At 38.4% G+C, this 50,607-nt stretch overlaps 1 protein-coding gene across 1 annotated transcript; it reads right to left on the bottom strand.

Moving 5' to 3' along the window:
* Nucleotides 1-7,814: 7,814 nt before the first annotated feature.
* itga1 (integrin, alpha 1) lies at nucleotides 7,815-43,009 on the bottom strand. The gene is made up of 30 exons (XM_061262653.1): nucleotides 42,721-43,009; nucleotides 33,301-33,421; nucleotides 27,791-27,903; nucleotides 26,967-27,055; nucleotides 26,491-26,605; nucleotides 25,597-25,724; nucleotides 24,837-24,985; nucleotides 24,532-24,682; nucleotides 24,039-24,213; nucleotides 23,011-23,084; nucleotides 21,867-22,011; nucleotides 21,184-21,326; nucleotides 20,932-21,075; nucleotides 20,354-20,620; nucleotides 19,693-19,823; nucleotides 17,945-18,111; nucleotides 17,291-17,427; nucleotides 15,967-16,077; nucleotides 14,346-14,422; nucleotides 13,938-14,064; nucleotides 13,541-13,618; nucleotides 13,336-13,412; nucleotides 13,111-13,200; nucleotides 12,556-12,661; nucleotides 12,133-12,246; nucleotides 11,318-11,422; nucleotides 10,599-10,703; nucleotides 10,287-10,382; nucleotides 10,018-10,131; nucleotides 7,815-9,852 (listed from the first exon to the last, which is right to left on the bottom strand). Exons 1-30 carry the CDS (start codon nucleotides 42,761-42,763, stop codon nucleotides 9,793-9,795), a joined length of 3,552 nt encoding a protein of 1,183 aa, XP_061118637.1. The 5' UTR covers nucleotides 42,764-43,009; the 3' UTR covers nucleotides 7,815-9,792.
* Nucleotides 43,010-50,607: the final 7,598 nt, after the last annotated feature.

Here is a 50,607-nt window from a genome sequence, read left to right as displayed (position 1 = left end):
AGTATGTTTTTAAACAGTGACGTTTGTTAAATAAATCCACAGATTCTGAAGGACATCACTATATATTTTTATTCTTGGGATTTCAACACCGCACGCACGAATTCACTGCTATTTAGCTGCAATAACGAGCTGCAGTTATTAAAACTATCAAAACACCGCGAACATACACTGTTCATTGCCTTCCAATAACAAAATATAAAAGTTAAAAGTTAATCCTGTTGTAACCTCATTTTTAACATTATAGTGAGTCTGAATGAAGGAACAGACGCGTACAAGCTCCAGGTACTTTGATTCTTCTAGGCTACACAAAAGCCTTGTATAGTGGACATTGACATAAGATTGGCTCGTCTTCGTGAATCGACGTTCTTGGTGCTCCAGTGTTATAACATTCACCTAGACTGATAAAACTGAAATTAGATATACATGTTACCTATTTAAAAATAATGGGAATATTGATTATTCAGTTCACAATAAATGTATTACTCAAATTATTATTTTAGATGTCTAATTTAAACGTATGCATACTATTGTCTATTGTTTGTTTCTCAACACAAACAGACATCTATGAGAAATTGTTATTTATTTTTCTTCTACAGCATGTAATTACATGTCATGGCATCTACTTCACTTCACAAAGGATTTAATGGGGAATATGGCAGGTGCGGAGACTGTCATTCCAATGTGAATTAAAGGCTGACATGCACTTACCCGGCCAAAAATTGACTTAATCCTCTTGGTGTTCAGCAAGACAAACCACAGCCCACTACAGCTTGTCCATAACATAAATGGCCATAAGAAATGCAATACAGGGTAATAATGTACCATTAAATAAGCCTAATACAGCCTACCAAAATAATATTGAATTAGCAGTGCATTATTACCATGAAACTCAAACTAAAATGACAAACATCACTTAATAATATAGTATCCCTTTATTGTTGCCAATATTTAACCAAACCTATTTAAGCACTGTAGTTACTGCTTTTGATATAAATCAGCAAATTCCTATCGCCCATGAATTACATTTGTGTAGACATAAAAATACAAGCATTTTGTTGTTCACAGTGATATGATTCCAGCACTGTTATGCGCTTCTGAGTTGTAAGTATAAATAATAGTTTTTGGTGTAGATCATGCTCTAGCACCCTACAGCATATGGTTGTAGTAGAGAGGAAGCACCTTACCACAGATATTATAATATTAATGTACTACACTTATCTACTTGCAACACTCCCTCAATGTTCATGTGGTGACACATCCTGTTGCCAAAAATGTATGTCTTTCGGCCATCCAGATAATGTAGCCGTGCAATACTTCTCCCGCCACCATTGTTCAGTCTCATAGACATGTCAAAGTTGGAGCTCAGGGTTATTATTTTTTTTTTTTTTGCTTGCTGAAATTCTGTAGGAAATAAAATTGTGCAGGATGAAGAAACAGGACAAGGTGAAGCTAGTCTGAGGGAAATCTTTGTTTCCTGCAAGACTAGACAGGAGGAGCAGGGCATGAACAATCCAGCCTGCAGAGTTATTAGCTGCTTAGAGCAATGCTGTACAAACATATCATATACAACATACTCAATTTACATTTCATAGCCGGAAAACTGTTGTGAGCATTGTGACCATTATGAGCAGCATAAGCCTCTCCTCTTTGCGTTATTCTTTGTTCATTAATTAAAATAGAGTCATGCACAGCAGTATTTCTCCTGTAGGCCACGGTGAAAATTATACCCAAGGACCCCCCCCCCCCTTCAATAACATTACTCACAGGCAGACTTGCAGCATGCATGCACCAGCCATTCACAACCATAGATAGTAGACAAAGCACAGGAATAAGCGCTAACCAGTCCTGACAGACAGCAGTATTGTTAACAACAGTAAGAGACATCACAATATTGCATTACTCTTTCTGACTAACAATGGCTTTGTGGTAAAAAGAAAAAAATGCTGCTCACTCATTTAAAAAATATATGCACAAATATTTTTAATCCAGAAAGAAGATACATGTCTTTGCTATGACTTTAGACCACTGATACAGTTCTAGGACATTCCTACAGTTCAGTCAAAAGTAGTCAAAAGTTGAAATTGTTCTAACATGCCCCGGCTGCAAAATGCTTTATTTTAAGTCAAAGGTTGGTGAATCCAGCATTGTTTACAGTTTAAATTTAGCATCTGATAATTGTCCTGTAGAAAGGGTCTATTTTGTGTAGACTAACCACATATGGTGACATTAATATGTAATAAATGCCTAGGAAGAAATGGATAAGGGCGACTGCTAAACAGGACCAAATAAGTGCATGATACACATAGAATATACAATGTTACATTACAAGTTATTGTGGCTGATGCATTTATAATAGGTGGGGGCATGTTGGGCCACAGCGTTCCTATATGCCCTAGCTGTGCTAGTTGCTTAACAGTCTCTGCTTGCTCGTTAAATGTGCCAAAATTATACTGCTTTATAAGGATTCGATTAACTGATGATGTGGGGTTCACACACTACTTTCATTGCTAAAACACAGATTTGTTAATAATTCTTAATGAAGTTTTCAAATTGGCGTGCCACTCACACACAGGAAGCGGGTTGAAAACAAACCCATGGTTCTTGCTCAAATGCAACTATGCAAAATCCTAACATGCCCCGTGTTGGTTTGTGCCTCTATATATTACCTAAATCCACAGGTAAGCTTGTAGCCTACAATATGCAAGTAGGTTACGGAAATATATCGCTGTGCGCCTATTGATACTGTAGCCTACTGCGCTGAATTGATTATAATGCTATCTGGACATATTATTTGATTAACCATGGATTAATTTCCTGTATATAATCCAAAAAATGTATAAAATATTAATATTTGTGTATTTTCACAAAGTTCTTCCCATCCACTTCCTGGAAAACAAAATTTTTATGTCATTGTGTACCAGTGGGCGTGTATGTCATTTAAATTGTCCATTCCCCTCCAATCAGTCATACAGCAGTGCACACCCTCTCTATGTTTTGATATCAGTCAAAAGTGACTTTTCCCCCTTCAAGACCATTTTCATTCGGGTATACATCACATTACAATTCAAATCAGCTGTTTTTTTTTTCTTCTAATTCAAGCCCTCACCTATAAAAGGCAGGCTGTGATAACAGTTCATAGTTCTCTTCCAAATTCTATCATAAATTCATACTTGTCTCTGGTAGTGAAATGTTGACTTATTTTTTACAAATAGTTTGGGTGAAGTGCACCCTCCTCTGACATTTAAAGAAGAGAAAATACTCTTATTAGCAATATGCCTACCTGTCTGGTCTTGAATATCAAGAGCCACATCTCAAATCCATGGCTATTTTTTAAAGCAGCAAAAGATTGATGTCAGCACCTACATAGAATGTCCTGGGGCAGATGAGAAAATGAAGCTCATTTCAATGCATGTTCTCTACCTTACAAAAGGAAGTATCAACTACTTCTGTCATGGAAGACCAAAACATTTAAAGAAAGTAGTAGCTAAATGCAATGCAACTCATTTGCATGTAGATGCTTTGTCATGGAATGTGGAGGCCTACAAATAGTAGGCCTCCACATAGTTTGAGTTTGACTGAAATCTGGCATGCAGACTTATACTGTATGTGCATGGTATATGTTTGGACACTAAACAAAAAAATTAATCTCAAATGAATGTATTGCATTTGGCTATTACAGCTGCTGGTTCCAATTAGAGACCCTTAAAGAGGACACTTACAGTATGACATAAAATGGTATTCAGTAGTTTCCTGTGCTATACATAGAATCAGATCCCTGTATTACATGTGGTTGCTTTAAGATCTGGAATTGACCCGAGCCGACTAATCAAGACCAAAAGGCTCAGAAGAACACACATGAAATAATCAAAGGAGACAAAGGGATTAAGAGAGTCAAGCTGACAAAAACCCAGAGGCCTTTGAATGTTAACAGCCTAATGGAGAATAACTCCTTTCATGGGCTTACAAAAACTTGCCTGGATGGATGGATATTACTCTTCCATACACATTCCAGGTGTATTATGATCAATATGATTTGAAAAACAACAACAAATTAAAAAACTAAAATTTTGTATGATATTACTGGCCTGATTTACTAGCACCGTTTGTATGTGCAAAACCTTTTAGCAAACGCAAAACCAAAAACATGACCAATGATTGGTCATGGTATATCTTACACCAATCATTTGTTGTGTTATTGGTTTGGTGTATGCTAAAAGGTTTTACATGTGCTAAAAGTTTTAGTAAATCATGTCATAAATGTTTGTTAGAGTTTGAAATAGCCAAGTGCACACTGGGAGCATTGCAGGGAAAATACAGCTGTGAGAGGAAGCAAGAAAGCAAGGCTCAGAGACTGCACATCAAAGCAGTGCTCATTCCAGTTGATCTTCATTCAGAAAAAAACCGATCTTTATTTCCTTACATAGCTGCACCAATTCAGCAAACATCACGTGGAGGGATGGGGGAGGCATTGAGGATGAAGTGAGGAAGCTGATTGGTTCACAGATGGCTCAGCGAAGCATGTCTCAGAAAACTCCTTCTCACAGGCAGGCAGGAGGTGTTATGGTCTTTAAAACTGGTGTTGAAATGTATTGTGTTGGACTGGATCACTGTCTTCCTGCTGTAAGTCTATTGACCACAATGCTACTCCACTGTGTCAACCATTAATAATAAAAAATAAAAATAAAAAATGAAGAAAATGAATACTCTGAATACTGCATTTCAGAGGACTTCACTTGAAGAAATATTTCAGAGGCAACAAACTCAAACAACTGTGGAAAGCTTGAGGTACTTATAATTTTGAAATTAATGAAATGCTTATCCAAATCCTCATGACTATACCCCTCCCTCTCAACCCCACCTAGACAAAGAATCATGTGAACATTTTTTACCCAAGTTAGCCCACTGATGCATTCATCTCTCATTACCCATCCAAGGCTGATCGCTAGGTTCGCTTTCTCAACCTTGGGGCTGGGGCCATAATGGCTGAAGGCAGCCTTTCCGTGAACCTGAGTCCAGGCACACGGATCTGCAATTGTTAATATTACAAACAAGTTGTGAATGTTGAAAATAGTATGATAGATATTGATAAGATAAGTGTCTGTGTATGCTATAAACATGAAATGATGTTATAGTAATCAAAGTTGGAAATGTTATACGTTATGTTGTCCTTAATATGGGAAGTTATTTTACTTGAACAGAAATCAGTTTGATACAACACTACAACTCTACTTGCCAACAGCAAGTAAGCAAATATAACACTGTTACAGGTAACAGTGCAAAGACATTTTCTAGTAACAAAAATATTCTGCTTCCACCAAACAGGTATCCAGTATTAATGTTTTTCTAATTGCTTCTTGTTTGCATGCATGTGTTTTGATTTTCTGGCAGTCATAATTACCATTGTCTTCATTTACTTCACTGTTAATACATACAATGCTGAAGTGACATAGATGTAAACACAGAGGAAATAGATTGAAGATAAGTTGGCTGAGTCAGAGGTACGGAATGCATTATACTATGTTTGTGAGAGAGTGTGTTTCTGAGAATCCTCTGTGAGTGCTACAATAGCAGGAATAGGAAGCCAGACAGTGATGTTTGAAAGGAACACATCCACATCATTGAGGCAGAGGGGACGAAGTTCTGTAAGGAAGCTGATTGGTTCAGAGACAGCTTGGCATGTGTCAGAAGCCTCCTTTTAGCAGGCAGAAGGTTCTGCGGATTGGGGACTGACCAAATGTAAAACTTCCTATAGAAACTTGTTTTTAGACTGAATTAATGTCTACTTGTTGTAAACTTACTAACCACAATACTGCTCCATTGTGACAAAAATGGAATGGCCGTTCTATGCATCACTGCAACTACTCATCAGTTTGGAAGATCAAAGTTGAGGAGAAGTTGTTGACCAAATTCAGTCCAGTATCTTCAATGAAGAAAAAGAAGAGCACTGCAATTCAGAAGTATCACTCTCTTGCTGTGCAATTCAGAAGTATCACTCTCTTGCTGTGCAATTCAGAAGTATCACTCTCTTGCTGTGCAATTCAGAAGTATCACTCTCTTGCTGTGCAATTCAGAAGTATCACTCTCTTGCTGTACAATAAAAAAAAATATATATATATATATATTTCAGAGGCAACAGACTCGTACAGAAGCTTGAAGTAATCTATGTTTATCCTCTTACCCCTTCCTCACCACCTACTCCACTCAGCTCCTCACACAAGCAGTGGTCCTGTCCCGCCTGGACTACTGCAATGCTCTGCGGGCTGGCCTTTCAGCATCTGCCATTAGACCCCTACAACTGATCCAGAACGCTGCAGCCCGTCTGATATTCAATGTCCCCAGACATTCACATGTCACCCCCTGCTCAGCGACCTCTACTGGCTGCCTGTTATGGCTCGCATCAAATTTAGACCTCTGGTGCTCGCTGGCTCTGTACACCAGCACATTGGATTTGAAATGTCAAAATTATGAGGTTAAAGTGCATACTATCATATTTCATTTATGGGTACTGATCCATATAGAAAATGTAGCCATTGTTAGTACTTGGATGCAAATCCGTTGCATTGGATGAAGTGCACCCCATAGACATTACCACTCCAGACACTTGGTATCTCCCCATACAAACATAAATTATATGGTATGTTATACATTTAAGTTGCCTATTCATTATTCAGAAGATAGTTTACTTGTATTGTATTTATACAAGTATATTTATGTTCAAATCTCACATTTTTCACAGGCCAGAGACTGAGCTGTAAAGCCATTTCTTTCTTTAATAACCCACTCACATGTACAGGTGTCCTGCACATGTTCTGACTCATTTCCCAACTTGAATTTCTCACTCAGGCTTCTTTAATAATCTCTCCATTTCTAGGCTGAATAATTATGTCAGGCTTCATTCCAAAACACCCAGTAAATGTCGAATTGACTTAAGGCCTGGCGACTGAGTACAGTATTTATAATGTCAATGCTATGCTCCTCAAACCACAGAGTGGACAGAAGCATTGTCATCTTAGAAGACATCCCATTCTGCAGGGTTATCATTTCTCCAGTAAGTACTGACTGACCTTGTCATCAAGGGTAAGAGTGAACCCAAATCATGCTGAGACCACATGCTGACCCACATCATAACAGAACCACATATTTGGTCTCCACAAGTACACAACTTTGAAATATCCACTGTCCTCCTAAGCATATTGGAAAAAGAAAAGATTTTAGCCAACAGATAAAAGTAGAACTTTGCAGATGCAGACTAATGGATTTAAAGAGATATAATCAGTCTTTGTTGACATGGCATGGCTGAGCCTGTTGCTGTGCCAAGGGGAGGAGACTTGCAGAGCAAAACTGTATTTCTGACACAGAGGCTACAGAAGAAATACCTTTCATGGCTGCTTTGTCTGCTGGGTATTGGGTACAGGGAGTAGCAGGCCTTTTATCCTGATTAGGTGGTGCCACCTGTCTAGTTTTTTTTTTTAGAAACATGAGATAGGCTACTGATAAAATCCCTGGACCTGGATGTCTCTCGCTTGATGAGAGGTAGCCACTACTGACTGTGAAGGAAAGTATAGTCCAGGCTACTAAAGCAGTACCCAGTGGAACAGCTTTAATTGCTCCCTGCTCTTAAAGTGCATGACAATTCAATGTTGCAGCTCTCCTCCTCCACTCCTGCCGAACCATAACTCCCAATGTGGCTCACTGATGAAGAGAGAGAGTGTGTGTGTGTGTGTGTGTGTGTGTGTGTGTGCGTGTGTGTGTGTGTGCATGCACATGTGTATTTCATTGAGGTTTAGGTATTGAAAGAGTAAGGGATTCAGTCCTTGAGAAAAAAACTTTTATTTTTTGACAGCATGAAAAATGCTTATTTATGTTCTGATGAATACATACATGATGTAAAACCAGTGCATTACATAAAAATTCAACAGTGCAGATGACTGATAAAATGTTGTCTTTGCTTATATACTTTGGTCTCCTTTATCACTGTGTTTGAGACACCTATTTTACAATTTTTTTACAGACATTTTTACACATGCTCTTCAAACAATGGCAGGTAAAAGCTGATGATATCTCCTTATATACAATACATTCATTGTTAATAAGGACTGTTTGTGCAAACTGTTATGTGGACAAAAAAAGCATGATCGGGGTAATAAAACAAACACAAGGAGGAAATCGGCACAACAGGACTAGGACAGAGAATGTGATTTTGAGCTGTCAGCAAAATCAATTTTAAGAGCAAAGTAGCCATAATCCACGATGACTAGTGATTTAAAATAAACAGATGTATTCTTTGCATATTGATGCTGCCCAAGCATTTTCAAGATCCCATTCACATTTGTACACTATGTATTGTCTTTGATGAATCTGGATTAATAGCTCACAAAACTATGAACAACAGATCTATGATTATGAAAAAAAAGTGGAAAAGCCATTGTCATAACAACCCCTCCTGAATCCATCTGAAAAAAATGTACAATCCAATATCAAAAAGCTACCTATGTCCATCCAACCTCCCACTGACTCCAATTCCAATTCTTGTTCAGATAGTAATGGTATCCTTCTACCTATAGAATTTATTATTTACAGGCTGTGATTTCTGTAAAAAAGAATCAATGTCATCTAAATTTGTAGGTGTCTATGGAAAGTACACACTTTATAAATGGCCCGACTATTATTAACGTTTTCATATAAATGAGAATAGTAGTGATAACAATTGTATAATGTGCCAATTTTTCAAGTATTCTTTTACAATGCACATTTTTATCTGTGTCCTCAATATGTTTCATAACACATTTCATAATAAAACATTACAGCCACAAGGCTCAGATTCAATTCACAGGGCAGTTTGCTGGAAAATGCATAACATTGTATAAGAATAAATGCAATGCCTGTTTAAATAATGTGTTTCCCAAACTTTCTTGCAAGTTGCGACATGATTTGATTGCATTAGGCCCACTGCACATTTCAGGAAAAAGGCCTAGCCATTTCAAATAATAGGTTGACAGAATCTTTGGAAAGATGTGTATGAAATAATGGCTGAATCCAATAATAAATAAAATCAACACACATACATTACATACATATGTACTATATACTGAAGGGAATGGTTGACACTTTCATTTTTATGTTTACCTGAATAATGAGTTTTTCTGCAATCTGCCTGGAATCACAACAATCAAACAATAGATACAAATCACAAAATCACTTAAACTTTAAGACTTTGGTATTACTCCATTAATATTTACATATTTTTCAGAATTACATTTTAATTGCATTGAATGCCGTTGGTTTGTAAAAAAATGACAGTGCTACTTGTATAAATGGTATGTAAAACATTTGCTGCTTTTACACATACACAATTACACAATCAAGCATTTTTCATTAATTTTCCTGATGATAAACAATTCATCTGGGGGACAAAATCAGTGTATTACAAATTCTGCTGAAATCTGAGAATCAATACTGTACAATACAATGTACTGTAACTAACACACTTGATACATCTAGACTGTATAAGTAAGGGTTATACAGCAGCTGATATCAAAATACAATAAAATGCTGTATTTCACATATCAAATTGCAGTGCTCTTTGCTTTGTAAAAGGAAAAAAAATGAACATACTGTTTTGCATCACTGATATAACCCTGGACTAAGTCTTTACTACCTGCTACAGTAAATGTTCATTTAGACTGAGACACGGATAGTATGTGTTGGCATTGGAATGCTGTGGACCTGCTCTGCTAAAATAAAGCCAGACCTGAGGATAATGGAGCACAAGCCCCCTGCAGCACGGACATGTCACTCATCCTTCATGTCCTCCTTCATTTCCTCCACCGTTTTTCTCTTGAAAAAACCAGCCTTTGGGATGGGTAAAACACGATTTGTTAGACTTGGGTACATACAAACATGGTAGAAGAATGAAATATTTGCATTTGAAGATCATTAGCAGGATCAACAATGAATTTGAATGCAGATTTTGGAAATGTGTAGGTAAAATGTAAACAGTAAATATACAATGCATACCTTCCACAGTGCAAAAATAACCAGTGCCAAAATGAGCAGTCCTATAAGAATGCTCACTATGATGATCCACATGGGTATTCCTCCGAGGGACTGTTTTGAAATCTGTATCCTGACCTAAGAAGATCCACACCACACATGAGAAAACTACTGTACAGTACCCTGATAATCATATCAAAAGCATCCAGTGTCAGCATGTAGGGTGACATTGTCCTTCATTGAATCAATGCTGAAGGATATTGATGTACAGCTAGTTATATCACTGAACCCACCTCTCTGGCTTCATTGTCCTTGCTCATCACAAAGAGATGCGGGTCCTTGTTTTCCAATGTGCCGCGGACAGTCATATGCAGTGTAGAGAACTCTGCCTGAAGAGAAAACTATTAATCAAGCAACCCATCCATCACTCTCCTGAACATGCCGAGATTAGCCCACTAATTGACTGATCAATTCAGATCGATCTCCAATCAATTTCATGAATTGAATTTCAGTTCGAATTTCGTTAATTGAAAATGCAGTCCTAAAATCCCCAAGATGAAAACAGATACCAGAGCAGACTGTTGTCATTTGTGAGTGTGACCTACTTTAACAAAGGTAGGCTTCCAAACTCTGAACGTGACATTGATCTGGCTAGAGGATTCAGGCTCTATTGTGCAGCTGAAGGAGACACAATTTAGACCCTTGCAGTCCTATAAAAGAAAAAAAGGTTAGTATGAAATCACTTCAGAAACCACTTCCTTGTAACCCTGTCACCTTAACTCTGAACTTATTAACAATAAATAATTAATAATATTAATATTAACCTGAACTATAAGACAAGACTGTGAGCTGTCCTTAAGTTGACATTAACTTAGGACAACAGCGTTTTTTGACAAACCACTTTTCTGGACAGCATTTGCACACAGAACCCATCTCAAGAAACAAACTAATAGAAGTACTAATGACCCATGTTCAACCTTAATTGAGATATAGGACTATAAATCGAATAGTTCATAATTGTGCCTTGCATCAAACCATTTATTACCATTCACTGATGTACAAATGTCTGAAACACTCAACTCCATCTGAGCTAATAAAACCTTTCTTTAATATTGTACATTGTCATTTTAGATGACTATGCTCAGGTAAAGGCTGCGCTAACAGCACAGTTGATTCCAGCACTTCTTGCAACAATTTTACTGACTCAAAGACTATTAATAAGCATTTTTTAAAATACTACAAGACTTCTAAATCAATGTGAATGTACAGTATTTGAAAAGTGTCAATCAATGCGATGGAATAATGATGAAGCATCAGCACTTACCACTAGGTAGGTACTCAGTGTCTCCCTCCGAGGTTCAGGTGAATGTCGATTGCCCAGGGTGATGTTTAAGGGGTTAATAACTGATGCAGTATGACATTTAACATTCTGTCAGAGGAAATAACATTGTACTTACATTTAGAAGAAAACAAGAAAAAAATAAAAAAATAAACCAAATAATAAATACTAACACAATAGGACAGAAATGTTGAAAGAGTATAATATGACAGGGTTCTTTTCAATTACATGCATGGATAAGTATTTTTTTTAACAGTAACATATCTCTTATTGTAAATTACAAAACAAAGCAAGTCTATAAAAGCTTTTTCTGTTTTAACCCATTCCACTTTGCCCCAAACGGGAGGCTGGAGTTTTATTGTCATGCATCTGATAAGCATCTAAACTGCTGTTCTCGCAAGCGGAGTGTCTTTATAACAATCTGGCACCGCCATTTTGTGGTTTTATTATATCACTGTTTTTTTCATGATATAAATATGAACGCAACAATAATTTGAGAAATCAAAAACTCAACCACAAGGGGGCAATGTTGATCGGGTTAAGGAAGTCTAAAACGGTGTTTTCTGAATTGCATGTCCACAGATAACAGGCCATGGAACTACAAACTTTACCTTTATGTCAACCTGCAATTTGCAGCAATAAAATCTGACCATTATCTTACCAAAGGTTTAACTTGATGCTTTAAAGCTTTCTTCTAATTTGTACAGACTGCTTGTACAATTGTGATGAGTTACAGATGCCAGAAAAATCCAAGCCAACTGCATTTCTAAAGGAATGTTTATTTTTCAAAATGTACCAACCTGGGAAGACATTACATCTGTCAAGTACAACAAGATGTTCTCATTTGTTGACTTATATGGAAAGGTGACCTGCAACCCAAGAGGTGGAGCTGCCTGGTTGGGCTCTTTTACAATCTATGAAACAGAATTGATACACTTTGAGCCATAAGCCTACACACCATCATACAATTTATCTGTAAATGGCAAAGATTATTAGAGAATTTTAGAAAAATACATTTTGTGTATAAATCACACAAAGTAATGCAAATTGTAAACTCAGAATTCCTGATCAGTATATGTGAATAACATGAAGGATAATAATCAGAATACTTGTTTGAGGACATACATTTTCAGAAATTCAGTTTAGACAAAACTTGTCTATTAGACTGGACTGACTTGGGTGCAATTAGAAGACTAATGCAGTTTTTAATGATACCCACATACCGTGTAGCTTATTTTAACTTCATCCCCAATTAAGCTGGTGTTACTGAATACTTTGGGGTACTTCTCTCCTTCTTTGACAATGATGTGGTCCTCCATATATTTGTGACTGAAAGAGAATAAAATACAGGTGAAAAGCAAAAATTCAATGGATTCCTACACTGGGTTGGGGTGTTTCTGTTCTAGAACTAAAAAAAATATGCACCCAGTGATCACTTTAATAGATAGACCTGTACTGAAAAAAAGTGGATATGCTACAGCAGCAGAAGACCAGTGAGTCTAAAAAAAAATCTAATAAATACCTAATAAAGTGCTCACTGAATGTATGTATACTATGAGCATAATAAAAAGAATGGGATATGAAGCTGCCAGTAGATATTAGGACAAAACTATTTAAGGAATACACAAATATGTATGAACTATTAGAGAATCTCATGCATCACAAAGCATCTGTTTACATCTACAGCACCCCTGTGTGGCTAGTGATGGAACTGCTGAGTACATGTGCATATGCTGAGTTTGGGCGCACATTTCACCATAGCAGATTACAACTCTTACGCTGAAAAACTCAGGATGGCCTCATATTTCACAGGGATGATAATGGACTTGACGTTGTCATGGCGGGTTTCTTCTAGTTCATTACTGTCACTGTGACAACAAAACAAGGATGCGATGAACTGTTATGATATATTTTTCACAATTACTTAAGCCAGCTTGACAAAATGCTTCAGAATATCCAACTCATTCATGCATATGAGTTGCATTCCTAAAAGTATATTTTACCTTGTTGCAACTACAGTGATTTCAATATCCTTCAAAACATGGAAACGATTGACTTCGAAGTGAATCCTGAAGGAATCCTGCACAAATCACAAATGAGGAATATGAGCTTAGAATAAAATGCATATGATATTGAGGTTCATATCAATGATAAGTCAGTGCCAATATAATGAAATGCTCTCAACATTTCTGGAAAAAGCATACACACCTTTTTGCCTGTTTTCAGGAATGGATATTCTATAGCACATGTTACATTAACTTTGTGTTCACAATCCTTTTCTCGAGGCTGATTGGTAGAACGGAAGAAAAAAACATTTCTTAAGGTAGAACAAATTAAGCAACAAAGAGATGATTTTATATGACAGAGGCCATTTTCAAATTCCATACTGTTCATCAAGTTGAAAATGTAATACACATAAAAAAATAATATATTAGTTAAATATATTACATTTATTGCCCATGTTAAAATTATGTATCCACTAAATCTGATTTAGTAGGCTTTTATTGTGAACACAATTAGGCAGCTACTCTTAAGGGACAGGCATAGATATTAATAGTTATATAATTCTCATAAAACATACTACAAACACAACTTTAGAACTCACCTCAAAATTGACAAAGTTTATATTTTTGGAGTAAGTCACTGTAACCTTTGTATTATAGGCACTGTCTTTGCTGTTTGTAATGTTAACTTCCACATTGAACTTTTCCTGGCTTGCTTTAATGATGAGGCTAAAAAAGGACATGGAATCAGAGTCATACCCATCAGGCATTATCATATGTTCACAGACGACAGCAAAATATAATGCACTAACTACAACCTATTATAACTTTATTATTAGTCATGGCAGGCAAACATATTGAAAATGTATTTTTGCTAAATGAATTGCATGCTAAACTGAGCACAGTAGCGCTATACAATGTGTATCATCAATTAAAAAATAATAACTAGATGTATAATGGATAACTGCACTCCACCTGATCATAGAACTGAATGACTATAAAAAGAATACCTGCTTATATTTGCTGAAGCTTGAAGATGGAGATCATTGATACACTTTTCATTCTTCCCGCAGTCTACCAGAAGAATCTAACAAAAATAAACACATTTAAATCATTACATTAGATTATTGGCATTTGGCAGACGCTCTTATCTAGAGCGACGTACAGTTGATTAGACTAAGCAGGAGACAATCCTCCCCTGGAGCAATGCAGGGTTAAGGGCCTTGCTCAAGGGCCCAATGGCTGTGAGGATCTTATTGTGGCTACACCGGGATTAGAACCACCGACCTTGCGTATCCCAGTCATTTACCTTAACCACAACGCTGCAGGCCGCCCCTGTTAAGCAGTCTGACCTACTGCAAGCTAAATGTTCATCACTTTTTTCATAATCACCACACTGCAAAGGGGCCCAAGGGCTGTGTGGATCTTATTGTGACTCGAACCACCAACCTTGCATGTCCCAGTCATTTACCTTAACCACTATGCTATCGGCCACCCCTAAAACATCACCATACCGATACAAAATGTTTCATTTGAAACATAAGAATTTCCTTAAGAATATTAATGCATATACAATGTTTAGACAGCAATAACTGGAAAAATATGTAAATAACGCCTCATCACAGGCCACATGCGTGCATGTGCCTCCCTCTAGTGTTTACATGTGACTCCTGCATCGCACTGCACTAAATCCCCTTGGACTCATTTAACCTTTGGCTACCTGGAATACTGACAAGATCAACAATGGCTGCTCCCAGCCCTGAGCTCAGAGGAGCTGCACAGCCTGTGGAGTTCTCACAGAGGACCTGCTTGTCTGTGTGAACACTGGACCTCGTGGGCGTGTCCATCGGGGCACTCCTAGTTCCCTGGGCCAAAATATTTCATCAGCTGCAAATGAGTCCCAGACTATTGATTCCTAATGAGCAGAACATCGTGTGTTCCTGTCCATCTAAAGGATAAGGCCACACTTTGGTTTGCCTGACTCTGGTATGGACCGTGGACTTTATTTTGTTTTTCTGCATGGTCTTGCTCATTTAAAAACATGACAGCATAAATGCTTAAGTACTTATTAACATGAAATATGCCTTATTAGAGTTTATCGTGAGCACATAAGTTATGGAACAAAAGGGCAAGTATGAGCAAATGTTTAGTTCACATTTTTCATTGTGAAATTTGACATTCATGCTGTTTAGCGTTTAGCAAATGACCAACAGAAACAAGCCATGTGTCAGTGCTGCAGACCTCAATTGAAAAACGCTAAATGTCAATCAAATATCTTTCCATACTGCTAGTGGTTAAAAAACCACTATGAAAAACAGTGAATTTGTAACAGCATTAAGACAAAGGCCTTCCTTCAGCAGAACTGTCAGCCTGTTTGGCTGTTTCAAAGAATACAAAACAGAACACATTTCTTGTAATTTGACACATTTTATGATAAAATTTAAGAACAGTTACATTTAGCTCATGAGAAAGATATACTATCACTAAGGTTTCTACCACTATTACTACTACTACAACTAGTACTACTAATAATAATACAAATAATAATACAAATAATAATAATAATAATAATAATAATAATCAACATCATCATCACAGAAATATTGTTGCAAAAGAAGGAACAGATCTTACAGTTTTATTGAGGGAGGTGGGTAAATCCCCATCCAAGACTGGACCCTTGTCTTCATTAGCTAAACCAAACACAAGAGACACCACGATAGGATTTCTGAAGTCCAGTTTGTCCTGAAGGAATGAGCAGAGACAGGATAGAATGTAAGTCTTGCTTTCTGAGCATACTGTATACTGCATACTGTAAATTAACTAACATATATACATTACAACATTCTATGAGGATGTAGAGACTCAGAACAACATGTACAGTGACAGTGCTTGATATTGTACTACATGAAACACAATCATGTACAATGTGCTGCTAGGCTAGCCATGTGTAGCACAGGACAAGTCTGCAGCACATGTTAGCTATCCCACTCCCCAGCTGCCAAACCTTGTAGGTCCTTCCCGGTGGTTGTGAGCCAAGGAATGCACAGAGCGGAATAATTTGCCAAAGTGATTTTGGGTAATTTTGTACTTGCCAATTCACAGTGGGCTTTGATCAGTTTTTGCCCTGTTTCCAATTAAAGTGAGTCTTTTTTTTTGTGTGTGAAGCACTTAAAGATGATTGAGATTTTCAGCTTTCTTCCACACAGTGGGCTCTGTAAGCTATATTGTGAAGTTGGGGGTGGAGCACTGAATCAGTACTATTCCAGTTTTACTGGAGTTTTCTGTTCTTTGGGTCCCTTCAGCTTGATTTTAGGCATATCTTGAGATTTTAGAAACCCTGATGATAAACCACTCTGATTACTACCTCTCTTAGTTGTTAGTCAGCAGTAAAACCAGCCACTCATCTTTAGACGGTGATGGATTAGCAGTCTAATTCACAGGAGGTGTTGCTATACAGGGCAATGATGCAAGGGAGCTCCTTTCTACGCATGTGATGCTTTTTCTTGTTAAGGGAAGGAAAGGGCACGTGTTGACTGCGTCAGCATTATATTTCTGAGTCTCCTTCAAGTCGTTACTCATCGAGAAAGCGGAAGTAGGCTTTCATGCTGTGAACAGCTTCACAAGGCTTCCACACATTGTATCACTCTGAGAAAGTAATTCATTCTCTTTGAAGAGGAAACCGAGCAGGGACAAGCCCAATGACCTAATTCAGAGCATACATATATGCTACAGATACATTCACAAGTACACATCTACATGAACTTGCACATAATGCACACACAGACATACTGTAGATGTTTACATATGCACATAATATACTGTATACACACACACATACTTAAAAACATACATGCATTCACACATAGATTGAACAGGTGATGATATCCTCATCTGCTGTAACTGCTCTGTGTTTTCCCAGGCGCTGTCTAAAGGTAAGGAGGAATGATTTACTTGCCAACATGTAGAAGTCATGCTCTCGGCATAAGTTCTCCTGGATAGTAGCGTTTGCCAGCAACTTCCTGTCTGTGATGTTGACAAAGAGCCCCCTTGATGCTGCCCTTTGGGCATCTATTGTCAGCGAGTATTTAATGTCTGAAAGGGAAACACCTGCCATTAGGGATTAAATATGAGGCACAGACTGTTCTAAAGATGGCCAAATCCGCTGGGTGGAGTGCTAACAATGAACACCTCACCCATTCAACACCAAAACTCAACACATTCACTTATTTTAGGAGGTGAAATAAAAACAGAATGTAAACCTTTATTTTGTTACACTTGTAGACATGGTAGATTTACAGAAAGATTTACCCCTGTCACAGTCAAAGTAATTTCACTTATTCACAATCATGTGGCAAAGCAGGCAATCGTTCATAGCCTCCATACTGTACATACTGAACTGCTAACTTTTCTTAGAGATATTGTGGAGATCGTGCAGAATGGTTTAAAGATGGTGTAACATATTATATAGGGTTCTGAAATGTATTATCTCTCTAGCTGATCTTTATTTTTTTATTTTATAATCAAAAACAAAGGAACTGTAATTTGAGGAAATTGTGACTGCAGTCAGAGGGAATTGGTTAAATCATGCAGCACGGAGAGGTACTCTTACCAGCGTGTGATTTTGGCTCCTGATCAGATTTAACCAAGTAATTAAAGCAAACTTTAGCTTTCACACAAAATGTATTCCTTTCCCCGATTTTACATTGTGCTTGTTGCATGTTTATCTTCGTTGGCTCAAACACCATTTCTGCTCTTAGTTCAGCAACATCCCGAGACCTGAAAATGAATACAAAAAATTACAATTAAGTTGGAAAAAAAGTGCACATACCACAAAGTCCAACATCTAACTGAAAAGATCTTGTTGTGAAAGATAAAATTAAACTGGATCAGAAGAGTCAGAGACTCAGGAGTCAGGAGTCAGATCAGTGGAGTCAATCTGAACCACAAAGATTCAGTGAAAGCACTGTACATAGTAACAGATACTTTGAACACCATAGACCTTTTTCATTTCCTTAGCAACCAGATCTCATTTTTGTATTTCTAGTTACCAATACACTGGAAATAAATTGTATATAATACTGTGGCTTTTCAAAGAAATAAAAAAGCCAAACTTTTCCAATGGAGACAGCAGAGCTGTTAAATTACCCTCCTGACATCTATATATATCACAGTTGTTATTATTAGTGGCACTGAAATATCCTGAAAACATTCAAAATTCAAACAGTTGAAATGTTTAAACCCAGTGCCTGTAATCTCTCTACCAGTGCCTCCTTCTCAACAACATGCTATTAAAACCCCTTCTGAGGCCATTGTTTGTTCACACAAGCTGACAACAGGGTGGATGAACTCCAGCTGTACAGCACCATTTTCCCTGGGATAAGATAGTCAGAAGCTAAAAACCTGCCTGTCACAATGATAAGGGTAGTTCCACGCTAAATGACACTTCATTTTTTATATTTTGCCATGCTGGCAAAAAAATGCCAGCATGGATCAATGTATTCCTGCATCACTATAATGGATGAAATTCTCTGATGTGAAAATAATTTTCTGCATATGTAGACTATAATCTCACTGCCTTTATTTGCTGGGGGAAAATGGGCTTTGTGTGTTGGCAGACATGCAACAGTGCATAGCATAAATGCCCATTCCCAAGCTGTGCCACGGTGATGCGGTCACCTGTTATAATTATCAGATATACAAAAATAAAAGGGTTTTCATAGCAAAAAGGCAAAGTTTATGCGTGAAGCAGGCAGACACGTACAGCATTGCATCAGTCCATCTCTGTGCCTCACTGTGCCAAGCACAGAGGCTTTGGTTCAGTCCGTGAGCAGGATTTTCCTTCTTGACCACCCTCTCTGTTAGTTTTCCAGCTGTAAATCATGGTTCATACTCACGCTCAGCAGTATAAATAGGCTTGAGGCAGATTTGTCTCCATAGCCATAGACGAGGAGAATTTATGGCAGGTATCCACTCCATCACCAAGACACTCCCTCGCCTTGCAACCATCTCTTTTTATTGGTCATAATGTAACCCAGACAACAAGGCAGTTGGAGCCAGCTGCAGGATGTGGCTCCATGCAGAAATGTCCTCATCAACCCCACCCCCTATTCTGGCTGACTCACACACTATTCCAGAAAGAAATAACCCAGCACACTACTGCATGTATCTACACACTGTGCAATGACAATGTGCTTTCTTTCTTTTTCTTTCCCCCAAAGACATTCTGGAAAGCTTCTGAAAAGCAGTGGCCTGACTTTTCACTATCCTCAGGTGGCCACAACTACATAGAGTGATCTTTTTTGAGAGTATACAGTATGCATCCTAGCACAAGGCAAGGACAGGGACGGGTATACTAACCAAAAGAGGGAAGCACCCCCAAGACCTCCAATTGTGACATCAGTAATCCCATCTCCATTTAAATCCATGATTCCATGGATTGACTGTCCAAAGAACTTCATCTTCTCTCCATCACCACCTGATGCAATTCGCTGAAAGAATATCAGAAGTATAGATCTGATGACACACTGAATAATTTCAAAATCTGTATGGTAAAAAGGTGGGGGGGTCTGAATGAAGTCACAGGATTAAACTCTAGAGACTATCAGCATAGTCCAGTTCAACAGCTACATCAAGCACACACCATGCCCAGAAGAAAGTGGCGGCCTGTAGCATAGTGGTTAAGGTAACTGACTGGGACCCGCAAGGACAGCGGTTTGATTCCCGGTGTAGCCAAAATAAGATCCGCACAGCCGTTGGGCCCTTGAGCAAGGCCCTTAACCCTGCATTACTCCAGGGGGGATTGTCTCCTGCTTAGTCTAATCAACGGTATGTTGCTCTGCATAAGAGCGCCTGCCAAATGGCAATAATGTAATGTAAAGTTGGAATATTGTGGAGCAAAGCAGCCCACTCTAAGGACCTTCATGACATGACTGTAAAGAAAACAAAACCCAATGACGTTGTGTACTCTACATAGAAACACAATTCTCACCAGGCACAGTCAGTTCTGGGGAGGGTTTACCTGCACATACTTCTTCTTTAAAGATTTTCCCTCTCCATGGTAGATGTATACTGCCCCCCGATGGTCATTCTCAAAGGGTGCTCCAATCACCACATCACCATAGCCATCTAAATTCAGGTCTGTAACGGCAGCGATGGCGGTTCCAAATCGTGCTCCACAGGGTTCGTTCTTATTGACAGTCTTACAGGAACTGTGGGAGTGGGAGTGGGCAGTGCAGCATGTCTGCGTGTCGGGCTTCAGGGTCATCTCATGCTGGAATGTTCCATTCTGGGAAGACATCACAAGCTTCATCTTTAGTAACATTGACTACTAATACCTTCTGATGCTCCTTGACTGTAAGGGTCCTCTAAGCTTGCTTAACTCATATTACTTACACCAAGATTCATACATATGCTAGGTTGAATATACGTATTACCATAAATAATCTAATGATAATTAATTATCATTTGCAAGTGTAATGTTTTCGTTCTCAGAATATAAGTATGCAAATAATGTCAGCATGGTTGAGTGAGAAATCATAGAAAACTTGTCCTTATTGTGTCACATGATGGCATATATGCACACAATATAACTAATACCTCATGAACTCTGTAGACATAGACTTGACCTTGTTCATCTCTTTCTGGGCCCATGTACATTGGTGCCCCGACCAGGACGATGTCTGTGAATGAGTCATTGTCGATATCGACAGTTTGAAGGACGCTGCCATAGTACGAGCCAATCTAAATGTAAGGAAAACAACATATCAGTTAAATACCACACACTAATTAAGGCACATTTTGAGTTTTATCTCAACTGTTATTAATGGTTGGAGGAGTACTGCACAGCACCTGTTCTCCTTCCAGTGACTGTAGGATGGTAATGTTCAGTCCATCGAGTCGGTACACAGTGACTCGACCAGTGTGGTTGTATCTTGGCGCTCCAGCGATGTATAATACTCCGTTTGGTGTTGATGCTGACTGTACGTCATAACCTGAGATAGGTATGTTTTAACAAGGAATAAACAGCCATAAACAAGAGTCATTGCCTCCGTCCATTGTATTATCAAGCTGGATTATGAACATGTGGTTATAAACATGGCTGCATTCCAGAAAATTATAAAAGTAATCTTCTATGATTCAAAAAGACAGGAAATATGAAATTTGTACTGCATTTAATTTCCATGGATTACTGAGTTGGTTTGACCCTTGAATCTCTGCCAGTTATCCAGTGTACTGCTGGTAGTCTGAGCAGAACACTCACCCAGACATATGAATGGAACTTCCACATCACTCTATTATTAGCTTACATCACCACCACCCCCCACACTTATAAGAAACACACTATCTTACAAACCTTAAAAGGCAATTAAGAGGGACCAATCCATACACCATTTAAGCTACTACTATTTATAGTTTTTCTTCAGACAATTAATTGTGTTTACACTATGTGCTGCTATGCCCCTGTACTGAGCATTTATCTGGAGTAGGCACGGACAAAGCTCCTTACATGAACAGACTTCTTCTGCACTCACCAACGTATCCAGCCAGGCCTTCATACCTCTCGACTAAAGGGTTGTGAAATGTACTTTTATCTGGAACTATATCCTTCTGCCCCACATGCATCACCACAGTTCCATTCCAGTCATACGCTCCAACCGCTCCGAGCATGAGTCCTTCCTGCACGGAAAATGGGAAAGGATATAGTTGAAACATGGTCTAGAGACACGCTGTGGTCACATCTGCAATGATGCCCAATAATCTGGCAGAAGGTCCACTTTCATATTCCAGCAGAGAAGCAGCAGAGATTTAGCCGATTATTTGATAAATCATATTTGATTTGAATAATAATGATAGAGTGATCTGACACTTGCAAAGCATGTTAGCCATTAGCAACGTACTGTAACATTTCTGTATCTGTATCATCATCATCATCATCATCATCATGACTATCTTCAGTAGGTTGTATCTAAAATGTGAAGTCCATCTACTGAATATTTTAAAAACCATTTCATGATTTTAAGAGCTGTACACCTTAATTGGACATGAATTAGACCTTAACTGGGAAGTATTGTAGAAGTAAAGGAAACCAGTAACATCTCCTTACATTTGTAAAAGTTCAATCCAAACCCTGCAGAGGGAGGACTGAATTCCTTCCTAACTCTCTGCAGTATAAGAAAAGTGAGTTAGATTGATGCCAGATGCACCGTTCCACATTGATACAGGAAGGTGCCTTGATAATGGATGATTTAGAGTTTGAGTATTCAAACAGCTTAGATAAAAATAAACTGTGTTTAGACAGAGATACCATGACTCAGAAATTAAGTTTAGATGAGCTAGCACATGTTTATGCAGCCATTTACAGACAGGAAACGCACGCTGAATGTGTTTGTATGGATTTAGTGTCCTTACATGGAAACAAATCGCCCTCATCAGATCCCAGACTGATTTAAGCACACTTCATGCCGCTTTGTAGATTTCACAGCACACGTGAAAGCTCATGAAAAAGCACTATTAAGTGCTGGATGATGAGACAATGTTTGGGCAAAGCTTTTCATTCACTCGTATATCCATGGTCATATGAATCCCCACATTCATCAGGAAACAATTATATGAATATGCATTGATATACACAGCTGAGAAAGATATATATGTTTAAATGTAACAAGGCAAACCTACTTTGGAAGCATGAACACTGAATCCAGATTGAGACATTTCCATTGCAAATGACACAGTGCCATTACCCGAGGTGGCTGAAAGAAAATAATTCAATTAAAAGTGTTTAGTGCAACAAATGAATGTGTCAACAAGCCCACGGTTACTGCATGAATGAAACCCCCAGAATAAATCAATTAAATACTCTCTAACCGCCAAACTTTAAAATATCCATTTCACAAAGAGTTTTTTTAAATGACCAATACATTTCCTTTTTAAATGTTTCAGCTCTTATTTCTGCTTTATAGCATGTACAGTGTAGTGTGTACACATTCACTGTAAATATTTATATTTAGGCCAATAGCCACATCCTGTCTTGCTTGGCCCGGCCTTGTTCTCAGTTGACATATGTGGGACATACTAAATGGTAAATGGCAGGCATTTATATAGCACCTTTATCCAAAGCACTGTACAATTGATGCTTCTCATTCACCCATTCACACACACACTCACACACTGACGGCAATTGGCTGCCATGCAAGGCACCGACCAGCTCGTCAGGAGCATTTGGGGGTTAGGTGTCTTGCTCAGGGACACTTCGACACAGCCTGGGCGGGGGATCGAACCGGCAACCCTCCGACTGCCAGACAAATGCTCTTACTGCCTGAGCCATGTCGCCGTATACTGTATGTATACGTTCTCTGAAGACCCAGAGGATGGCACTCAATGGTCTATTATAACATGAAAATACCAAACAAATCTCAGATAAGCTTTAAAAGATGAAGAGGATCAAGCCACTCAGGTGCACATTTCTGACACACTGATTATGTGCAGGCTACCATGAAAAACAGCAGGGATTTCAACTTGAGTGCATCTATTCAAAATACTGTACATGTCTACAATTAAGTTACACACATACAGGTCCTTCTTGGGTATATTCTAGTGTCATTTTTAATGACCTTTATTTGTTACAATAACATTGATCCCACAGTCAAAACAATGGCATTGAGCCAATCATGTGTAAACTGTTAATACTGAGAGTAATCCCTTACCTTCTAGTGCAAATATCCTGGTCCCCAACGTGTCAACAATGCTGGAGAGTGCCAGCTCACTGGAGACATTGAAGAAATGGTGCTCAGTAGCCTTGCTTGCTATTGATTTGATCTCATCTATAAACATATTCACCTTATCAAGGCTCATGTTTTCTCTGTTGTAATATCCCAGTACCTAAAACAAAAAAGCATATTTAAATTTACTGAGCCGATGGCTCATTGCCAGTTAATATCACATGAAAATGTTCCTGGAATGTATGGCAACAGTTAGGAGTGCATTTTATATAATTTAGGACTTTCTCTAACACACACACACATATTCACACAGCTTGGTCTTCAACATTAATGTGTCGACATAACATTGCAATTACTAAGCAGACACTCACGGTGTGATATCACTGTAAGGCACAAACGGCCCATTTATAATCAAAGTCTAAACTCTTGTTGGACCCATATGTGTATTTGTATAATTTGGCATAAGGAGATTACATACAGCGATTGAAAACCTTTCAATCCCATCGCTCTCACACTTGTCGATAACATCCTTGAGTCGGTAGTTATCATGGGACTCTCCATCAGTGACGATCACCATCACCTTCTTGACCCCGCGCCGTGCTCCCCTCTCCTCAGTGAACGCCTCTTCTCTGTGAAGTAACAACAATGGCCTGTCTTCAACATCTCCCAGGGGCTGAGTAAGTCATTAAATATAGGCAAATAAGACCCTAACTATGCAAGTAAGACAGAACTGCCATTATAGGAGGCGTAATCTAAGTCATGGAAAAATACTAGATGCAAGACCTTGCTGTGTCAATTCCAAGTGCAGTCATTGTCTTTGACCCCCTTCTCTGAGGAATCTTTCTGGCATTTTCCACCAGGTCCTTTGTGTTGCTGAACTGGCTGAGGTTGAACACGTGGCCGACGTCGTCCCCGTAGGACACAATTCCGACCTGCCGGGAAAAGGCATACAGGCTGTGAGAATCCTCTGGGTGCAATGCAAGCACAAAGCTGGAGGTTCAGCCTAGACATGCAAATAAAGGGCTAGTGCACATGCAGTAACTGATCCAGCTCTCATCTGCTGTAAAAGGCCCTGTAAGTACTCATCAGGCCACAGAGAAGCTGATGGATATGCACCTAAGTATGCATGAGCTTGTCCAATGCCACACATTAAATTATATTTTAATATTATGGTCTTTTAATTAGACTATTTTGTATCCATTGGTATCCATTTATATCATTTATATATAAGCAATTCAGCTTCAATATCTTACTGAATAATACAATGACAGTGTCCAACAACAAAAAGAAAAGAAACTGCAACCTTCTGGTTGCAAACCTAATTCTTTAACTACTAGTGTAAGTTTGACAAGTACACATAATATCACTCATATAATGCATCTTCTTTAGAGCTATAATGGCAAATGTTCTACTGGATGAAGTAAAATGGCTATGCAAACCAAAATAAAAACAAATTATTGTGCTAAACAGACATATTTATATTACAACTACACCTGACAATGGCTGTGTTTCATCTTCTAAATAGTATCAAAAGATGTATCACCTGGAACAACTTTGGTCCAATAGTCATTCTCTCAAGCAATTTGACCAAGAAATCAATGACACTGGTCCAAGGAAAGATGCTGTTTGAGCCATCAAGGACAATCACAATGTCAAGCTCTTTGCCACACGCTGGAATAAAAAACACATTCAATTACAAAATTAAAGAAGCCAAATAAAAGAGCCTTTACTTTGTCACATAAGCAGACAAAGTAAATCAGAGGCTCAATTATTTTTGAATCGGACAGAAACTATACTGCATCATTTGTTGTGATTTTTAGAAAGCTATTGAATCAACATTCTTACAAATAAAAAAACTAAATATGCAACCAAGATACTTTTTAAAATGTAAACATTTCAACCCAGCTATTCACTGTATCTTATCATTTATATTTTTACATGACAAATGTAATCCAAATTCAGATTTAGCAAATCATACAACGTAGGCCCTTAACAAATGAATAGCCCCTTAACAAATATTATTATTTTGATTATTATTATGCATAGTCATAACAAGAAACCAATTATAAATATAAACCCTAAACACATTAATTTCCTCTGATTGTGTGGAAGTGCTAAAACACTTGGGGGTTGAACTGGGGGTTAAATAAGGACTTTTTAACAATGGGAAAATGAAAACCAGTAGTCTTAATAGTACAGCACACCAGGCAGTTTTTATGTATTGCCAAGGGACGTGTAAATAGCCGGTGTTTACTTTCGGTCATGGCTTGAGCCCTGTCTGCGGAGGCAGAAATGACAACTCTTTCCTAAATTGGGAATGTCAGCAGTGAGGCGGAATAGTTTACACATTCTGGTATGCCCTTATGTACACTAGCACGGCAGGACACACACAGCTCATCCAAAGTGCCTGCAGAGCTGCACTCCTGCTCTCACATACCTTTCACAGACGGCGCGATGTTGTTAAGGACCTCAAAAGAGGAGCTGACGTTTGAGCATATGCCGGTGGTGTACTGCTCTTTTCCACACATGTAGCCGTAGAGTGGTCCACAGGCCTGCCGTCAAAAACACACACTGCATTTGCTCTGCATTGAAGAGCCAATATACATTGTTATTGAGGGGTGTGTGTCTTGTTTGGGGTATTAAAGTCTGTCCAATATTGAGAAATTCAAGAAATACTGCAGCGAGAAGAATAAGCTGTGTCATGTTTAATGTTTATTATTACAGCCCTGTATCTGGAAACTCCACCTCATGAAATGTCCTTTACATTGTGCCCCTTCCCTTTTTAATGGCTATGTGTGTGCTATTCAGCTTTCTGAACTTGAGCAATCTGAGTATTTTAAACCAAGCATGCACTGAAAAATATATATCATGCTGCATTACTAGCAAATTTAAGATGTTTCTGATTTCTCCTACCAGAAAGCCTCCATTTGGGATTGTAACCAGAGTCGTTCCCAGGGTCATGTTTTCCTTGACTTCATTTATGTTGGCAATTGTTATGTTCTCTGGGAAATATATAGATAAATAAATAAAATGACCAAAGAAGTCATATGAAAATAACAGCTGTACAAATTCTTCCGTCAGCCTTTCCCAAAGGCATACAAAACTCTCCGTCCCTCCATCTCCATGACACATATTACTGACATGCAGCTGAGTGCAGTGAGCGAAAACTGAATTACATTGCCATTCTGCAGCGAAAAATTAACAATACAGTACTGCAGTGGCTCTTTCTTATGTTTTCAGTTAAAAACAGCACTTCACGCAACACAGACATTCTTTGAATAATTCAGTAGTATTGGTATAGTAATGATGTTTCTGCTGGGAAATGCCAATGCTGTTGAGTCAGGTATCCTATAAAATGTTACAAAATGTTTAACTGGATCCAACGAAAATGAGAGAACAGCTAAAATACATGAAACAGAAAATAGGTCCACTGAGATCAATGCAGTGCTAATCCTAACTACATTTACTAGTTTAAACTTAATAAATATCGAAACAACATACTTAAGGAAAAATGTGCCATACAATTTGAGTTAATTATTGTCTAGCTATTGGCAGATGAGACATTAAAATCTTGTTTATTCCCCTTCTTCCTCTTCCGATTTGTCTCACTTCCTGAACAACAATCCCAGAGGCTCTCAGACAGGCAGACAAAGTGGCTTTGTTGGATTATAGCTCTGCAAAGAGCCACAGAACTGCTGATGACTCTGAGCAGGATACATCCCAAGGCGGCTTCTTACCAGGCAGCTCCAGCTTTATGCATTTTGGATTGCTTTCCTTGCCTACAGGGCATTTGTAGACATCCCCTGTCCGTTTTGCAGGCTGGCCAACCAACGGAGACCCGATTAGTACCCTAAAATAAAGCAGAGGGGGGAAGGGTGGGGGTCAGAAAGAACAAATACACTGCAGCAGCTACAGCCGGAGATTTATGGGAACTGAGATATGAGAATTGAAGACCATTTAAACAAGTGGAATCAATTGATTTTGTGTCTTTGGAATGTACTGCCTACGCAAGTTACTGAATATACTAAATGTTAACTGGCAGAAGGCACTCCGCTCAACTACTGTAGCTGCAGTGTTTTACATTTCTTTCTATTCATTGTTCACACATACAGTAACTGTTCATGCCTTTTATTCATGCTAGATATCCTTTTGAAAGTCCTGAATACTTCAAAATGCAGCTTGGTGTAAAGAATAGCAACCGGATTGCATGGAAAGAACACAACCCACTCCTTCACCACAATCTTCCATTACTGCATTAAAAACTAGTGGCACTCCTCTGCCAACATATAAACAGTGTTGCCGATTAGCATTCCTTTCCCGTAATGAACCTTGAAGATTGTTTCACACAATAGGGACGTTTTTTTCTATGTAGCCTGTTTAGAAAGATCAGGGATACAGATTCTTTCTTTTTTTTAATAACAGCTGGTCCCCATGTCTCAAAGTAATATATTAAAATAACGGATCCCATATGGGCATTGGAGTAGAATGTGACATGCTCCTTCCTGGTAAGCATTTCCAGAAGTTTGCAGAGTCTGAAAGAACATTTCAAAGGGTAAGGAGATGCTGTTTAAAATGGACAAATAAATCTGTTCCTTGGCCAATAAGGAAAAAGGTTATGGATGGCCGGTTTTACAGCACATTTATTAGTAAGTGTTAGTGGATTATTTTCAGTTTTGTAACATATTTAAGGAGTAAGTTTCCAAAGAGGTTCCTTTGTGATTCATCACACCTTTTTTTACCTTGATGACTTTATTCAAAGGAGAATCAAAGAATAACTGCAAGTAATCAAATAGTTCTTATCTGAAGGTTTATGTGTTCTAACAAGCATTTTTCAATACTGACTTCACTTTTTCAAATCCCTACACCATAAGCAGCTTGGCTCAAAATGCACCACAATAAAACACTGCAAAGACCAGCACTAGTTTTCTTCCATCGTCCAGCCATTTGTCTTCCAGTTTCACCCACTTTTGAATTACTTCCTGAGTCCATCTTGAACAAAATCATTCCAAAGATGAAATTGAAATTCCCCCAACACCTAGGTAGGTCTCCAACTGAATCAGGTGTGATTGTTTTCTGAATAACCAATTCACAGTCAGAAGCACAATCTGCATCAACTTCAATCAGCACTTTTTTAGGGTTTTGAATGCATTTCAATAGAGTATTTGTGGCTTAGCAAATGATTATCCACTTGAATTCTAGCCTACAGTACTGTGCATTATTATATGTATGTTATTTTTTTGTGTGTGTTAGTATAAAAGAACACATTTGAGATTTCCAAATATTAATTTTCCAAAAGATTTCATTTTTGTATTTAATTAACATATTACTGAAAGCAATTGACTACTTTTTACATAATAACTTGATCAAGGCTGTCTGAGATCAGAAGCAAGGAGCCAACCAAAGTCTGCAGAAGAACTGTGGCAAGTTCTCTAACATGCTTGGAACAGCCTCCCTGCTGATTGTCTAATAAAATTGCAGTGATGCAGTTTTTGGTCACAAAAAATATTGATTTTATTCAGTTTTTAACTATCCTGCCAAATTACTAAAATGTAATGTAAAATGTATAGTACATTTATTTAGGACCTTTTATTTAATTTTTTTTGAAAGAATCTTATCTGTACAGAATGTTATACAGGTGTCTAAGACTTTTACACAGTACTGTATATGTTGCCTACACATTAGTTTTGAAATAGTATGTGCAAATATTTGCAAACTGGGCAGTGGAAATAAACAGTTTTTTGGTGGTTGAAATTAATTCCAGATTTTTAAAAACTATGTTCATTTTACATTACATTAATGGCATTTGGCAGACACTCTTATCCAGAGCGACATACAGTTGATTAGACTAAGCAGGAGACAATCCTCCCCTGGAGCAATGCAGCCTTGCTCAAGGGCCCAACAGCTGTGCGGATCTTATTGTGGCTACACCGGGGATCAAACCACCGACCTTGCGGGTCCCAGTCATGTACCTTAACCACTACAGGCCACCATCATTGAATGCATTTTTTGTCTAAGCAATTATAAAAAAATAAAAAAATAAAAATTCAGTTCGGACCACACAGTTCTTCCCAAATTTTTACTATACTATAGTTTACATTGCAGTTTACTGCAGTAACCTGGCCTCAAGCAAGAATATTTTAATGTTGTATTTTCCACCAGTGTTTATACAGTATCTATTTTTCATGTTTATTTCAGTCTAGTTTCTGTTTTTGTTCTCTTTGTTAGTTTTTATTTTAGAGATCCCTCAACCTTTTTTGACCTTAATTATGGTGGTGCAGAGCACCTTATCTCACAGCAATGAGGTCGTGGGTTAGAAGTGTGACCAGGGCCTTTCTGTGCGACTTTGTCTGTTATCCCTGTGCCTGCATGGGTTTCCTGTGGGTACTCTGGTTTCCTCCCACAATACAAAGGCATTCAGATTAGGCTGCTTGGGGGGGGGGCATTAACAGGGTGTTGCTGCAAAAGAGCATGCATGCTCAGGCAACCTACCCTGTATAAATGTTAATAAATAAATAAATAAATATATAAATATGTTTCAGTAAAGGTGCTCTAAAAATGTGGCATCTTACCCTTAACAGAAAGAATGTAAGCTGCAAATGTACTTGATTTTACAGCTCGTTTCACAAAATTTGTGACTGACAAGCTGAGATCTGCGAGATGTGATAGATTTATCCTGCTCTTTTTGGAGCGTTTCACGCAGAAATCGCAACCGCAAGCCTTAAACGCAAGTCACAAGTGACAGTAAATTGGCAATCATTCTCATCCTCCTGCCTCATTTTGGTTTTGTATGGTACTTTTGTGCACAGCAACACTCCAAAGCTACAGGTGGGCAGAACATGCATGTCCGAGGGGTGGAAAAATACATGTTACAGTCAGATTACATATGAATTACAAGCCAACGTAAAACAAAAATGTAAGTTTAATTATGTATTTTATTTGAACTATCTCCCTGGTACTCCTTTAGCCTACGGATTTTTGCGATTTGCTCAATTCCAATAAAACCAACCCGTCACCTAGAAGACATCCATCAGTAATGGCACCTGTGATGAAGATGCAACAAATTACAGTTACTCCAAATGTAGCGGTCCCTGATTAACCACAGGACATAATAGCCCAGCCTACTCTACAACTGCCATCACAATCAACTTGTTGGGCGATGTTTACAGTGCGGAAGCCTACCCATTTCTATACAAATGTGTGTTCGTTCTCAGTCATTGCCTTGATGATGGGAATTTGTAAACTATCAATTGTACCAAGGACTTTTGGGAGACCAAATAGTACACAGAAGTTTCACTTCACGTCTGTGTTGGGGCCTGGGAACCTAAATGAAATCAGTATTTACAATGCATCGTAGCTTTATCTGGATGGAAGGTGTGCTTATTCTGCTTATTCTGATGAGCCCAAGAAAGCTGAAGGTGACACGGAGCTCTCAGACATGGAGCTTTTTCTGAACTTTACAGTAGCGGCAGATAACTATAATTTTGAGTGTGAAATATCAGACTTTTGAATTCTTTGCCTTTTTACCACAAGTCTGACCTCAGAACTCTCTTACTTTGCTGCTATGATGAATGAACTTCCAGAAGATGAATGACACCAAGCTTCAATCAAAAAAGAAATCTAGGATTTTTTGTATCAAATGTCTCGGGTTATTCAAAGAATCAAGACAGCCCTACAGTCAATATCTCTCCAACCTACCAAGATGATGAAAAATACATAATTCCCAACAGTGTATGTGCATTAAAGTTAACCTTAACCAAAATTTCATGATCAAGGATTAGCATCGCAGCTTTGCTCTCACAAATCAAAAATGTAGATTCACAGTGGCCCAAGTCTACTTATTGGAAACCAGAAACCTTGAAAATAACTTCATCTACGTTGAAGGGCATCAAACCAGTCATCCATTGTGCAAAATCATCAGAAATCTCCATCAAGTTCAGCTCCCAAGCTCTGATGCTCTTGCTAGCATAGCCTATCCTGCCCTATGCTGCTTCTCAGGTGGTTCTCCATTCATTTGAATGTAGAAAACGAGTGCTCTGCTGTTGGGAATGTGACAGGCACAGGCAGCGCAGTAGCCCACACCTCATCTGAAGTTGAGTTTCCACAATAGGCATCTTTGCAATTTGGGATACTACAGGATGTGAACGCAGTTGAGCAGGGAAGGTTACTGATATATCCCTAACTAGCATTAGCCTGATGTCTTTCCATGGTTGTGTCGGCGACAGCTTTTTAAAAAAAGCCATCCATTCATCCATTTTCTTTTCTCTTAGATCCACTTCACTCTCATCTTCACTACCTAGTAGCTGCATGATCTTAAAATTTCACCACCAAAAGTAGCTAACATCTCTACATGATGAAAAATAGACACTTGACAACAACATCAGCAGGCATATGCCCCTTGCCTTCTCCTTGCCTATTAGAAAATAAGACAATACTACAATAATATTACTACCAAAGAAAGTACCACAAATAGTTTACAAAGTGACTTGCCAACCATTACTTGCATACTGCCACTCACTGGTGGATCTAGGTGTGCAGGCTACATCTATTTACCACAATAAGTAAGGCTATTACTTTTAGGCAGCTGGTTTGAAGTTGCAATCGTTTACTAGCAAAATAAAGCTAAGTTCTTGTTGCACTGTTTAAGTGATTAGAATTCTGACCCCAGCTGACTCCTCCAGATACAGAATGCTCTGAGTTCATCCAATTGCTGCAATTTACAAACTGCTTGCAAACCTGAATATTACTGCTTGCTCCACCAAGTAGGAAGTATTGTCAAGGTGACAATAATTGCAGCCATTTCAATTTATGGCAGGCATTGTTCACATTGTTCCCCTCTGTGATTCTTTCCCATTTGCCCCAGAATGTTTACACTTGGCACATAGGCTTATATCTTATATGTATCTTATATTTGACCTTTTTTAGCCAAAACATGATAGGAGCCCTCCAGGTGGGTACCAAACCCAGGGTCAGGAACCATGTTCTGAAACAAGGACAGTCACCTCTGTCACTCGTTGAACCAAAGTGGGAAAATATTAACTGTTGTAATACCAATATTTATCAACACGGTTTGCCTATTTTGTTCAGCATTATGCCCATTTTTGGGAATATCAGTGGAGATACTGGAACAATGTCAGAATGTATTTTAAATTGGCATTCACTGTGTGCACATTAATTGTGTATGTAGGGTAAATCAGAGTGTGTGTAGTTCATAACAATTTCAGATTCAGCAGTATGGGCTTCAACTTACCACTTCCCTTCATTGTTCTCGAACTGCTGTACAGAATATCCGAACATGTCATCCACTGGTCCGCTGAATGTCATGCCATTTTTCTCATCAACATTAAAAGACAACAAACACTGCAGCAGAGCTAGAGAAAATAAGAGAGATAAAGATTAGGTTTACAACAATGTGTATACACTGAGTAGACAAAGAGTATACACTGATTACTATACAGTACTTGCAGTACCACAACCCTCATTGCCATGATGCAATACTGTCAATAAAACTATAATTATTTGCACACTCAGCACTAAATGATGGATACATTATTCTCTTTTAATATTCCAAATGGTAACATGTAATGGAGCTGGGCCAGAACAGGAGAACCACTAAAAAGGTAATTTTATATCTGCAAAAACTAACAATGACAAAAATGTCAGGGCAACTTCATGACTAAATATTGAGAGCATTTTTTATGTCTTCTGAAATTCTATTTAGCAGTGTTACTGATCCAATGACCTCTTGTACAATAAGCTATTCAAAAACAATTTGACCATTTTACATTTCAGCATGGCGGACTATAAATTAAAGGCTAGCTATAAATAGTCTCTAGTGCCTGATTGTTATTGCCACAGTCAGTCTTTTCATTTTAGCATGCGAACAAGTGCTTCTTGTCATTCATCAAATTCCTGAATTTTGAATGTGAAACAAGTGATTGAAAGAGGTTTCAGAATGAAAAATTAACTGTCACAACACAGAAAGGAAACTCTATGCCACCCAGTTGCCTTCTGAACATACAGGATTACAGTGTAGGTCTATGCACATTGATTGGAAGTATCTGACAATGAAAGATTTCATGAATAAATGTGACAGAACTGCCTTCATCTAGGCTTCTGTGCTTGTTAATTTACATTATTAGGAATGTGATAGGAAATTGTTGACTATATAGCTCAGCTCCATAAGGTTTAATGGTTTAGGTTTAATGTCTTAACATTCTGCAAACTCTGTGTCATTTTTGACCCTTAAGACAACACAAGGGTTAAATACATATTTTTTTCCCTTGATTTGGATCTGTACGCCACAATTTTAGGGTTTGTTCTAATGTTGTTTGTTAATCAAACAACATTAAAACCCCTGCACACCTGTTCAACAGATCAGAAACACTCTTCAGGAGGCAGGCATGGACGTGTCAGTGACTACTGCTTGTAGCTACTTCTGCAGCAAAAGTAGGATGACCAGGTTATTGTTTGTTAATAAGAACCGAAAAGAGCTAGTAGAGTTCTGAAAAAAAGGTATTGTGAACAGCTGAGACCAAGATTTACTTGTATCAGAGAGATGGCATGAGCAAAGTGCTCCCCCCCATCATCTGTGAAACATAGTGGTGGGGGTGTTATAGGTTGGATCATCCCAAACATACTGTCAAAGCAACAAAATAGTTTTTTTCAAAAAAGATTACTCATTTACATAACATTAATATGTCCCAAACATTGTGGTGTCCTGAAATGGAGGATGATGTATAGAAAGTGCTGTAATTTCTACATCGTGTATTATAGAGGTTAATGCTACAATTCCTGAGTATAGATGGGCATTCTGTACTTTATTGGTCAGATCACAATTTTGAGACTACCAAGGATGTTCTCCACTGCCATAATCTGCTCCCTATCAGAGCATCTGCCAAGTGATTGGTAGATATTTGCTGATTTAAAATGGATGACAGCTAAAATGCTCTTTTGATCACTAGTGTAGACAATTTTTACTGTAAAGATCTGTATAATCCATGTACTGCATCAGTTGGCAGTGCCCTTTAAAAACAGATGATACCAAAGCCTATGTAGGAATAAGAAGCAGTCCACATGTAACACAGGGGTTATCGCCTGCTGGTCACACTAATGTACTACACTGCAGTAAAGTGGCTGTACATAAAATGCTACAAACAAATGCTAAATCAGTCAGATAATTAACTGGCACCACAATGGGATGCCAGTCAGCTGAAGTGGTGTATTTTTGTGGAGTCAGATCCTCAAACTTAAACAGTGCCCAGAGATTATGGAATATCAGCACTGTTTGGGTTTTAATGGAATTAAGTGTATTATACTGGCGTTCAACCAAATGATAAGGGCAGTGAAGAAAGCTCTCAGTATATCAATGCATGCAGAGTTTAGCTATCCTACATTTTTCCCAGGCTCTCTTAATTATTTATTTCCCAGAGTCTCTTGATACCTTAAGTATGTGGGCTCATTTATCCCAGCTCTTGACAGTATAAAAATGACTTTAAAAAGTGTAAAAACTGTAATTGCAAGACATGCTAGCAATAACGTTTTGTCCCACACTTTTTGCAGGATAAATGTGTGCTTTCATGTTTCGAGTGGCTATAAACTGAGTGAATGAATGGAATCTACACATCTATTTTAAATTGTACCTTTAACCATTAACAGTAAATTATTGAATAAGTCAGTTAACATTAAAATGTGATTTGTCCAGTTCTTATCAGAGTCATACTACATACAGATATTGCAGCTCGGACCATAGCTGTGTAAATTCCCAATACAATGCTGACTTTCTGAGAGAAATGCATTGCACACTGTCACTGATGGGAACCCAGAACAGATAAAATCGCACTCCAGTTAAATTGGGATTTTGCAAGTCTAACTATTCTTGAAAAATAGGATTCCAGGAAAAGAACACATCCACCCCCAGAATGAAGTAACATTGCTGGTAATGCTGGTTGTTAATGCTTATCTCAGCCAGCATGGGGTAATTCTTTCTCTCATTCAGCTTTTCACAACCTTCTTTCCCAAAAGATTTCATCTGGAGAGTGCCTGTCTTTGATTAAATATCTCATGTTGAAATTGAATCCAAAAATAGATATGGGGTTAGCCAGTTCACTTCCTGTATCTTTTCTCAATGTTTATACATAAAGTGGAAGAATCCATAGTTGAAATATGATACTGTGTTCAGAAAGCAACAAACTGTATTCATATCATCTGCCTGTTTCTCTGTGTCAAAAAAAAAATGACCCATATTAATAGCTCTACTGCCAATACTACATGGACCATTTTCTTTTCCCGCACATGCCTTCTAATACAAAAATATGTACTTGTCTGCATCAAGCTTTGTACACATCAGATTACTTCATGTACTGTATCACAATACATTGGGACCAGATTTCCCTTTTAGCATATGTAAAACCTTTTAGCACAAGCCAAACCAATAAAATGACAAATGGGATTTGCTGTACATCAATCATTTGTTGTGGTATTAGTTTTTCATGTGCTAAAATTTTTTACATGCATTAAATATCTTCATAAATCAGGCCCTAGATTTCACAGTGTGTGTAAATGACTAGGGGTACAGCAGAAAGAGACAGAAGTATATTGCTGCACTCTAAAATTAAGGTCAGGAAATGGTAGCAAATGGAGCAGATAGTCAAAAGCATGTAAAAACAGGCCAGATCCCACCCCACCAAAAAAGGCTAAAACATTACATGTACACAGTACATGTTCAGAAGCAAGATTTCCTGTAACTAATCAGTCACATGGTCTTGTTATTCCCGGTGAAAAATAAGGCTATTTCCTACTGGTATGAGCTCAAGTTGCTCCTCATAATAGCAGTAGTTCAGCTCCAGGAGGTAAATGATGAAATAGCCAAACCTGATTCACTGGTCTTTAACATGTAGTGCATTATAATAATACCTAATATTCTATTACAAAGTTTGTCAGTGGTAATAATCCCCTGGGATATTTTTTGTTTTTAAATTATGAGTGTTGTTTAGCAGTATTTTGAATGTTGTGGAGGCATTTAGAGTCTTACTGTCCATACTGTACCTACCATTTATCCTGTACTGCATGTGGCCATCATATCCCCTACAACTGTCGATTTTCAGGGTTCCCAGATCACCTTTTGCTCTCACCAACTTGTCAATGTCACATTATGATGAATAGCCAGCTGCGTTATGCTATTAGGCACCATCAAGTCTGCTGCACAGATGATATTCTGCCATAACTCTTCTGTGCCAGGTGTTTTAGATGGCTGGCTGGTGAAAGCCTTAAGATTTCTCTGGTATTTGGGGTTTCCAGATGAGCATGCAGTCTGATTTGAAACAGGGCTAGAGAAGCTGTACAAAAACAAGCTGCCAGTTGACCATGTGTATTTAGCCTAGCTAAAAAAACATGAATAAACCCTTTATGGGAAAAAGCTCCATTAACAGATCAATTAAATGCTACATTAAATAAATAACAAAACAAATGGATATAATGTGAAAATCCTTCAGGAATTTTACAAACTGGCAATTTCCAAAAACTGTGCTTTGAGGAGGTAAGAATATTTAGGCACTGTTTAGATAGTTCCGAGGCGTCATCCCAGATCTTAAAAATCATGATGTGCTTGCTGTTGTGTGAAAGTGAAGACAATGCAATCACAGTTGGCATGAGCTTTTCTGACACCCTGCTGTTATTGCATGCTGCAGAGTCACATGATGGAAAAAGCATACAATAGAGTGCAGGCTGTAGGTATCTGGGCAGTGACAGTGTTGTTTTGGCTCTGTACCCCAGCACATTACATTTGGTTTAATGAATATGGGGTTAAAGTGTAGATGGGTAGCTTTCATTTAAGAGCATTTACATCCATATTGGATGAGCCATTTAGGAATTACAGCCCTTTTTTAAATAGTCCCCCCCATTTTGGAGAAGCACAAGTATTTAGCAAGTATTTAGACAACTGGCTGCTCAGCTGTTTCTCGGCCAGCTGTGTTGTTGCTTCATTAGTTCAGGCACAATTAAGCTAACACAAGCTCTCGGGTTGATTAGAGGTCTGAAGAAATCTGAAGAAATTAAGAGACTTCACCAAACCATTGGATGTGTCAAAAATCTGCAGTTTGGTAGATATATTCCTCTTTCTCTACTCTACTTAACTCCTCGTCCTCATGTTCTCACACACCCAGGAACTTCACTGATCCTAGCTCACAGCAGCCATTTGGTCAAGGGTCACTAGTATGCATGTTACACCGTGAAGTCACAACTGCAGCTGTCACACAGAAAGGCTGGGTTGTCCTTTAAAACATATTTTATGGGAGTTCTGGGTATTTTGCTATTACGTTTCATCATAAGGGGATTATTTGAAAACATGCTACATTCAGAGACTGTGCTACTCAGAGGAATGTCTATTTTTACATTCTACTGGGAACCCTAACAACATTTGGAGCTGTTTTCTTTGCCAATCTGCAACATGGTACAACGATTATAACTCAACTTTGTAAGCTCTACAAAATGAAAATACATTTTTTTCCCTTTGGTCAACCTAAACGTATTCCCTGTTAACATCAAAAATGTGATCTTTTGCACATTTGCTTCACAATAACAATGAACACAACAGTAATTGGATTTGACCAAAACAAAATCTATACAAAGTGTCTCCCCAAATACATGACTCCTAAATAGGCACTGCATAACAGCATCTGTAAAACCTACAATTTTGCTTCTGTTGTCTACCATGGAGTTCCATTCCTTCTTAATCCCTCTGACTATATTGTTGTGTACCATGCTCTCACCTAGAACATAATATCACAAATTCTCAAGAGCTTAAGCTGTACCTATGACCTTAGACACAGTGGACATTTGGGCTCCAGAGGGCTCACTTGCAACATTTCTTTCAAAGCAGTATGGCAATAAAATGCATGCGAGAGAAATATCAAGAGTGAAACCACAGAAGGGGGACATCCTGTCCCAGTGATCCTTACTCTCAACTGGTCTGTTTAAAAATGAAACGTTTAGATGACACTTCCTTCCTGAAGTTCAAGACAAGTAGGCCTACCGTTTACTGCTCCTTTGGCTGCTGTCTCTTGCACTGTAAATACGTCTGAAGGCATTATGAACAGTATTAATATTTAATTTCCTAAAGAAATGTGAGACAGCATAAATACTACAGTACACATAAATAAAAGGCCATCATCAATTTAAAGTATGTATCTTACGATATCACCAACAAACATATTTTGTTCAGAAATTCACGTGTTCTTGCACAAGGTTAAGACAGGGTCTGGATTGCTCTTTTTAACAACACATTTTCTGGTTGAAGAATCAACATAAAATGTATCCAAATGTCTAAAGGACATTTTATTTGCCTTTTCAGAACAATTTAATCCAAACTACCACAGTTTCAAAGGGAAGGTGTTACACAAACTAGGCACAGAAAGACAGTCCCTGATCTCTGATGAAGCTAAACTTGCTGTATCTGTCACGGAATGCCTGTAGAACTGTTAACACTAGTAGTGAAGCTGTTATCCCTATATGATAAAAAATAAGTGTGCTACAGTATTAGCATTACATACTGTACACAGCAACTGTTGTTGTTGTTAAAAGGCAAATATTCTGCTAACTATCAAATGATAAGCACTTTGTTGGCTCTAAATGGAAGTTAGAGCTTTCTTGAGCAATATGACGTACAGTATATGTTAGTGAATCAAATCTTTCAAGGGCAGGGAGTCGATTTCGCTGGCGCCAAAGATGTTAAATTAGGAGTAATGTCCTTTACCATGACGTTGCATGAAAGACATTGATTGGAGGGGAAAGAGAAAATTTACATTTGATCAACATACAGTACACTCCCACTGGTACACAATGAATCTAAATTGCTTTCCAGGAAGTGGATGGAAATATATACTTTAAGATATGTTTGTATGGTTATGAAGAATTGACTAAATTGAGGGAAAAGTTCATTTTGACTTCAGCTTTAACACATAATAAAATTAAGAGCATTCTTCTTGGGTTATTCAGTGGTAAAGAATGCCTTCTTCTGTTTCTAAGCATAAGGACTGCCTCTCAGTGATTGCTTCATATGAGGATTTGGGGAACCTGTCAGCAGAGGTTCCTGAATTTATGACAGGGCTTCCCAAAGCCAAGAATGCATGTTTGGGGTGAACTTCAGCAAGGTTAAGGATGGCATTCAAATAATCTCAGTTATATGGTATGCTGAAAGCATGTCCATAATGAGTAAACTGAAATGTGAAGTAAAACACTATTAGAAAGTCACCACAATATTGTTTACTGTGAAATCTTGAAGAAATACAATTTTAGCAGTAGCTCTTCCTAAATTGTCTTCTCGGTGGATTCCTAATCAATCAAGAGTTACTGAAACAGTATGCTCAATGAGTACACTGGAACTGTACTGTCCTCTCAGGTCCTCTTTGCACTTGTTCTTGTGTTTGATTTGCACTTTGTTGTACGTCGCTCTGGATAAGAGCGTCTGCTAAATGCCATGTAATGTAATGTGATGTAATACACTGTCATGGCCATGAATTAACCAAAGCATATTTTAAAGAAATTCCATTCCTAATGGATCTTCAAAGATTCTAAGCAAGTTATTTATACTTCATCAACATTATACATACAACACACTGAGATTTCACATTATCTTTGTTTATAGATAAAAATGTATGTCATCATTGCAAATATACTCTCCTGAAAACTTTGCGAACATGCTTTCCTGAAAATATGTACCACAGTACATGAACATGCTATGGACAAACCACTGAGTATCAATAAAAAAAGAAATAAAAAAAGTTTAATATCCAATTCTTGACAATAGTAAAAATGACTTGTGGCACAGTACTTCACCACTTTTTGTGCAACTCTATATTTCTTTTCCCTGCCATGTTTCAAGGTCCATATTAAGTTCACTTGTCCCATACACACTGATGAAAGCCAGATGAGATTTGAGTCTCAAACCGAAAACACCTGTAGTCCCATCTCCGTAAGAAGTTTACAAGGCTTAAATACCACCACTACAATAACCACACGTGAACGCCGAGGTAGAAGAGTAGCCCTTTTGCACAAAGTGGGATTTCTCAGTATCATCCGAACGTCTGATTATAAACCAGCCCTTCCCTCTGATTTATAAACATTTAACTTATGGAGACAGACGACACCAAATTTGGGCAGATCCTGGCAGTAAACTGTGTGTGCACGGAAAGAGAAACTTGATTTCCCTAATGCTTAAGGAGATACTTCATGGCAACATACTTTCTTGACATTTAGGTACAGAGCAATGTTAGTATGAAGAAGTCTGAATTAGGGAAGCCTGGTGGGGAACTTTGCTCAAGGAGATGCAAGTTGCGAACTGCTATCAACAGCTGCATCTCTAACTCAATTCAGCTATGAAGGTCACGAGCCAACATCACATGTAGTGAAGGAATGAGAGGGAGAAGAGAGACTGAGAGAGAGAGAGAGAGAGAGAGAGAGAGAGAGAGAGAGTTCTCTCTGCTCTGAAGACAAGAATGATACTTCAATCTTGTAATCCTGGAGGATTAGTTTCACTTTATCTACACCTATAAGAGATCCGCAGTGCCACTGTGCCAGAATGACCTATTGATCTGATTTGAACTGTTGAGGTTTTCCTTTCACAAAGCAATACTCAGTGCTGTTATCAATGGAGAAGCCCACTTAAAGGCACCATGTGACCTTTGTAGTGGTTTAAAAAGTTACCAGTAAAGATGAAAAAACATTGAAAGAATGAAACTTCTGTCTCTGGAACAATGTGTCTTTTGGTTTCTTAATCGGTTTCTCACAGAAAGAAGTCATGCCCTGGAGATATATCTGACAGTAGAAACTACTTATTTCTCGACGTATTTCTTACCGTTATCTTAGTGGCATGGTGATTTCATTCAAGCACATGCACGCATACACGAACAGAGACAAGCAATTACTGCACCAGGCAGATACATTGAACCACAATGATATGATCATAAGAAATTCTGTTTAGCGTTTCATCTTGTTTTGATGTATTTTACAAAAGGACTGGCAAAACATCAATCAGTATTGCTCAGTAAAAAGTATCGAAGTATAACTAAAAATGGAAAAGAGATCCTGATGAGGCTTAATTCTGCCAGACAGAAAACAAAACAAAAAATAGTCTTAATTACCACGATTTACAGAGTGCTTCATACAAGGAACTTTGATGGTAAGTTTTCAATGATTCCTCCTTGTAGAAGACAATGAGCAATTTGTTCTATTTACAGCATATTCTAAGACAAAATGCGATAAACGTTAGAAATGTTAAAATAGGCAGCTTAACTTATTCACTAAAAACGTAAGTTATCAATATTGATTTAGTCAGCATTTAAGCGCATTACGTTTTGTTATAGTTACAGACTTCACCAACGAACGCACCAGTTTATCTGCAATGTACATTTGAATCCAAGCTGTTCCGTGCAACGCATTTGGTATGATGAAACCTATCCCCATAGTAAAGAAAGATTACATTTATAACTGTGTTTGTATAAGCTACTCTTAATAAGCTAAATGCCCTCTTCATTGTATGCCTTGTATGAAAATCAGTGGTAGGCTATTTATACTGCATGCACGTCCAACCTTCCTTTAGTCTGCCTGCAGATATACAATGGTTTACTCGAGCAACAATTTCCTTTTTGGTAAACAATACATTAACAAAACCTACCGAATACGACGGTAATGGTGAACTGCTCCACTCTGAAGAACATGTTTCGTTCCCCACTCTCTACAGTTGGAGCTTGGATTCTTCTACCCTTCCAGTCAAACGCGAAACCTTCAACTGAGCAGCGTCTCCAAGTCTCAAGGGGCGATGGGGTTGATTGAGCTACACTGAGATTCGCCAGGCATTTCCTGTATTTTCGTATCTTGAGTTGGAAGTATTCGTCTTCGTAAAACACGTTCCTCTTCGAAAGCCTCGTTTTCTAGGCTTCCACGAAGAAGATATAGGATGCATTCGAACGTGACATAATCGGTGTCGCTTATCTCAGAGGAGCACAAGAGACTCGGAGGGGGATTATGTTTTTTTCGGCGATGCGGAGTGTAGGAGTTGATAAACAACCCATGGGCAAGTCTGAGTTCTAGAGTCCTAGTTCAATGACAGACGTCTACAGATCTCTCTCTTTTTTCCAGGATAGTTGAAGCTTTGGAATAAATGTTCGCTTCTTTAGCACGCTTTACCCAATGCAATTTCAGACTGTTTCCATTCTGAATGATTGAAAACCTATTTAAACTAAACGTATTTGGATTTGTTGTATCAACACAGATTCTTTAAACCCATTAATGAAGTATGCCCATATCAATAACTGCAATAACTCCCAAATTAGGTTAGTTATTGTTTCCAAAGTATAGTCAAAACATTCCAGATAGTAATGCCACATTTATATCAACCTTTACTGAGCTGTCACATAGCCTAATTATGTTATTATCACTGTTGCATGTGGCCTGTCTGGTGGTTATGTGTTCTCATATTTGTGTGTGCTGGGGAGTTTGAGACTGAGCGTGTTGGATTAGGTATCATCCAGTCTGACCTCTTAGTCCAACTCTGAGGTGTGGTGGTTATGACCAGCCGCAGGGGCTGATGTCTTGGGAGTATGTAGGCATGCCAGTCTGAGTAGTGCCTTGGTTAACTGGATTAAATTGCATGCACATGTTAAACAAACATACAATAGGCTTGCTCAATTGTGTTCTAGTGCTACTCAAAATAAATAAATATATATAAAATTTCATTTTAAAATGCCATTTCAGGGAATTCAGTGTGTATTATGATCAGTGGGAACAACTCTAACCATGAGCCTCTGTCTAAACGAAAACTAAAACAAATGTGTTTTAAGCAGTTCAACATTATATAGAACATATGTGACCTGCTCTATCAAAATCAGTAGTATTGACCCCAAAACGTATTTTGAGTTTTAGAAACGAATTGTCTCTCTACTCCAGACATCAATTTTGTGTCCCATTGTGGTTGTTTGTGACTGGTGAATGATGACAAGCTGGCTAACCTCCAAACAATGCACAACTCTGTTGTTGCAGTACTTTCACTTTGACATCTTGTGTGTAAAAGCTTAAAAACTATATATTTTTTCTCTGCTTTTGGCATTATGACATGCAATTATGAAAGCCAAGATCTTGTTCTACAAAATTAAGATGAAAGCCTAAAACAGCCAAAAATGAACATTTTTACATAAACATCAATTTATCTGAAATTGCCCGTTGCGAATGATTATGATAGAGCAGGTCAGATATTATTAATCTTATAGGACCTTCATATTGCATCTACACTGATTAGCACATTAATGTCTCAGGTGTGTTCAATATTACCGTGAAAAAGTATTTGCCCCCTTCCAGATTTACTGTATTATTGTATGTTTTTCACAATGAATGCTTTCACATCTTTAGACGAAACTTTATATTAGACCTATTACCGAACCTGAGTAAACACAAGACACATTTTAATTCAATCTGCCACCGCATATCTATTTGAGTCATCAGGACGTTGACTAACTCTGTGTCCTTTTCCTGCTTTGCATATTTATTTCCTGCCTTTTTTTAAAATTCTTGTTTCCTTTGCCCAATGGCCTCATGTCTGTTCAAAGCCCCAAGCCACAAACAGCTATTTTCATGGCAATGTTGGTCCTCATAAACCCAGATCATGAGCTATCAGGGGGAGGATGGGTTTTCCCTTTTGTATCTGGGTTCTCTAAAGGTTTCATGTTATGTCTCACGTCAAGTTTTTTCTTCCACTGTCACCTTTGACTTCAAAAATGTCCCAAAATAGCCAGAGAAACAAGTGCGCCTCCATTTATATTACATAAACGTATACTATGACTTGTCAGCAATGAGCCTGAGAAGGACCAGCTCGGGTAAGCTGGACTGGAGAAAGAAAGACTATACCGACTATATACTGGTAACCTCAGTGGGTAGGTATTTCAAGAAATCAGGCACACTGGGGAGAAGAAAAACAAGTGCTGTTTTGGTAAGAATTGTCAACTGGTCATCTTACAGACTAAACCTGACATGCATAACAGGACTATGACACAGAGAATCAAAGTAGGTGCAAGTGGGACAGCACTCAAAGTACTGTTCTTGTGTGTTGCATAAATCACTGAACAAATATATTAAAGGGAAAAGTAACATCAACAGCATGAAATAAGAGCATTTGTTCTCCCTTTAAGATCTAATTCCCATAAGAATTCACAAGAGATTAACTAGTAACTCACCTATTTTAGAATGTTTTTGCTGCCAAAGTTGACTGTACTCAAATCTTAACTTTATGAGGGCCTGTCTAGGCCATAATTCAAAGTGTGCTGGCATATGCACATACGTATGAAACACTCATGCATACAGATGTGAAACACTTGCACATGCATGCATACTCATGTGGACTCACACACATATGATATATGCACACATACACAAGTGAAACACTCACACACATACATATGAAATACTCACATATACACAAGTGAAACACTCACACATGGAAATTTTTCAGAGAATATGAATGATAATACAATGGCTAGTGGTTGGGTGAAGCCATTTATTATCAAACAATTGTGTTTGCTAGTTTCAGAAACTATCCAAATGACCCTGATCAAAAGTTTACATACCCTGGAGGTTTTGGCCTGATAACATACACACAAGTTGACACACACAGGTTTAAATGGCTATTAAAGGTAACCAACCTCACCTGTGATCTGTTTGCTTGTAATCAATGTGTGTGTATAAAACGTCAGTGAGTTTCTGGGCTCCTGACAGACCCCTGCATGTTTCATCCAGTGCTGCACTGACGTTGCTGGATTCCGAGCCATGGGGAAAGCAAAATAATTATCAAGGGATCTGCGGGAGAAGGTAGTTGAACTGTATAAAATAGGAAAAGGATATAAAAAGATATCCAAGGAATTGAGAATGCCAATCAGTGTTCAAACTCTAATTAAGAAGTTGAAAATGAGGGATTCTGTTGAAACCAAGCCACGGTCAGGTAGACCAACAAAAATTGGCAGGAAAATTGTTTGGGATGCAAAGAAAAACCCACAAATAACTTCAGCTGACATACAGGACTCTGAAAAAAGTGGTGTGGCTGTTTCAAGATGCACAATAAGGAGGCACTTGAAGAAAAATGGGCTGCATGGTCGAGTCGCCAGAAGAAAGCCATTACTACGCCAATGCCACAAAGCAGCCCGCTTACAATACAGAGACAAGCCTCAAAACTTCTGGAACAAAGTTATTTGGAGTGACGAGACCAAAATTGAACTTTTTGGCCACAACCATAAACACTACAGTTGGAGAGGAGTCAACAAGGCCTATGATGAAAGGTACACCATTCCTACTGTGAAACACGGAGGTGGATCGCTGATGTTTTGGGGATGTGTGAGCTACAAAGGCACAGGGAACTTGGTCAAAATTCATGGCAAGATGAATGCAGCATGTTATCAGAAAATACTGGAGGAAAATTTGCACTCATCAGCCCGGATGCTGTGCATGGGTCTTACTTGACGTTCCAACATGACAATGATCCAAAACACAAGGCCAAGTCGACCTGTCATTGGCTACAGCAGAAAAAAGTGAAGGTTCTGGAGTGGCCATCTCAGTCTCCTGACCAAGCGAATACTAAGTACAATTCCCTGCCAAACAACACCTGTCCGGTCAACTGTTATCGTTGGCGACCTGGAAGGCTAATTCAGGTTGTAGGCAGTAGTTATGTGTAGTTTGCGAATGAGTCATTCATTTTACTTGTTCGTTTTGCCGCATTGTGAAAAAGCATAAATGACTCGATGTTGCAGGACATGACATTGTTAACTGAAAAAGCAAACACACTAGCTGCTAACAGTGCACATGTGCTCACACTGAAAGAACAAGTGTTTGTGAACTCATCATTCTGGGAGCTACTCACTCACTCAACTGAATGAACGAGTATCTGTTGAACGACTCCTTCGGCAAGCTTTAAGACTTAAGGTTTTTTTTAAGGTTCGCTCAGCTCATATACTGTATAATAATATAACGCATTTTCTCCCTGTGTCCTTCTCTTCTACCAAGGAGTGTGTCATGGCGAGGCCAACTGGGCCATGGCGCGGCCAACTGGGCCTGCTCAGACTTTTCATCCACAGAGCATGGTAGGAAGTGAATTCTTTAATTGTATCATGCAGTACACCTGTAAGGAAGTATCTGCATTCATTGTTTCTCCACTCATTTATTCAGGTTTTTCCTTAAATTTGTCACCGTCTGTATGTATTTTTGTATTATGAAATTATAGATGGTATAGTGTACTGCAGTTGTATATTCATGAATGTATCTTATGTTGTGTAAGATATTAGCCTTGGTGGTTAGCCATTCATCAATTGGCTGGCTGGCATTTGGTAATGATAATATATGTAATGTATCTATCATAATAACTACATTTTTCCAAGGACGTCATTATAACAGACTCCACAAATCATTTGTTTGTTCGTTCCTTTGATCATTTACTCATTTATTACTTCAGTGCACTTACCTTGGCCTACATTGAGTGTTACATTCAAACAGTCAAACAACTTTATGCAGGGTACAGTGGATACAGTGTAATGCTGAAGTTCAGGCTTGGCCAGTGCCTTGCTTCTAACCAGCTCCAGTTTAGAGATGGTTCATTACCACATGACTGTGGTTGCCTTACAGCCGAAATGTGAACAATAATCAGCTTTTTAGAACATAATTATGATTGACTGATTTGAAATCTGTTTTAGCTTACTGTAACAGCCAAATGTGCTGAAATAGTGAATTATGCTGCCAAAATGTTCAGGCACAGCCAAGCAATGGTAGATAATTGTAGTTTTAGATGTATACCGCCAATATATCTTGTCCATACCTAAGTGATTAGGTACTTTATATAAAAAAAGTAAAATACGAAGGTCCATAAAATGGCTTTTCTTCATAGAAAGCTCAACAGATTTCATTCTGCAAGTTTAAAGCTTGGAAGCAGTAAGTTCTATTGTTATGTGCTTCCTGAACATATCCAGATATTGAGCACAGGAAAGGGAGTAACACATAATGTAGAATTTGGCAACAAGTTACGAAGAACCCTTTTCAATGAATTACATATTTTAATAAAAAAAAAATTTCACACTACACATTGTAAAGGACACATTGACATTGGATGCTGTTGTAAACCATTAATGTTTGGTTTCTCATTTTAAGAATCGACCTCTTCCTTGGTATCCTCACTTTTTTCAGGTTCCTTCAACAAGTGCCAAACACATAAATGTGTGTCGGTGAGGTATTTAAAAAAAAAATACAAACCCTCATGGAAATACAGAGGGGCGTAATGTATGTCACTGCAAAATCAGTTTAGCAAAACTAATATAATATGCTTATGATATAACTGGTGGCTTTAATAAGCTTGTCAATAAGGGAATGGCAAATTAATTTAGGGGATGACAAAATACTTTTGTAATATAATTGCAAACACCATTTGGCATGGAACATTGATAGAATTGTAGAAATGACACCTGTTTTTTTGTTTTTTTGTGACGGATGTTTACTTGATTAAACTTTATTACTTTACTTACCAAATGTCAGCCAGCCACTTAATTAATGGTCAGGCTAATCTTTTGCCAATCCATACAGGTCTGGCTCTTGCCCGTGCCCTCCTTCTATTGGATCATAGAGTGTTTGAGTTCAGTGTATTGGATACATGCTTTTCAGATACAGCGCAGAAATAAAAAAGGCCCACATCCAGAAGTGGCCCGTTTAGTTTTTAGAATAACAAATACAAGTAGACAAGCAAGGTGTTGGGCAGACATATATTGCCAGTGCATCATAGTAATGACTGACCGTGTTTGTTTTGTAATATTTTCAAAATGAAAATCCTGCATGGTATTCTGTACACCATTTTACAGAAAGTTTAAATGTTCATTGGCCTTGACGTTATAAATAACAATTACATCAGAGTTATTGTTGTCTTCCTGCTGTATTAGTTCCACATTTTCACTTGTTACAAAAGAGGGCAACACCTCTGGGCTTCCGTTGATTGTACTCTCAAAGATTCAAAGATCAAATGTTCTTACGCACATGAATTTCACTTTCACAATACCACTGTGAATGAGTGTTTTTTTTTAAGTTGGGCTATGATTGTGTACTTTAATGGGACGCTGACTGAGGCTTCCTCCATGTGTCTAATGGGAGGGGATATATAAAGCACCTACCGTACCTGTTCAGGCCCTTGCTCATTTTATGCGCCCTGCCATGCCATGATGCCTGCTAGCAGCTGCTGCATCTGCCCTGATGCAATCATACAAAAGCTGCCTGGTGGCCTGGCTCATCCTCCGCTGCATGATGGGGCAAACAATACTCCTTAGCTGTTACAAGTACTATATACCACTGCCTGTCCTGAGTTATTGCTTAAGTATAAAATGGACAAAACAAATCTTGCAATGTGATTGGTTTATAGCAGTGATAAAATAATGATTTACCACTGCTGTGACTTCTAATTGTTTACAGTTCTATTTAAATTATCACTCCGCTGTGAAGCAGTCTTTCAAGTCGAGATGAAAAACCGTTACATGCAAGCCGATGCATGTCAATCACCTTGCCACAATGTTTCCTTCTCCAAATAATAAAATGAGATGTTGGACTGCCAGAACCTGCAGGTTCTTTCTGTATAATATACGCCGCATCCGTCATCTCCTGACGGAGAAAGCCACCCAGCTCCTAGTCCAGGCGCTCGTCATTTCCCGCCTGGATTACTGCAACTCCCTCCTAGCCGGTCTCCCAGCGTGCGCCATCAAGCCCCTCCAGCTGGTCCAGAATGCTGCAGCCCGCTTGATCACCAGTCAGCCCAGGTCGGCTCATGTCACCCCGCTTCTCATTGGCCTCCACTGGCTTCCTATTGCCGCACGCATCCGATTCAAGGCCCTAGTGTTGGCATTTCAGGCTGCTAAGGGGACTGCCCCACATTACATACAATCCCTGATCACTCCCTACTCCCCAGCTAGACCACTCCGGTCTGCCAGCTCTGGTCGCCTTACGGTTCCCTCTCTACGGGGACCTGGCGGTCGAGCTGCACGTTCACGCCTGTTTTCCGTTCTGGTTCCTCAGTGGTGGAATGACTTGCCTACCACTGTCAGGACAGCAGAATCCCTCCCCCTATTTCGACGCAGACTCAAAACACACCTCTTCAAACTCTACCTTAGTCCTCTCTCCTGATTTACCCCGCCCCCCCCTTCTGATACCCCTATCCCTGTCTAACCCCCCCCCCAAAAAAAAAAAAAAAAAAAAAAAAAAAAAAAATTGCACTTATGATGACGACTATATGTTTAGAACAGCAGTCCAGGTGTATTTTCCCAGTTCTGGATGTGATGCTTTGACTTGTGGTAGAACCTATGCACTTGTAAGTCGCTTTGGATTAAAAGCGTCTGCCAAATGACTAAAATGTAAAATGTAAATTTGGAGCAGCAGTGAACTATTGTCTTGTAAATTACTCTTGTAATAACATTGTTAATAAAAAAGCTTTTAATTGGATTGTATCTATACCATCTTCATATTGGTTGACCATTTTATAAAAGCAATAACAAGGACTGCATAT

Source organism: Conger conger, chromosome 12 (assembly GCF_963514075.1).
Source record: "Conger conger chromosome 12, fConCon1.1, whole genome shotgun sequence".
NCBI classification, from domain to species: domain Eukaryota; kingdom Metazoa; phylum Chordata; class Actinopteri; order Anguilliformes; family Congridae; genus Conger; species Conger conger.
The sequence above is the reverse complement of the archived record's forward strand: the minus strand, read 5'-3'. Positions and strand labels throughout refer to the sequence as shown.

Bases quoted from the DNA above. Each gene is read 5' to 3' on its own strand.
- itga1 (XM_061262653.1), bottom strand. From the start codon at position 42,763: ATGTTCTTCAGAGTGGAGCAGTTCACCATTACCGTCGTATTCG. The intron at 21,076-21,183 runs GTGCTGTGCAGT...CCTTACATTTAG, and splicing joins AGTCACTGGAAGGAGAACAG to ATTGGCTCGTACTATGGCAG. The intron at 9,853-10,017 runs GTATGCATTGTA...CCCATCCCAAAG, and splicing joins TTATTTTTGCACTGTGGAAG to GCTGGTTTTTTCAAGAGAAA.